The 71,888-nt window shown below is 50.6% G+C and overlaps 1 pseudogene; it reads right to left on the bottom strand.

Moving 5' to 3' along the window:
- Positions 1 to 1,629: 1,629 nt before the first annotated feature.
- LOC100982348 (guanylate cyclase D-like) lies at positions 1,630 to 39,646 on the bottom strand (annotated as a pseudogene).
- Positions 39,647 to 71,888: the final 32,242 nt, after the last annotated feature.

Raw genomic sequence — 71,888 nt, forward strand, 5'->3', positions numbered from 1 at the left:
CCCCAACCAAATCTCATCTCGAATTGTAATCTGAATGACGTGTCAAGGGAGGGACCTGGTGGGAGGTGATTGGATCATGGGGGTGGTTTCCCCAGGCTGGTCTCATGGTAGTGAGTGAGTTCTCATGAGATCTGGTTGTTTTGTAAGTGTCGGGCGCTTCCCCCTTCTCTCTCTCTCTCTCTCAACACCATATAAGAGTTGCCTTGCTTCCCTTTGCCTTCTGCCATGATTGTAAGTTTCCTGAAGCCTCCGCAACCATGCAGAACTGTGAATCAATTAAACCTCTTTTGTTTATGAATTACCCAGTCTCAGGTAGTATCTTTATAGCAGTGTGAAAACAGACCAATGTAGGGAGTCTAGTTACATGCAGTATGTCAGCTTTGGAGCCAGAGTTTCCTCCTAGAGTCCTTAGGAGCCTCTAAGAACAGAGCTGACTCAGCCCGTCTCAGCAAGGGCAGTTGAGGGAGTGAGCAGAGGGGCAAGAGCTGCTCCCACCATACAGCCTTCCAGAGGGCCCAAGAGCATGAAGACCCATGGCTGAATCTAGACACACCCTGACAAACAGCACACATGCACACAACAGGTACTTGGACACACATCACACATATGGACACACATGGTATGCACACAGATACATGTGTCACTGCCCCAGATTTTGGGACAGGAAGGGATGTACCACTGCCCCAGATTTTGGTGCTCAGACACGCTCAGACACATAACATACACAGTAAAGCCACATACATGTAGACACACCAAGGCCATAAATGCATGTACACAGAAACACACGGACACATAAATGCACATATACACAGACAACATGCACAGATGCCCACAGATGAGCACATACATGCAGACACAGACACAATGACAACCCACACATGTCCACAGGCACAGGCACAGGCTCACTGTCACTTGCCTGCAAAGGGCCCTTTCAGCTCTGGTGTCCACTTAAATATACAAGGTCACACAGATCTGTTCACCCACCCCACCCCCCAAGTCACATCTGCACCACACTTCTTAGCTGAGCATGTGTTCACACGCACTGCCTCCTTGATCTAACAGCAGCCTCATAAGGCAGTTAGGGCAGGGGCCTGGACCCTCCTGTGCAGTGAGGAACAGAAGGCCTAGAGGCGCCAACAGACCAGCCTGGGCCACTTGGCTCCTGGCGGGTGTCTTAGTCAGCTTGGGCTGCTGTAACTGAATAACACAGATTGGAGGGCTTCAACAATAGATATTTGCTTCTCACCGTTTTGGAGCTTGGAAGTCCCAGATCAAGGTGCCGTCAGGGCCTGGCACTGGTGAGGCCTCTCTTAGAGGTTCGCAGATGGCCCCTTGTTGCTGTGCTCTCCCTTGGTGGAAAGAGCTAGCTCACTGGCCTCTTCTCACAAGGGCACTAATCCCATTTGTGAGGGCTCCAGCCTTATAATCTGATCACCTCTCAAAGGTCCCACCTCCTAAGCCATCACATTGGGACTGGGGTTTCGACATAGGAATGTGGGCGGAGAACACAGGCCTTCAGTCCACAGTAGGAAAGGGGAGTCCTGGTTGAGCTCCAGTCTCCTCCTGCCCAGCTGTGGTGCCAGGGCACAAACCCATGCATATGCTCATGGATGCTCATGGCAGACACACAGCTATGCACCCAGAGGGGCTTCAGGAGTCACCTAGACCATGTACTCATTTTACAGATGAAGAAACTAGAGCCCCGAGAGAAAATCCATAGCCCTAAAGGGGGCCACCCAGAGGGCCTGTGGAGAAACCAGGGCCACATCTCTGTCCCTTTCCCCCACCCCACCCCACAGCTGTCCCACACACACAGACACAATCACACACAAGCCATGGGCACATTCCACAGATACACACGTGCAGATCCTCCCTGCTCAACACTCCTGCAGGCTCGCAGGGTCAGATGTGGTGTTTCCACAGTCCTCTCATTTAACTCTCATGATGATATGGGATGTAAGAGTAACTGGCTCCGTTTTGCATTTCAGGAAACTGAGGCATAGAAAGGTTAGGCCCAAAGTTGCACAGGTAGGGACAGGCAGTGGCATCTCCCAAAGCCAATTCTACAATCACCATCACATCCTTACATACCTCTTGTCTCTTACACACACACGCACACACACACACACACACACACACAGGGGCACCCTGGCATCTGTGGGCACAGCAGCCCTCAGGCAGAACATTTTCCCAACAACCACCACTTCAAAGTTTTCGTGCCAGCTCCCCCCTCCTAAGGGGTCTTTTGAGGAAAGGATAAGTTTGTTTGGGGCTTAACCTGCCCACTTGGCCCCGCCCCTCTCCCCTCAGTTGGGGAAATGAATTCCACGTGTGCCTGATCTTGCCTGCTCTGAAATCACCCGCGAGGATTTGGTGAGCACTCTTTGATGTTGGAAGCCAATTTAATAAGTTGGCTGTTGGGTTTTTTTTTCTTTTTTTTCTTTTTTTCTGTAAGACAGAACTCTCATCTCATTTTCCTGAAAACTGAGGAATTCTCACCTTCCCTCCTCCATCTTGAGTTTCTGAGTTCCTGTGTCCCAAGACCTGGACTCCTGACACAGTGCTCACAGACACCTGAAGGTTTAGGCTGCCTTGGGGAGGAGAGGCAGGGAAGGAGGCAACGTGCTGGTTTGGGGAGGAGAGGCAGGGAAGGAGGCAGTGCACTTTGAGCATTTCCTATGGGCCAGGCCCTGTGTTAGAAGCTCTGAATCCTCTCAATGCCCCTTTTAGAGATGACAAAACAGATATGTTGCAAGTGGGAGGCCAGCTGAGCCTGGAGCCCTCGTCTGCCTGGCTTCTCTTCCTCGTCCCAGCCTTGCTTCTGCCCAAAGCAGCTGTGCCACCTGGGGCAAATGACCTCCTCCCCCTGGGCCTTGGGCCCTGCAGCCAGCAGTGGGCACAGGGCTCCTCAGGGTCGGCTCTCGTGGTAATGAGCTCTCTGCATCAAAACCATTTGCCGAGGACAAAGCACCATGTGAAAGGAGGGGAGGGTTTCTATTTTTATTGTTTTGGTGTTGAGAGGCAAGTTCAACTCTAGGATTCTTATGGGAATGCATCAATTACTATCACTCTGGGCACTTAGTAACAAGCACCAGGTTGGCCACCAGGGAGCTCAGCAAGGAAGTCTTTGAAGGAAGTGGAGCAGGGAGGGGGAAGGGGTATCCACAGGAGGCTCTGCGCTGGTGCAGGCACCTGCCCCACACCGTTCTACTCAGGGCCTGGCCAAGGTCTTCCCGGAGCTCTGGGTCCCTGCCGTGTCCTGACGGGCTTTGGCAAAGTCTGCCCTGATTTCTTGGTTTATGAAGTCTTACTAAGGGTCTCTGGAGAAAAAGGAGAAACAAGAATCACAAAGCGACCACTGAAAGCCACAGTCGTAGCTTTTACAGCCCCACCCTGCTGACGGGGAGCTCCTTTCACTTCCTTCGTGCTCCTGGGCCGCGAGCAGCCCAGCCATGGGCACACGCCACCTGCCCTGCCTTGAACTTTAGGGATCTGAGGCTGGGAAAGGTGAAGTGTCTTTTCCAAGGCCATGCCGTTGCTGATTCATCTGCAGGTGTGGCTTCAAGTACAGTGGCCTCCTAGGAGATGGGGAACTACCCCAGCTTCCACCCCTACTCAGGACATGACCTTGGGCGGCTGGGAGGCCATGGTGAGGGCTTCTGTGACTCCCAGGTAATATACAGATCCAGGGTAGGGACCATGGACTCCTACACACTTTCCTTTTCTCACTTGCTGCCCACAGGTGCCAGGAACAGGGTGGAGCTGGGTCACTGCCGTTACCCAGAGAAGAAAGCCAGGCTCTGAGGGACAGCCAGGGTCTCGCAGCAACCTGGCTGGCAGGGGAGGTTTTTGCGCCTGTTTTGCGGGGGCAGAGGAGAGAGGGGGCCACTGTGTGGAGTGTCTCTGTGATGTCTGACGAAAAGTGCTTCTGTGGGCACTGCTGCTTGAGTTTGTGGCTACCCCAAGACATGGTTGCGGGGGGTATGGGGGGGCCCTTTGTTCCCTCCCCCGATCTCCACCAGACTCCTCAAAATCCCCAGATAGAAAGATAAATCACTTCTGCAGATATGGGAAATACATAAAGTGGGGATAAAAACATTTTTAGGAAACTTGGCTTCAAAAAAATAAAAATCAAATTATAACATACAGTGCAAGCAAAAATTTGGTAACTGCTTTGTAAATGCGGCTCCAAGACAAGTTCTTATCCAGCCTGTCCTGTCCTGAGCCCCTCCTGCAGAGATTCTGTGTGTGTGTGTGTGTCTGTCTGTCTGTCTGTGATCTCATCTCCAGACAAGTAGAGGGGCACGTGGTGTTCCACACCCATGACGAGTGTGTGCACCTGGTGAGCTTATGTGCAGGACTGAGGTGCGGAGACCCTCCCCTGCCTGCCTGGAGGTCTGGGAGGCTCCCACATCAGGTGGTGCCCACTGCGACTAACCTCTGCTCTCCTCTCTCCCTCTAAGCCAAGAAGATGAAAACATTTCTGGCACTTTCTAAAGTTTCTGTCCAGAAAAGCCATCAGCTGAGGGGGCGCAGGATGACAAATGGCTGCCGGATCTGCAGGTTCCGGGTTCTGAGACAGGATGGGCAGGGTGAGGGCTGGGAGCTGGGATTTTCAGTAGTGCCTGAAGGGACAGACCGGGGCAGGGGACTTGGTGGAAGGCGGCTGGTGCATAAGAGACTCAAGAGGTCACATTCCCTGGGTGCTGAGCACCGATGGACGGATGTGCCGATGTCTTGGTGGTCCGGGATCTCCTGAGTCTTACATGGGCAGGGCAAGCTCCGTCAACTGGCAAAAAAGAAGTGTCAGTAGTTACCAGTGCTGTGGGGGCCACCACGCTGGGAAATGAGCTGCAGGGTGACAGCAGGGCCCATCTAGAGTGTGTGACCTGTGCCACCTCCTGACTGAAGCAGCATTTGACTGAGACCAGGATGACAGAAAGGGCATTCCAGGTACAGGAACAGCAAGAGCAAGCGGCCGGAGGTAGGAAGAACATGGTGTGCTTTAGGGACAGCGAGGAGGCCCGTGAGCAGGTGGTGAGCAGCAGAAGGTGGCAGGAGAGGCCGGGCCAAGGGGCAGGCACTGGCTGGACAGCTCAGGGCCTTGGAGGCTGCACGAAAGGCTGCTTAGTCTTAGGGCAATGGGACAGCCTGGAAGGCTTAGAAGCAGCAACCTGTCCTATCCATCATGTCTGTCACTTTTGTTATTGTTGTTGTTTTGAGACAGAGTCTTGCTCTGTCACCCAGGCTGCAGTGCAGTGGCACGATCTCCGCTCACTGCAACCTCCGCCTCCTGGGTTCAAGCGATTCTCATGCCTCAGCCTCCCAAGTAGCTGAAATTACAGACGCCTGCCACACACCTGGCTAATTTTTGTGTTTTTAGTAAAGATGGGATTTCTCCGTGTTGGCCAGGCTGGTCTCCAACTCCTGACCTCAAGTGACCTGCCCACCCCGGCCTCCCAAAGTGCTGGGATTACAGGCGTGAGCCACCACGCCCGGCCCATGTTTGTATTTTTAAAAGATAATTCTGGCTGCCGGGTAGAGATGGATGGAAGGGAACTGGCTAGGAGCCTGCGGCGGGCCACCTGAGAGGCGTGGTGGCTTGGGCCAGGGTGGGTGCAGGGAGGTGGAGAAGCCAGCCGGAGGAGGGATGTGTGATGGAGTGGGGGCTGCTAGGCACACACACATCCTGTGTGCAGGATCTGAGCCTGGGGCCTGGGAGGGGGCAAGGACTCCCACCTGCCTCCCCAGAGGCTCTGGAGGCTCCAGACTTGCTAATGGATAGGGGTAGGTGTGGAGACGCCAGGAGCTCGGGATGGTGTTGGGCTGTCTGACTGGGGATGCTGGAGGACCAGGTTTCAAGGGTTGCTGGAGCTTTGCAATCCGTGGTGCTGTGAAGCCCCAGAAGGAACCATTGAGTGAGCAGCCAGAGCTACGGGAGCCTGGTGCCCAGTGGGGTGGGAGCCCGAGACGTGTACTGGGTGTCATTAGTGTCTGGGTAGAGAGGGAGGCCCCAAGAAGGGGAGGATGAGCTGGTGCCAGAGGAGGAGGCCAGGGAAGAGAGTTTTTAGGAAAAGGAGGGCAGCAGGGCGAACGCTGCTGAGCAGTCAGGTTGAGAACTGAAACTGCCCCCGGATCTGGTGACATGGACGGAGGTCACCGGAGACCTTCCGAAGAGCCCTCTGGCCCGAGGGGGTGGAAGTCAGACTGCGGGGGCCGAGGAGGGAGTGGGAGGTGAGGAAGTGAAGTCAGCGGCAGCCACCAGCTCCTGAGAAGTTGAGCTCTGAGTGGAGATGAGCAGTGGGGTGGGCGCTGGTAGGGAGGCAAGGCCAGAGGAGGGCTCACTCCTCAGGACACAGGGAGGAGAACGGGAGGAGAGGCCCTCCACGTAAGGGAAGGGAGAAGAGGGCCACGGGGGAGCTGAGGACCGAGTCCAGCCGAAGAGCCCAACGGGCCCAGACAAGAGCAAGATCTGCCACACAACAGTCAGGGCCAGGCCTGAGCCCTGCGTTCACATCATGCTGCCTGTCCCGCAGGCCATCCATCACTCTGCAAAGGAGAAGGGCCCCAGCCGTGTGAAGGCCTTTCTACCAGCACAAGCTGGCTCTGCCTCTAAGAGGCTGGCATGTCCCTGTGAAAAGGGTGTCCCTGTGTGTCTGCACCCCGGGAGGCTCGCCATCCTATGCTGGCGTCTGCCCACGCACTCACTCTCTTTCCCTCTCCCCCTTGCTGGGAGCCCCTCTGGACCCTGATGTGTGTGGCAAGGGGGAACTCAGATGAACGGCAGCAACTCCTGCCCTGAGGCACCGCTGTGCCCCAGGCTCCCTGGGGTCCCAAGGCCTTGGCCCCCCAACTGCAGGAGGGGAAAGGCTGCTGTGACCTGCCCTGTTCACATCAGTCCCGCCTGGTTGGAGGATGCTCAGCCTGGGCTGCTCCAACTGTGGTCCCTTCCCAGGAAGCCCATATTGCTTGTCTTTGAGGATGGGAAGAGGTGGCCTTGGGTGTGGGGGGGGGGCATCTTGGAAGAACTGAGCAGAGCCCGTTGGAAGTTTTGATGAAGGGTGCATTCTGGGCAGGGAGACAGCAAGCCTGAGCTCTGGCCCAGGCACTGATGTGGTGTCAATGTAGCACTCCAGGTGGGGCCCTGCCCTTCCCCAGGCTCAGCCTCCCTACCAGTGCAATCAGCCAGTCAGCCTCTATGGTCTCTGGGACCTTCTTGGCAATTGGCGACACCTGTGCCCCTTGCCCTCCGACCCTCTGCAGACTGCCTGCCCACTGATGGGGTGGAAGTGGGTAGGGAAGAGCACTTTGAAGTAAAATGTTATTAACTTTTCTCCCTTCCCCAACCCCATCCATATTGCCCTCAGTGAGGGACATGGGTTCTAGGGGACAGAGGACAGAGGGAAGAGACAAACCACCAAGCAGGCACAAGCTCTCTGAGAATCTGCTTCACATGGCCCCCAAAATGTGGGTGCTCTTTTTATCTAAAAATTCCTCATCTGCAGAAATAGTCTGAATAGCAATAAATGCATGATAATGTTTACCAAATCATGACCTGTAGTCAGCTCAAAATGGAAAGATTCTGCATTCTCTGAAATAGAGATAGGCTTTGCAAATCCTGGAGTGTCCACATGTTGCAATCCTGTAGTGTCCACATGTTGCAATCCAGATGCAGTCACTGCGGGTATGTTTATGGTTTTTGTTTTTTGTTTTCTGAGTCAGAGTTTTGTTCTTGTCGCCCAGGCTGGAGTGCAATGGCCCAGTCTCCTCTCACTGCAACCTTGGCCTCCTGGGTTCAAGCGATTCTCCTGCCTCAGCCTCCTGAGTAGCTGGGACTATAGGCACCCGCCACCATGCCCAGCTACTTTTTGTATTTTTAGTAGAGACGGGGTTTCACCATGTTGGCCAGGTTGGTCTCGAACTCCTGACCTCAGGTGATCCACCTGCCTCGACCTCCCAAAGTGCTGGGATTACAGGCATGAGCCACCATGCCTGGCCTACTGTGGGTATGTTTATAAAGTACTCTGAACAATACAGGAAGGTGCTCAGGACAGTGAGCTGAGGGCACAGGTCAGGATGAGAAGTGATCTGGGCCACATGACCTCACGCACGCCAAGCACATGAGAAACAGGTGTGTGGGAGCCCTGCTGAAGTGCTAACAGCAGCTGCCTCCCAGGAGTAGAAAGATGGGGATTATTGAATATTTGAAGAATTCTGTATTTTCCAAGTTTTCCACACTAGGCGGGAAATACTTTTATAATCAGAAAAATAACAAATACCAAATGCAAAACAAAAGCGTCCAAGCTTTTTGGGAAATCTCTCTTACTCACCCAGGTCTGATGTCCACAGGTGCGGGGAGGGGCCTGGGGAAGCCTGCCTTCCCCCCAGCCAGTAGGTCTCTTCGATGCCCTTCCCTTGGAAGAGAGAGGGAAGGGGATGGGAAGGTCCCTCCCCATGCAAACCTCCTCAAGCTGAAGAGCAAGGACAAAATGTGTGATTCAACAGCTCCATGGAGAGCAGCCTAGAGCCTGGAGATTGAAATCCTGGCTCTGCTGCCTCCTAGCTGTGTGACTTTGGCCAACTTACTTTACTTCTCTGTGCCTCCATTGCCTCAGTACCTCACAAAGTTGTAAAGATTAAATAAGTTAATATTTCTCTGTTAAAGAAATAACCCAGCCGAGTGCGTGGTGGCTCACACCTATAGTCCTAGCCTTTTGGGAAGCTGAGGCAGGTGGATCACTTGAGGTCAGGAGTTCAAGACCAGCCTGGCCAGCGTGAAGAAACTCCATCTCTACTAAAAAATACAAAAATTAGCTAGGCACGGTGGCACATGCCTGTAATCACAGTTATTCGGGAGGCCGAGGCATAAGAATCACTTGAACCTGGGAGGTGGAGGTTGCAGTGAGCCAAGATCGTGCCACTGCTCTCCAGCCTGGGAAAGAAAGAAAGAAGAGAGAGATTGAGAGAGAGAGAGAGAGAAAAGAATCATGAGCCCTGTGATCAGCAGATCTAGAGTGCTAAGATCTCACTATCTGTGATTCTCTCCAACCTTCACAATGGAAGGACCTGGTATGGTGGCCTCCCCTGGGGTGGGAGTGCAGCTCCTGAAGGTCAGGAGCGAGGGGGCTTGAGAACATGAGGGTTGGGGCTGGCTGGGCTGGAGGTTCCATGTCCCATCCTGGGCCAGGGCTCTATGGGATGAATATTGTCCTTGGAGCCCTTGGGCCAGCCTGAAGAGCCTAAGGTTGGCATGCTGCCCTCCCCATACCTCTCTGCCCTCCGCACACCTCTCTGCCCTCCACACACCTCTCTGCCCTCCGCACACCTCTCTGCCCTCCCCACACCTCTCTGCCCTCCGCACACCTCTCTGCCCTCCCCACACCTCTCTGCCCTCCGCACACCTCTCTGCCCTCCCCACACCTCTCTGCCCTCCGCACACCTCTCTGCCCTCCCCACACCTCTCTGCCCTCCGCACACCTCTCTGCCCTCCCCACACCTCTCTGCCCTCCGCACACCTCTCTGCCCTCCCCACACCTCTCTGCCCTCCCCACACCTCTCTGCCCTCCCCACACCTCTCTGCCCTCCGCACACCTCTCTGCCCTCCCCACGACTCTCTGCCCTCCCCATGACTCTGCCCTCTCCACGCCTCTCTGCCCTCCCCACAACTCTCTGTGTCCCTTTCTGGCATAAGTCATCCATTCCTCAGGACGCCCAGTGTTCACCCCCCTAAATAAGACACATCTGCTCTGACTTATTCCAGCTCACTCTCCCCAACCCCAGCCATCCAGAGCAAAGGATTCCACATTTGCTGGCCTTCACAGGCTGTGTGATCATGAACAAGTTGCTGCCCGTCTCTGTGCTGCACCCTCCTGCACCGACATTCCACAGTGTAATGAAGTGAGTCCCATATGGCACCGAATTTCTGGGACCCAGTGCATCAGGCCTTTAAGCTAGATTGCTCCGGTCTCCCTGCCAGACCTGGCTTCAGCTTAGGAATTTGAGGAAGAGGAGGTGGGGTAGGAAGAAAAGTCACTGAAAGGAATGCTGTACCATTGCCTTTATAGAATGATAATGTTGAGAGAGAATGCACAGGTTACAGACCTTTCTCTGCCTTTGAGGTAATCATGAGCATTAACAACCCAACATTACACTGTAACAGCAGAGAACTGGCCTTGGGGCTGGTGGGTACACAGAGAAGGCATGGCAGTCACTGTTTGTAGGGAAAGAGGAGGAGGATGAGTGTTCCTGGGTCAGGGTAGGCTGCAGTGAGAGGTGATGTCTGATCTGGGGTTCTGAGGGATGGGCAGGAGCCCAACAGTGCTATGGAGAAGGCACAGGCTTTGGAGCCATGAGATCTGAATTACGAGCTATGTGACTTTGACAAGCCACTCTGCCTCTTTAATTGAATTTTTTCAACTGTAAAATGGGGACAACGATGCTCCTTTCATTATTACTATGAGTGATAAATATTTTGATGTGTGTTGTACACTGGTGTGCTACACAGATAGGTCATCAGGAGAAGTGACTTCTCTGTCCTGGCCTTTCCTCTCACAAGGAGCAAGATGGCTCCCAGGAAGCAATGTTTCTTTAGAATTTGGAGAGCATAGAGGGCATGTAAAGGTGACCAGCTACATCCCCAACTTGGGCAGCCACATCAGTCAGATAAGAATCTTTCCTGCTTCCCACAGAAACTGGATCCTTGGAGACTTTTCCCACAAAGACCACAAAATTCTCTCGCCTGCAGCTCAGTCTGACCTCTGATATCAATTTGGTAGCTTTCATCAAGGCTGAGCAGTATCTGGACAGTGCTTCGGCTGACATGAATTCTGTATGCTGAGAAGAAAGGCAGTCATCAGATCATCACCTGGTGACAGCATACCTAGTATTTGGTAAAATCGTTAAGAGGCTGCAATGACTGCAGTTCCAATCAATCCAATCAATCATACACATAGTGATGATTTATGCAATACCCTTCTTCTGGGCCTCTTGTCCCTCTAAATTGTTGGAACACTAAAAGAGACCCAGAGGCAAAGCAAATTACATAGGTTGAGTGCTAAGGGGAACTCACGATGGAGTCAGAACCCCTAGGAACATAATTTCTACTTGTAAGCAAGTCTGTGAAGGCTGAGTCTGAGAAGATACACAGTTTTTAGTTTTCTTTTAAGAGCAGGACTTCCCAGTAGAGCCATAGCGTCCAGTTATGCAGGATGTATGTACCCTGAACATTAAGGAGCAACTACCTACACAGCCAGAGGCAGAGGACCTGGCGCTTCAACATCTTAGCTGCTCTAGCCAAGCCATCATGGTAGCTCCTGCTGCCAGTAAGGGCCAAAAACGCTGGGGATGTCTTCACGGTGGTGTCAGGACTGCCCCAGCATAAAAGGAGGTGGCACGTGACCAATTAAAAAAAAACACTTTAAAGGGTCTCCTCTTTGTACAATGGGGAAACTAAGGCCTACAGGAAGAACATTTTGCCCAAAGACACTAAGCAAGCCAGTTGCAGAGCCAGGGCTAGGACCCAGATTTCCTGCCTCTTGAGTCATTGTTTTCTCTGCTAATGCCCTCATGAGATCACCACAAATATTGTGTGGAAAGTTAAAAGAGCCAATGACATATATCATCTCCTTCTATTAGGTTGGTGCAAAAGTAATTGCAGCTTTAGCCATTAGCTGTTTTTTTTCTTTTTCTTTTTCTTTTTTTTTTTTTTTTTTGCGATCTCGGTTCACTGCTCAGCCTCCCGGGTTTGGTGGTTCACGCCTGTAATCCCAGCACTTTGGGAGGCCAAGGCAGGTGGATCACAAGGTCAGGAGATCAAGACCATCCTGGCTAACATGATGAAACCCTGTCTCTACTGAAAATACAAAATATTAGCCAGGTGTGGTGGCATGCGCCTGTAATCCCAGCTACTCGGGAGGCTGAGGCAGGAGAATGGCGTGGTCATTAGTTTTAATGCCAAAATGGCTATTACTTTTGCACCAACATAGTAGTTGCTTTCCTGAAAACTAGGGTATGCCACCACCAGGTGGTGATTTGGTTACCAAGAACTATATTAAACAGCCAGGCCGCACAGGTTACTGAAAGAGTCTCTCTCCGGGCAGGATAGAAGTGTGAGATACTCATGCAGCCCTGTGGACTCCATCTGGGAAGCCGTGTTGACAGTGTCCCCAAAGAGGCAATACCAAGGCATCGTGAGACCCACGACCCCTGCTGCACAGGGCCCTGAAACTCGAATGTACCCAGTGAGCTCCAGCAGGTCTTGGACCAGAGAGAGAGCCCAGTGACAGCCTCACCCTTCTCTACCCTCCGTGCCATTCCCCACTGCACGTCCTGGGCTCCAGTTGCGGGGTGAGGATAAAGCTAACTGGAGTCTCCAATGACATCCAGAGAGGAGCTGATGCTTGTGCCAGGCTCTGTGCTGGAGGTGAGGGGCCGTAGATAGATCAGAGCCCCTCCCTGCTCTTGGGCAGCTCCCAGCCTAGTGGGGAGAGATGTGTAACCTGCAATCAAGGCTGTGATGAAAGAAGCACCAGGACTGTGCCAGCACCAAAAAGGGCCTCTAACCCAGCCCAGGGGACTTGCTGGAGAAGAGGATACATGTGCTCTGTTTTGAGGGATGAGAGAATGAGTGGGCAGGGAACAGCAGGTGCAGAGGCACAGAGGCAGGGAACCCGTGTGTGTGAAACTGCACACAGCTGAGTGTGGATGGAGGGCCATGCAGGAAGTGGTGGGAGATGCGATTGGAGAGGCTATGGCAGTGGCGGGGCTGTGGTGGCAGTGCCAATGGACTTTATCCTGCAGGCGAGGGGAACCATGGTGGAAGGAGTAGGGACATGGGAAGGGTATACTCATGACTCTGAGGGCTCTCCCAGACCCATCCCAGCAATCATTTGGTTGTTTGCATGACCACAGAAGGTTTCTGTCCTGCCTCTTCCATCAGACTATCAGCATCACATATTCTCTTTTTTTTTTTTTTGGAGACAGAATCTTACTCTGTTGCCCAGGTTGGAGTGCAGTGGCTCCATCTTGGCTCACTGCAACCTCCACCTCCCGGGTTCAAGCGATTTTTGTGCCTCAGCCTCCCGAGTAGCTGAGATTACAGGCGTGCGCCACCACGCCCAACTAATTTTTGTATTTTTAGTAGAGACAGGGTTTCTCCATGTTGGCCAGGCTGGTCTCAAACTCCTGACCTCCTGTGATCCCCCTGCCTGGGCCTCCCAAAATGCTCAGGCTACAGGCGTGAGCCACCGTGCCTGGCCAGACTCTCTTATTTATAACATAATTAGGACCTCAAAATAATGTAAGGAAAAAGAAACATAAAATGTTTTTACTATAGAGTTTTAGAATCTCAGACATCCAGAAGCATGCCACTGGAGGCGTCTCAGCCAGCGCCCCAGGGAAGATTGGGAGATGGATGTGGCCCCCTCACCCTGGAGGCCCCTAGCCCATACCTGAATGCAGGCCAGCCCTGATGCAAATGGGCACGTTGGGTGCATGCCTCTTCCAGAAGTCACCCACAGAGCCAAGGATATCCAGAGCCATGTTATTGATCTCGGCCGCATGCTGACTCCCATTGCACTGAGGCAGCCCCCACACCACCATGTAGGCGTCCCCAGTGGTCTCCACCTAGAAACCACAGCCTTCACAATCCAGCGTGAGAACATATCCTCGCTGGCCCACCACACATTCTGCTACACATGGCTGCTTCTTGGGAGTCCCAACCTGCCCCGTGGGTCTCTGGCCCGCAGTGCCATCTTTGCCAGGCCTCCAGTGCCAAGCACTTTAGCAACGATTGGATCTGTACATTTCAGATCACCTTTGTCTGTATTCCAGGTGACAGTGGCTTTTTTTTTTTTTTTTTGTCTCTGGCCTGAGTCCACGAGCTCCTTGGTGGCAGACCTGGGTACCCCATCTGCTCAAGGCCATACTGGCAGATCAGGGATTAATTTGGAGAGGACCGTATATATTTAGAGGACGCCTCCAATTTTCCAAACCCTGCTGGCCTTCCAAAGGTGTACTGGAAAGAATGTAGGTTTTGGAATGAGACAGATGTAGGTTCAAGCCCTGGCCCTGCCATTTACCTGGACGACTTCACCTGGGTGAGCCTCAGTTTCCTCTTATGTGGAATGAATGTTAGAGGTGAAGTATTTACAGAAGCAGGCATACCAGTGCTGAATACACAGAGGCTGCTGTCGTCCTCCTCCTCATCATCACGGTTTTGGAATCTCCTAACTGGAAGGTGCTTTGTTGGTCACCCACCCAATTTCCCCCACCCCAGTTGCTGTCCTTGCCCACTCACATCCCTCAATAGGAAAGTCTCTCCTTCTTCAGTAGCCACTTCTCTCTTTAGGCAACTCCGATTTTCTTTCTTTCCTCTTTCTTTCTTTCCTCCTTTCTTTCTTTCTTTCTTTCTTTCTTTCTTTCTTTCTTTCTTTCTTTCTTTCTTTCTTTCTTTCTTTCTTTCTTTCTACCAAGGTTGCCCAGGCTGGAGTGCAGTGGCGTGATCTCAGCTCACTGCAACCTCCGCCTCCTGGGTTCAAGTGACTCTCATGCCTCAGCCTCCCAAGTAGCTGGGACTACAGGCGTGAGCCACCATGTTTGGCTAATTTTTGTATTTTTTGTATAGATGGGGTTTCACCATGTTGGCCAGGCTGGTCTTGAACTCCTGACCTCAGGTGATCTGCCTGGCTCAGCCTCCCAAAGTCCTGGGATTACAGGTGTGAGCCACTACCCCCAGCTGCAACTCTGATTTTCAAAACTTGAGTTGAGTTAAAACCTGCCTTTCACCGGCTGGTTCCAGCTCCACCCCCTGAACTGGACCCATATACCTTTCCTAAGCACCTTCCTCTGTTCCTAAGTCCCTGTTCTAGGTGCTTGGAACACAGATGTGAATGAAGCATAGCCTTCTCCCCTGCCACAGGCCAAGCCTGCCAGGGTGAAGACAGTGACTCTACCCTCTGAGTCTTTCCCGGCTCCTGCACTGTTCCTCCTACAGCAAGTACATGTTGGCTTCACTGGGCCTGGGCGGCAGAGCCTCCCTTGCCAGGCACTTCTGCACTTAGCGCCTGGTACACAAGAATCGTGATGCTCCACAGCCCTTAGGGGGCGCTGTAATTCAAAAAATTTCTCATGCAACATGCAAGTGTGGGCTGTGCCCCACTACCAACGCCCCCACGACCCTGCGATCTCTCCCTCACCCCGATTGTCCTCCACCTCACCACCAAAAAGTGATCTGCCCTAATCACATCACATTCCGCTCTGATATGCACTTCAATTTGCTCCCTATGGCCATGGCTTAAAATTCAGGCCCCCTGGCCTAGCTATCAAGGGCCTCCTTCATCTGCAGGATTTCCTGACGTTTTCTAACAGTTGCTTCTGGTTCCCCATGCTTCAGCCAGACAGAAACCCTTTCTACCATTTCAAGAGACACCTACTGCTTGCTCACGTCTGCCAGGTCCCTCTGCCTGAAAAGCTATCCCCAGTCTCTAACTGCTGAAATCCCACCCCTCCATCGGTCCCGCTCACACGTGATCTAGGGCACAGAATCTTCCCAGTCCCCAGCTGTGAGAAAGATGTTTCCCTCCTCTGGGCTGTGGCCTGCTCTCTCGCCTTGCGGCCTGCCTGCTGCTGTCCACCCAGCATTCATTGGCTGGTGGTAAGAGTGGCGGGGGTGGTGGCAGGGCTGCCCCAAGCTGTGCACCTTTCCACAAAAGAGATTTTCTACTCCACTCCCCAGGAGGGAAAATTTTGAGAGACTCCTGGCTTTCCCTTCTCTCTCTTCTTCCTCACCGCAGGAGGTGGAATGCCTTACTTGATTGGCGAGACTGGAAAAAGGACTCAGTGCCTCTTAAATACTTGTATAGTGCTTACTATGTGCCAGACACAGTTCCAAACCCTTTACAATTATGAACGCATTAGATCATCACAAGAATTCGGGGATGTGGGTACTATTACTAAGGCCATGTTATAGGTGAAAACTGGGTCAGAGGCATTAAGTCACTTGCCATGGTCACTTGTAGCCAGTGCGTGGGTTTGAACTTGGTCAGTCCAGCTCCAGAGTCTGTGCACTATGCTGCCTCTTGATGGACATGGCTTGGGCCCTTTCTCTCTCTCTTTTGAGGAGGTTCTGCTCCCACCCTGCCTGCTGGGTGTGCAGCTGTGATTCAGGGACGGTGCACCAGCTCTGGGGACCCAGCCCTGCCTCAGATGTGTGCCCCCACAGTCCAGACTAGAGGGGAGGAGTAGAAAGCCTCATAGTGGCCACACAACCAGCCCACATTCTCCGATCTGCTAAAGCTGATCTCTAAGCTGCTGACCTGCCTGATGCCTGAGCTGGAAGGGAACATGCAGGGTGATTAACATTCACTCCTTAACCCTAGAGACAGAAAGATGACCAGGCACAGGCATGCTCTCCGGGGACTCGTAAAGGTGATGTACTCAAAGCTGCCTATCATAGTGGGCTCTCAGCTGTAAGTGAGGCAGTGGTTCCCTTCACAGATGGGAGAAACAGCCAGGGGAGAGGTGCAAGCAAAGAGTCCATACTATCAAACACAGATGTGAATTCTAACCCCACCACTGACTTGCTGTGTGACCCTGGGTGAGTCATTTACCCTCCCTGTGCCTGCATCCTCATCTGTACAGTAGAGATAGTAATCCATACCCCTGACAGGCACTGAAAGGGTTAGATGAGATCACTTGTGAAATTTCCCCAGCCAACTTAGCCCTCTGTAGGTGATTAACTAATGCTGCCCTTTCCCTCTGTGCTTTCAGCATCTGGCATGTGGCAGGTGCTCAAGGTTAAGGTGGTGCCTAAATGACCAATGGTGCTTTCTCTCACATTCCTTAATCTGCAGAGCAATCCTAAACCAGAGACACTTTCATCCCTGTTTTATAAGTGGAGTACTGAGGCTCAGAGAGGTGACGTGCCCAGGGTGGCTTGGCAGTAGGGCCAGGGCAAGACTTACGCCTGGCTGAGCCACAGGTGGGGCTGAGGCCTTGCCTCCGTGACAGTCCCCAGCGGCTCCGCTCTGGAGTCATGTCCATGAAAGTGCACACTCAGCGAGCGTGGGAGGGAATTGCAGACCCCTGCAAAACCAGGAAATGATTGTCTGGCTGCCTCCCAACCCAGACCGGATTAAAGAGCAGTAACCAGATCCTGTTGGGGACGAAGGGGAAACCAAGGTGGATGGCGTGAGTGATGAGAGACGCTTGCACACCATGAAGAAGGGGCCTCCTCTTTCCCCACATCTGGAGGGTTGTGTGGGCCTTGTTTGATTTCATTTCATTCTGCCAGAAAGATGCAGACCTCCTGGCCAGAGTTCAGAGCAGATGAGAAGGGATGATTCAGAGCCAGGGGACACATGTGTGAGGAAAGATTAGCAGTGGAGGAAGACATAAGGCCGGGGTGACTCAGGGCAGATCAAAGCTGTGGGGCTCAGCGAGATGAGATGAGGAATGTTTTCCTGGGGCTGTGGGGCCAGGGTGGCTCTGGAGGCAAGAGGGAAACTCAGGAACACCTTGGAACCGCAGGCCAGGGCGGGGATCTAAGGTCCTGAGTGGGGAACAGGAGGGAAGCTGCACCCTTGGGTGTCAGTGGTGCAGGTCCCTGTGGGTGTGTGTCGGTCAGTATGGTGCAGTGGATGGAGCACCATGGTGGATGCCATAGGTTCCTGTCCTGGCTCTGCTGCCGGCCAGCTGTGTGACCTTAGGTGGGTCACTTCCCTCTCTGTGCCTCAATGTCCTCCTCATTCCCTCAACACACATTTCCTGAGGATCTATGATGTGCTGAACACTGCCGGCCACTGGGGAGTAATTCAGTGTGGAAACATAAAGTGCAATGTAGAGGGAGTTATGCGAGCATCAAACAGGTGCCCCTAACTGTATCTAGGAGGGGGAGAAGGCTAACCCGAGACCAGACACACGGCCAGGAGGGAGCTAGGTGAAGAGGAGGGAGAGTGCTGCTCCAGGAGGAGAAACAGAGGTCCCAAGGCCTGGTGGCTAGAGACAGCGAGGCATGTGTGAGGATCCAGAGGCCTGCAGAGGTGGAGCGGCTGGAGACACAACTGGGGAGGTAGGTAGGGCAGCTCCTGGAGGGCTTGTGGGCCATTATGAACCCACAGCTTTATCCTGAGGATGTCTATGTCATGGGGATGGTGAGCCTCCCTGAAGAAGGGCCTTTGGACCAGCATAATCAGGTTCAAATCTTGGCCTCAGATCCCACTAGGATGATGTTAACGAATAAGCCACTTGGCCTCTGCTGCCTCATTTTCCTCATATATAAATTAGCAGTACCACTTCATACCTTGTAAATTGTTTTGCTGAATAAATGGGCTGATACATATAAAGCATTTAATACTAGCATCCAGTATACACTAAACACTCAATAAGTGTTGGTGATTATTGTTGTTGGGGTACTATAAATAATGCTATCAGCAGATTGTCTGGCATCTCAAAGAGTTCATCGTGTCCTCGGAAAATTCCTCCCAAGGCATCCTTTTCAATCTGGCTTCAGCCCTCAGGGCCTGGCCCTCCCCTGCCTCTGCCTTTGTGGAGGGCCGTGGCTGGACAGGGCTGGTGAGTCACAAATTAGGGCTAAGGCCAATAGAGCCTTGGTGTGTTGTTTCCTGGGACCTCCCTCCGTACCTTCCCTACCATGTCTGAAGCTGCCCCCAGACCCCCTGGATCAGAACGAGGAGAAGGGTTGGGGTTGGAAGGTCCCCACAGCATGGGTAGAGTGGAGGAGTGGCAGGCAGGAGGTGACTACCTCTCACACTCCATGCTTGACACCCACTTGCGCATGGGGGACAGGATCCTCCCATCCTCCGTGAACACCCCCAGGACTGTGCTCACCATTCCTGTTCACTGTCAAAGAAACAGAGGCCCAGAGAGGGGAAGCTGTCAGCCCAAAGCCACACAGAAGCTGGTGGCCAGGCTGGGGCTCAAACCCAGGACTGAGAGGTGCACAGGGAGGGGTTTGAAGGCCCTGCTGAGGCCTCTGCTGTTCTCTCCAGTGCCCCCAACTCCCCACTCCTGGCCCATTCCTGTCCAGCCAGCCCAGCTTATTCAGCATTGCCACACTCACCAGGCCCTCTGAAGCCTCAGGCTTTAGCATATTTTTCCCCCATTGCCTGCTTAGGACTGCCACTCCCAGACGGGACAATGCTGGGAAGACAGCACCTCTTCCAGGAAGTCTTCCCTGCTCTTTACACATCTACCCCTAGCTGGGTTGGGGCCCTCTCAGCCTCCTCTGCCTCCCAGGATTATTACTTTCACTGCGGGTCATTATCTTTTACCTACAGGACTGAGAGCTCCTTGAGCATAGGATTGGGAGCTGAGTCATCTGTCTGCTCATGCCCAGCACAGGGTCAGGCACAGAAGAGCCTGCTGATAAGATTGTAAAGGGATGGATAGATGGACAATGGACAAGTAAACACTGTGGTCCATTAAATGCAAAATGGCCCATATCCTCCACCCCCTCTATGTTCACCCCATTGCAATGGGACTCTGAAGCTTCTTCCATCAAGAGGTGGACTTTGTTTCCTCAGCTCTTGAATCTGAGCTAGTCTTTCATTTTGACCAATAGAATACATCAGAAATTGTAATATGCCTGATCCCATATTACAGATTAGATCTCAAGAGCCTTGTGTACTTCTGTCCTCTCTCTCAGAACCCTGCCACATCATGTAAACAATCCCGGACTAGCCTGCTGGAGGAAGATAGACTGTGGAACAGAATTGAGTTCCACAAGGCTCCAGAGACATGAGAGAACCCAACTGAGATCAGCAGAGCTGCTACCTCACCCATAGCTGACCACAGATGTATGAGTGTGTCCAGAAGAACTTTCTGGTGGCCCCATAGGTTTGTGAACAATAATAAATGCTTATCATTTTACCCTATTGAGTTTGGGGGGGTATTTATTATACAGCAATAGCTAGCTGATATAAATACATAAATAAATGAATGGAAGTAATTGTACCATCAAGGCACAGTAGTAAAGGGAGGAATGGAATGCCAGCCTCCTGGTATTCTCACCCTATACAGGTCATGGCTGCCCAGAACAGCATCAAACAGCATGTAGAGATCGTTGAGCAAGCCCACCACCTCAATGGGTTCACTCAGGGCTGAGATGATGGTGAAACCCACAATGTCACTGAAGTATATGGTAACCTGGTCAAAATACCCTGGTTCCACAGTTGCCCCCATTTTCCGAGCTTCAGCCACAGACCTGAAGGGATGGGAGGGGCCAGACACATAAGGTATGAGGGTCTATTTTTGACAGTTTGGAGGCTAGGAAGGGATATTTGAGAGGAAACTGTGTTGAGCATCAGCAGATCTGGTTCAAGTCCGCTGCGGTGCTGACTGCCCTGGAGTGAATACTTGCCCTCTCTGGACATGACTTCCTCTGAAGTGATATTGGGGTGGGGGAAGCATTGTGCCCAGCTCCTTGCTCCCAAGGATGTGAGAGAGCAGAAATTCTACTCACATGCCCAACAGAGTACCTGGCACATGGTGAGGGCTCTATAAAAATATGTGCAGTGGCTCACGCCTATAATCCCAGCACTTTGGGAGGCTGAGGAAGGAGAATCACTTAAGGCCAGGAGTTTGAGGCCAGCCTGGGCAACATAGTGAGACCCTGTATCTAAAATAATAGTAATAAACAAAACTAACTAAACTAACTAACTAAACAAAATAATGTGCTGCATAAGAAAAATGTTAGATAAATAAACATGGATGAGTGAATTGAATAAATTCATGGAATCCAGATCTGCTGAGCACCCACTATATTCCAGGCCCTGTGCTTAGAGCTAAGGCTAGAGGCACACTCAAGTCCAGGGGCCACTCACGGGGGAATCATCTGACAGAGCAGCCTTTCTGTCTTCTCTCTCTTCAGCTCCAGTTCCTCAGTCTGCTCCTGAATCAGGTCCTCCAGGTTCTGGGAATATTTCTCCAGCAACCACAGCATGGAGTCAGCAACACTGGTCCTCTTGCCTTGGTTGATGCTTTTGAACTGAAAATGGAACAAAAATGCCAAGTCATCCATGAAGGTCAGCACACCTGGTCCTCAGCTGGGAGTCTGGGGCCACAGAAATGCACCAAACAGAATCCCCGCTTGAAGGAGCTGCATTGTTGTGGGGAATAGATATGTAAATTACAGGGGGATGGTGGCTCTGACAAGGGAAAAGTGCAGTCAGCTTTGTGCCAGATTAACGGGTTAATTCTGTGTGGGGTGGGCAGGCAGCAAGAGGACTTTGCAAAGGAGCCTGTACCCAGCACAGCATTATGGTTAACAAACACAACCCTATTGCACTGGGTCTCACAACAATGCTGTGAGATTCTTTGTTCTTCTCAAAGATAGACAGACAGACAGATGATAGATAGATAGATAGATAGATAGATAGATAGATAGATAATAGACAAACAGATGGATGGTTGGACAGATGGACAGACAGATGGACGGATGGATGGATGGATGGATGAACAGATGGTTGGATGGATGGATGGATGGACAGATGGAAGGGTAGGTGGATGGATGGATGGATAGATAGAAAGAATATATGTAGATTATTTATACGTATAATCTGTCTCTATTTCTACTTTGTTCCTCCGAAATTTTAATGATGAAGAAGAATAAAAGCAGTACCACACAATAAAATAATAAACGTGTGAGGATATTAGGACCAAAGGAGAGTAAAGGCTTTTTTTAAAAAAAGGTAAATCTAGGAGTGAAATCTGTATGCAAAATCCATGCTAGAATTTGGTCACCATTTTGGATATGAGCTTCCTAGCAACAAAGCAAAGAGGGAAATATAGATTACACAATCCATGGGGTCCATAAGACAATGAAACATTAAACTAATTGCTCAAAAGAAATACAACTACTCCTAGTGCCAAGCAAAGAGAAAAGCCTCTTAGTTCTTTGTATGAGAACCCTTATGTGTGATCATAAACTACATCTTCAACAACAACCTTACAGGACATCTGGCAGCAGTTTTCCTAGGAAGACTTACTAGAACCTTACCCAGTGTGGTTTGCACCTTCCCAGAGTGCAGTCAGTAAGAGAAGCAAATCAATGATGGTCAAAGTGAAGGGGTCCATGCTTGTCAAAATCCAGCATCTTGAACATGTGAGAGTGTGTGCGTGTGTGTGTGTGCACGTGTGTGTGTGTGTGTTGTGTGTGTGTGTAGGTATGCACATCCAACCTCCATTAATGCCACATCTCTCAGCCAAATGTCTGCAAGGTAGGGAGTGGCAGCAGCCCCTGAAATGCACCTATTTTGTATTGTCCAACAAAAGCAGAGACACAAGCTTTACAAGGTGAGCATGACAGCTGCTGACCTTGAGACACCAACAAGGACATGAAGCCAACTCCAAGGTCACCTCTGCATGGAAGGTCACCATTTCAGAAATGAAGAGACAAAGGATCTGAGAGGTGGAATAACTTGCCAAGGAGCACACAGTGGTGGATCTGAGTTTCAAACTAAAGTCTTTTATATTAATTTATCACCAGGCACCCCACTGAATTATTTTATCATTTGGAATTATGTATATTTCTTCTTCCTTTCCAAAATTAATTTTCTCATCTAATTGCATTGAACAATGAAATGAATATAAACCCAGGCCTTTTTTTTTTTTTTTCGAGACAGAGTTTCGCTCTTGTTATCCAGGCTGGAGTGCAATGGCGCAATCTCGGCTCACCACAACTTCTGCCTCCCGAAACCCAGGCCTTTTGACTTTAATGTCAGTGTTCTTTCTCTTGTACCTTACTCACTCTCTCCTTCTCAAAGAGCTACATTTTAAAAAAATTAGTTATCTCACTGGATGGTCACACCTATCTGGAGAGTTAGGCCAGGGTTAGTTATCTTTCCAGGAAACATACAGGGAGGCTGAGGCCCAAGAGGACCATTAACTTGTCCAAGGTCAAACAGTGGGTAAGTGGGATGATATCCACTGGATTCTCACATAGATGTGAATCCAGGCATCTGACCCCTCACCTCCCCACAGTGTGATGCCATTCCCCCCTTCTTCAGGTGGAATTCATGTGTGCCCATCTCAGCCTTCTTTGCCATGGGGCCTTGGCCAGGAATCTTGGGCAAGAATCCCACAGTCACCCCTCACTCAAGGCAAGAGCCCTTCCCCACCTCACTGGCCATGGCAACCTCCGATCCCCTGGAAAGATTCCAAGCTTGTGCTTTAGAAACTGGTTGCTCACCCTAGCTCTGCTACCCACCATTATGGTGACTGTTTAGAGGTCATTTACTCTGAGCTCCAGATTTCTCATCTGTGGAGGGGGGCACCACCCCTGATGCCAGAGCTAAGTGGGGAGGGGTTGTGGGAAGAGAGGGGATGGGCAGGGCTTCTCAAAGGACACCTGTGTGCGTCTCCTTGGACTGCCTTGCTGCCTCTCTCCCTCTCATCACCTGTCCTAACCCCTTTATTGTTCCCTGAACCACTCCTTGGCAACTCTCCACCATGGCTGGGGTGTGGAGGACGGGGAGGGGAGGCACTGTTCCCTTGGGTCTGATGGGTTGGCCCCGTGGAAGCCATCGGCCAGCTTCGTCATGTTCACATACTCCACTGCTGCCCTGCCAGCTTGCACAGACTTGCCTTGCCCCTCCCACTGAAATCCCCAAGGCAGTCCTGGGGGGACCCCAGGGCCCCTCACATTTTCCCCTCACTGACTCAGGAAGTAGTACTGTCTCCACAGCCACAGTGGCCTCTCTCCTCTAGTGCCAGAAGGCCTGGTACAAGGCGGGGTTCCTGGCGCAGCTCTGCAGAAAGACAGACAGACCTGGGTTGGATTCCAGCCCCATCTTTCACTTGCTCAGTTACCTTGGGCAAGTCCCCCCACCTCTCCAGGCCTCATTTCTCTCCCACGAAGCCAAGAAACTAACACTGTTTCTTCAGAGGGCTGTGGCGAGGATGAAAGGAGGGGAGCATGGCCCTCAGCATGGGGCTTGACACTCAGGAAGGCATGGGACAAACGTCCCTGGAACCTGTGGTCCTAAGAAAGTTCTCCTTAAAAGGCGGACCTCAGGGGTGACAGTGCTGGGTGGTTGCCCCTTACTGCATGGCTTTCCAGGTCCCAGGGAACTCACAGGGCTTGCATTGAGCTAAGTGAGCTGAACGAATGGGCCATTTTTTGTGAGCACCCGCTCCTCTGGGGAGCACTCACCTGGCTGTAGATCTGGTCCATGCTAGGTCTGTCCTCTGGAGCCTCGTCCCAGCACTTCTTCATCAGCCAATGCACTCAGGCGGCCCGTGATCAGGGGTCACCAGCGGCCGGCACAGAGGAGGGGGAGATGCCACCCTCCTGATGATTTCGGCAACCAACACCATGGGGCGGGCCTGGGGTCCTGGGAAGGGTCATGAAAGGAGCCTGGCCTCGGATCCTGAGAGCGTGGGCAGAGTAGGCTTATGGCGGTGCCAGGTTCTGGGCCTGAGGATATTCCTCAGCTCCTGTTTCCAGGGTATGTCTGGCCAGTGGATGTGGCATTATTGTTCTCCTGGGTCTACCCTGGGTGTGGCCAAGGAAAGGGTCTCAAACTGGGAGCCAGGAGAGCTGCGAGCTGGTTTTGAATTCTGGATCTGCCACCACAATACTATGGGATGGTGGAGAAGACAATGACCTCTCTGAGCCTCAGTCTCCCGATCTGTGAAATGAGCATATAAACTGCCTTCTTTTTTCTTTTTTTTTTCTGTTCTTTTTTTTTTTTTTTTAATGTCGCGATCCCAGCTCACCACAACCTCTGCCTCCCAGGTTCAAGCGATTCTCCTGCCTCAGCCTCCAGGCATGCACCACCACGCCCAAATAATTTTGTATTTTTAGTAGAGACGGGGTTTCTCCATGTTAGTCAGGCTGGTCTCAAATAAACTGCCTTCTTGAGAGGAGTGCTGAGGTGGAAGACGACGGATGTTAGCACCTGGCAGACTCTCCCCCACCCTCAGGCCCCGCAACAACTGCCGCTGCTCTGTTGCCAACAACGCCCACCAATGATCTTGAAACCTTGACAGCGCAGCTCTTTCCTCCAGCCTTGCCACGCAGACACTGGCGTGCCGGTTCCCCACAGGTGTGAACGACACTGCCTGCTTATCATTATCATCATCATTATGATTCTGTCCTCAAGAAAACCTGGCCACATGTCATCCTGTCTCCACACCAGGCTAAGTCAGTGCTCTAGTTCTGCTATGACTCTGAGCCTCAGTTTCCCCACCTAACAACTGATGGAAATAACCCCTGCCTCGGGGGGGCTGCTGGAGAGCCAGGGGGAGCCGAGCGATTCTAAAGTAGGCTGGGAGGAAGAGGGGCTGACACCGAGCTCAGGCTCTGGAGTCCACAGATCAGAGCGGGACTTTAGATGACTCATTTACAGTCCGCACAAGGCGCATCACCTCTCTGAGCCTCAGCTTCCTCACCTGGAAGACGGGTATAACCATACTACATATTTGGAAGGGTTGTCATGAGGCAGAGTAGGTTAATCTCCTCTGAGGAGGGCCGGGATCCTCCTCTCATGAGTGAGGGAGGTGGGAGCCCTTGGAGCCAGGGAGGAGAAATTTCTTTCTGGGTTTCAGTCCCCTTCCCATCCCTTTTTGGCTTCTTGTTGGGGATAGTGCAGGAGTCACCATTCCATTTTACAGACAGGGAAACTGAGGCTCCTGGGAGTGAAATCAGGTACCCACATAGGGCCAGTCAAAAGCAGACACTAGAACGGGGCCTGGTTTGCACCCAGCCTGCACGATCTCCTCTGCCCAGAGGTTCCCAGCCTACAGGCGTTAGACCCTGTGGGCCCCCGAGCGTGGGATCTGGGAAGTCGTATGTGCTTACAAAAGACTGTGTGCTGATGGAACCAGTCATACACCACATGCACACATGTACTACTGATTTTCAAAGGTATGCAGATGGCACTGTAACGAATACAAACAAATCCATTTCAAAGTGTTGCTGATTTCACAGCCGATTTTATCATTGGGTATGTTCTCAGTTAGTGGATATTAGAAGTCAAATAGTAGCAGGAGAGGCTCTAACCATTTTTGACATTAAAATGGAGTCTTCATATGTGAACATGCTGGGAACTCCTGCCCCAGGCCAGGCTAGGTCTCATGCTCCCCTCACTGCGCCAGGCATGCTGTCCACACCCCAGGCATAGCCATGATTGATGGACAGTGCTGAGGGCTGGGGGAGGAGGCTGAGCATCCAGCTCTGGTGGGATCTGGCTGGGCTCTAAGAGGATGCCCCACGGATGACACCAAGAGATTTTAGAATACTGAGGTTGGACCAGGGATGTCCACCCAATCCCAGGTCCACAGCTTCCCCTCTGAGAAGTCCCTTCCACTCTCTGAGCCTCACTTAACTCTAAAAGGGGGGCGATTAGCCATCTCCCAGGGTTGTCAAATGGAATCATGCACATGAAAGTGCCTTGGGAACTGCAAAGTGCCCCCCCACCCACAGGATCCTAAAGAGATGTTAGAGTCAGGAGAGAGCCTGGGACCCCCCTTAGCACGCTCCTCACATCACCCTGCAGATATTTATTGAGGACCCAGTGCATGCCAGGCACTCTGTCTACAGCATTTCACTGAATCCTCACAGCTGCGCTGGAAGGCAGACATCATGGTTCCCATTTTACAGATGAGAACACTGAGGCTTGGAGCCTAAAAGGGATTTACTCAAAGTCACGAGGCATGTTGGTGTGGAGCTGGGCTTAGGATGGTGTTCCCTGGAGCCTGTGGCCTGAGCCCTGTACTCCCTGAGGCCTAGGAAAGCACACAGCAGGAAGCAGTGGGCCCTAGGCTGACAGCCTCCTCAAGGGTGGCCAGAGCATTCCAGGCCTGGGTCCCTGCACCCAAAGCTGGATGGAGCCAGGCCTGGAGTGCCTTGCACTGGTGGCATGGCTTGCAGATCCCATCTGGCCAGTCCTTCCCTCCTCAGAGGCAGATGACTGGGAGGCAGCCGAGGAGTGTTGAACAAATGGTCTTATAAGGCCCCCCTTCTTCCCACTCCTCCACCTCATAAATTTGGGCCTGGAATGCTCATTATTCACAGGGCTGTGGTGGAGAAAGGCAGTGGGGCTGGGTCTCCTGTGAATTAAAGATTATCCACTGGGATGGGAGCTGATGGTGAGCTCGGCACCGTCACTGCTCTGCACTGTGGGCCGAGGTGCCAGGTGTCTGTGGAGGGCCAGGTCCCTGGGACTGGGAAGAGGCAGCAGGAGGATGACAGAAAGAGAAGTCTGGGGTCCAGGGACCGGACAGAGAGCACAGAGGGGAGGAAACATTTTTGGAGTTGGGCCTTGGCACTGGGGCTGGAAGAGAGAAAGTGTGTACAGGCCAGGTGACGATGGGGAAGCTGCGAGTGATTATCCTGGGGAGCCAGAAGTGTGAGGACAGAGATGCTCTGAAGGAGCCTGCCTGGGCAGGTAACGAAGCCCCCTGGTATTGAGCAGCCTGGCCACGTTGGCCACGGGGCTGGGGATCTAGCACATTTGTTACTGGATTCCCATTTATAGATGACAACACTGAGGCTCAGAGAGGGTAAGCGGTTTGTGTAAGGTCACAGAGTAAGACAGTGACACAGCTGGAGTAGGGCTGAGCTCTGTGTAGCCTGTGCTGGGCATGGAGGGCAGATGCAGGTGGGGCATGAGCACCTACAGGCATGGCAGTGATACTGGGGAGGAAGGCAGGGGCGGGGATTTTCACCCAGAGCACAATGTCCTTAGCCCCTGGAGTGGGTCAGCTGCTATTCTGGCAGAGTTACTGAAGGCTGCAGAGAAAAGAAAGAGAAATCAGACTGTTACTGTGTCTATGTAGAAAGGGAAGACATAAGAGACTCCATTTTGAAAAAGACCTGTACTTTAAATAATTGCTTTGCTGAGATGTTGTTAATTTGTAGCTTTGCCCCAGCCACTTTGACCCAACCACTTTGACCCAAACTGGAGCTCACAAAAACATGTGTTGTATGAAATCAAGGTTTAAGTGATCTAGGGCTGTGCAGGACGTGCCTTGTTAACAAAATGTTTACAAGCAGTATACTTGGTAAAAGTTATCACCATTTTCTAGTCTCAATAAACCAGGGGCACAATGCACTGCAGAAAGCTGCAGGGACCTCTGCCCTTGAGAGCAGGGTATTGCCCAAGGTTTCTCCCCATGTGATAGTCTGAAATATGGCCTCATGGGATGAGAAAGAGCTGACCGTCCCCCAGCCCGACATCCGTAAAGGGTCTGTGCTGAGGTGGATTAGTAAGAGGAAAGCCTCTTGCAGTTGAGATAGAGGAAGGCCACTGTCTCCTGCCTGCCCCTGGGAACTGAATGTCTCGGTATAAAACCCGATTGTACATTTGTTCAATTCTGAGATGAGAGAAAAACCGCCCTATGGTGGGAGGTGAGACATGTTGGCAGTAATGCTGCCTTGTTATTCTTTACTCCACTGAGATGTTTGGGTGGAGAGAAACATAAATCTGGCTTACGTACATGTCCAGTCATAGTACCTTCCCTTGAACTTAATTATGACATAGATTCTATTCCTCACATGTTTGTTGCTGACCTTCTCCTTATTGTCACCCTGCCCTCCTACTACATTCCTTTTTGCTGAAATAATGAACATAATGATCAATAAAAACTGAGGGAACTCAGAGACCGGTGCCGGTGCAGGTCCTTGGTATGCTGAGCGCCAGTCCCCTGGGCCCACTGTTGTTTCTCTATACTTTGTCTCTGTGTTTTATCTCTTTCTCAGTCTCTCGTCCCACCCGACTATAAATGCCCACAGGTGTGGAGGGGCAGGCCACCCCTTCAAAGGCTGCCCAGTTTAAGTCAAGTTCTCATGGTCAGACTTTAGTGTGTGTGTCTATGTGGTCTTCAGGCCCAGATTTCCTGATTGCCATAGAGCTTCCCACTAGGCAGAAACTCTAGCCAGGGACAGCCAAGCAAGGGGAGGAGGATACCTACCTTCCACTGGGAGTCCCGAGGAGCAGTAGAGTGGGCCCCAAGTCAGCACCTCCTGCAGGATGATGCCAGTGCTGAAGATGTCCCCTGTGAGGGTGTGCCACCCAGGGCGCCCAGGCCCCGGCAGCAGCTCAGGAGCTGTCCATAGCAGCTCTGCAATCACAGGGCAGGGCCACGCCACCATCACCTACTGACCACCCAAGCCAGGCCGGGTGCATCTATTCTCCCCAATTCACAGGTAAAGAGCCTACAGCTTGTTCAGAGAGGAGGAGCGATCAACTCAAGGTCACCAATACCAGAGGACTGGAGATCTCCCTCTCCCTGCACCTTACAAGCACCTGGTTAAACAGAGGCCCCCAAACCTACTGGCAGCCCCCTGCCTATCCCTGAGCTGACCTTCCGGGGCTGGCCAGGGTTGGGGATCCTGCTAAGTGTCCAGGGGCTCTGCATAACCATGGTCAGTGACCTTGAGCACAAAGCATCTGTCCACCACACAGTTTTGGAACTTGAGGCAGCCAGGAGGGAAATGGTGGTGGTGCAGATACCTCACGCCCTGAGATGGACATAATGGGGGTCCATTGGATCTGTAACGAATGAGAGGAAACCTGGTTCTCTCAGAATTCCCACAAGCCCCAGAAAGCCTTCCTGCCTCCCTGTACCCGTGGCCATGCAGTTTGGATATCCCTGGATTAGACAAAGCTGAAAAAGCCCAGCTGTGGGAAATCTGAGCATCTCCTGTCTCCCTGCCATCCCCACTTCCCTGCAGTGCCAGGCCCAGGGAGGGATCTCATGCAGATCAAATCCAGCAGCAGAGAGGCCTTGAAGGTCCAGTCTAGGTGCAGGACCTCTTTCCGCAGCAGGTTCCCCAGAGATCACGAAAATGCCCAGGCAGGTGGCGACGTTCTCACACTGCAGCTCCCACATCTGTCAGGGAAATTGGTACCTTAGCAGCCCTCAGGGGCCGTTCGAGGGCTGGACCAGGTGCAATCCACATCTAGGCCACCTGCTCTTAGCACCAAGCACAAGGCTAAGCATGGAGAGGCATCAGAAATGTTGAATGAATGTATGGATGGACAGACAGATGGATGAATGGGTGGGTGGTGAGGAATGGATGGAGGATGGATGGATGAATGTATGCATGGATAGATGGTGGTGGGTGGTAGATGGATAAATAGATGGATGGGTGGGTGGGGAGCTGTGGGTAGGCAGGTAGATGGGTGGGTGAGTGGTTGATGGGTGGGAGGGTGGATGAATGATGGGTGAATGGGTGGGTGAGTGGGTACTTGGTGGGCTGGTGGGTAGACGGGTGGGTGGATGGATGGATGAGTGAATGGGTGGGTGGCTGGGTGGATGGATGGGTTGGTGGGCGATTGGTCAGTGGGTGGATGGGTGGTTGGTGGGTGGGTGAGTTGTTGGGTAGGTGGATGGGTGGTTGGTGGATGGGTGTTTGCATGGTTGGTGAGTGGGTGGGCAGATGGATGGGTGGATGGGTGGGTGGATGAACGGGTGGATGGGTGGGTGGATGAATGGGTGGATGGATGGATGGGTGAGTAGATGGGTGGTTGGTGGGTGGGTGGTGAATGGGTGAATGAGTCAATAGGTGGATAAATGGCAGATCACTTGAAGCCAGGAGTTCTAGATCAGCCTGGCCAACATGGTGAAACCCTGTCTCTACTAAAAATACAAAAATTAGCTGGGTGTGGTGGTGCACACCCGTAATCCCAGCTACTTGGGAGGCTGAGGTGGGAGGATCGCTTGAGCCCGGGAGCCGGAGGTTGTAGTGAGCTGAGATTCAGCCACTGCACTCCAGCCTGGGTGAAAGAGCGAGACCCTGTCTCAAAAAAAAAAAAAATCTACTCACATAGTTGCAAGATGCCCACTGGGAAATGCCTAACTTAACTTCCAGTCACTTAATTCTTCTGAACTTTATTTCAGACTGTGGTGATATTGGAGATATCAATAAAATTCACCATGTATCAAAAGCACACCATTTGCCAGGAAGAGTTCTAAGTTATTTCATGCATTCTCTGCAATCATAATCCCCCAGAAGGTGGCTATCACTAGCTCCATTTTACAGGAAAGCTAAGAGTTCCATGGGGCAAGATTTCACCCAGATCTTCCTGACTCAAGTCTCATGCTCTGTCTCCATCCCTCAGTGCCTCTCAGGATGGTAATGATCTTGGGGGTGAAAATGCTTATGTGGTTAGTGATAACAGGTGCTTAGGATCTCCCTGAGGGAGGGGACTTTTTCTCTCTTCTCCATTCTGTATCCCCAAAGCCCAGAACACTGCACATAAGTGCCTGGCACATAAGTGATGCTCAGTAAACAGCGAATAAAAGAAAGGATGGGTAGAGGGAGGGGGCTGCAGGATGAGGTCCCTTCATGATGAGTTGCCATGCGAGGGCATTGATGGAGGACACTGCGCCCTGGTGGTTATGGGGATTATGGGTTATGGGGTGGTGACGTGGCTTTAAGGATACTGGCATGGGACAGTGACGGCAATAGTGAACCACTGTGATTGAGGCATTGGCAGTGGGCAGGATCACGATGGCAAGAATAATTTCCTCTTTGAGACCAATCTGGATCAGTAAGGGTGTCCTGAGCAGCCTCACTCCCCACCCACCTTCTGCGCCCTCTACAGCCCTGCCTTCCTCGGGAGGCTGAGGCAGCTTGGGCGCAGCTCAGGGTCTGAGCCCACTTCACACTTCTTCAGCCACACCCAGTCTCCCTGTTCAAGGAAGAGCAAGAGTTTAGCTGCTGCTGCTCCTCAGCTGTGGGACCTCAGGAAAACCCCTCTACCTCTCTCAGCTCAGTTTCTTCCCCATCAACGCATTCCTTCTGTGTGTTCTGAGCCAGGCACAGCCTGGTGAGCGGAAACATTTGCTATAAGCCGGGCAGAGCCAAGGGCCGGGCTTTGGCTGATGGACTCCAGTTCCAGTCCTGACACCACCACTTTCCAACTCTGTGACCTGGGGTGGGTGACTTCAGTTCTCTGAGCTGCAGGTTCCACATCTGTAAAGTGAGGATGATAGCACCCACCCACATCTCAGGGGCTTAATGAGATGGTGGGTATCAAGTATGCTCGCCCCTGGTCTACAGCTTTGCCCTGCAGGCCTCAGGCCCTCATGACACCCCTAACTCTGTGAACTGCTTGGGTGGGGAGCTCTGTGACCTGGGGATTCATGGTGAGGAGAGAGGGGCGGGTGGGAGAGGAGGGGTCTCAGGTGGGGGCTCTGCCCTTGCCTTGGCCTGGTCCAGAGCTAGCTGTAACCTTGGCCTTCTCTCTTCCATCGCTGATGGGTTTTGCCTCTCAGCCTCACCTACAGCCCGTCAGCCAACTCGGAGAAGCAGACAAAACACTCTTTGAACACCATTAAAGCCTCCTTGCAGCAGAAAAGAAAAAAAGATGGAATTCCCTCAGGGGACAGGTAGAAAAGAAGGAGCAAGCAGCTCATGTTGCCTCTGTAGAAACAACTAGCCCGGCTCATCTACCGTGAGAGTCTTGGTGCAGGTGAATCATAGCATCCATGAATTTTTGAACTTGAGAATGACAGCACCTGAGAAATGGCGGCGTCCTCAGCGTCCTGAGATCTTGCTGAGCTCACCTCTGACCGCCCAGCCTCCCTGCCAGCTGGTGGCCCCGGCTCTGCCCGAGGCTATCCTGGGCTGGGTGCTGCCCCCACATGTCAGGGCCTGGGAGACCCAGGATCTCACCTTACCTAAGCAGGCAGGAGGGTGACCTAGGCTGGCCTTGGTCCCTAAGAAAGGCCCTGGGGTGAGCCGCACCGGCAGCACTGAGGGCCAAGGGCCTGGGAACTGGCTGTTCCTTCAGGTCAGATGATGAACCATGCTGGGCCAGGAGCTGGGGTTCTACTTCCCACTCCTAGCCCTGCTGCCAACTTGCCAAGGGACCCAGGAAAGGCACTGCTCCTATCTGGGCCTCAGTTTCTCAGTCTGTAACAGGAGTAGGCCATACAGAGGCCCAAGAGGTTATGGGCTCCCTCGGCTTCTCCCAAACGGACTGCAGCTGCCTAGGCCTGGGCATGGGGGTGGCAGAGGCCCTCGCTTGGTACAGGGCCACATTGGTGGGTTCCTGGGGGGCTGGCAGACTCTTTGCTGACCCCTGGGCCACTGACCTCAGGCTCCCACCATCCGCCACACTTCTCCATTCACCATCCACATGCAGCCTCTGGAGGGGGCAGCCGTGGTCAGGAGCGTAGACTGGGCCTCTGTCTGCTGTCCGCCCACTCAGCTCAGCCCCTGCCCTACCCACCTGTCTGTTCAGGGGTGGATGGATGAAGGTGAGCTCCTGGGCTGTCAGCAGGATCCGGTGGGGGCCCCACACCAGCTGCAGCTGCTGGATGCCCAAACTGGAGGCAAGAGAAGGGGCAGGGCAGTGGGAGTGATGCCAACGCCCCCTCCCAGCCTCAGTCTGGCCTCTGACTCAGAGCCGTCACCTTTCCTCTCCCCGTTTCCATTTCTGTCTCACTGTCAGTCCCAGCTGGGCCAGGAGGGCACTGAACACTGTCTCCACACAGGCCCTCTGCCTCGGGCTCGGGTCTGGAACCCCTGGGCCTGATGCATCTGCTGGTCCCCAGTCGCAACGTTCCCAAGTTGCCAAGAGTCCTCGTGGGGCAGCCCAGAGAGGGCTGGGATTGGAAGGCTGCCCGCTTCCAGATGCGCCTGAGACTCAGGGATGGTTTGGATTCAGGAACACACAGGAATTTAGACCCCAGGGAGAATTGTTTTCAAAGCTGGAGGGCCCCTGGGAGTCATTCTGGCCAACCCCATCACTATACAGATGGGGAGCCTGAAGCTCAGGGTGTGGAGCACGTCCAGGGTCATGGGCTTCTTCCTCAAGTCTCAAACGGACCTTCTCAGGAGGCACCCAGGGCCTTGACAAGTCCTGGCTGGGGCTCTGGGACGGACAGGAGCACCGGGGGCCCTAGGGTCCTGGGAGACGGAGGCTGGGAAAGCCCCCTGTAGACTGCCAGGGCTGAGCACGCAGAAGGGAGGCCCCGTGGGATAGGAGCCCTCTGCAGGCCTCTCCCCATAAGGCCACCAAAGTGATTTTTAAAGGCTTAAATCAAATCATTTCTTACTCAAACCCCACTGATGGTTTCCCATTTTACTTACAATAAGTTCAGACTCCTCGTGGCCCACAAAGCCTCACATGCTCAGGCCCCAAGCTCATCTCAAATTCCTGTCTCATCACCCATGACAGCTCAGCCACTCCACACTCCCTCCTTCGTTTTCCTCCATCAATTGGAGCTCGTTCTGCCTCAGGCCCTTTGCACTTGCTGCTTCCCCTGACTGGTCGCTCTTCATCCAGATGCTCATCTAGCTGCTTCCTTACTATTTGGAGCTCAGCTCAAGTGCCACCCCCCAAGTGGGCTTCCCTGCCCATCTAGCTCTTGTTGGCCACTACTCCATCCTGCTCCTCTATCATTGTATCCTGTTCTGTTTTCTCCGTGGCATTATCACTATGGGAATTTAGTTATCTGGTTATTTGGTTATCACCTGTCTCGCCCTAACAGAATAGAAACTCCTTAAAGGCCAGGTCTGTCTTGTTCACCACTGTCTTCCTGACACTAGACGTAGTGGCGCATGAGAGGGACTCAGTCCACATCTGTCAGATAAATGACTGCCTGAATGGCCCACCATCAGCATCCACATCCGTCACCACCTCCAGGCACTGCTGTCTTCTTAACACCAAGAAGCGGGCATCCCCAGGAGACCCAAGTTCACTGAGTCCTGTAAGCCAAGCCAGGCCAGCAGCTGCGTCCCCCACCACTAACTCTCTTCAGAATCACAGCAATGACTACAGAAAATCTTCCCCTCTCTCCCACTCTCCCACGCTCCCAACACTTTCCCCTTCTGATCTTTGTCATTTGCTAGAGAGATGCAGAGCCAGGAGAGGAGAAATGTGTATAAGAGAAAGAGCAGCTGGGCCAGAAATGAGAATTTCAGGGACTGAGAGAGCTGGAGATAGATAAATAGAAGCAGAAGAGACACAGAGGAGCACTGACAAGGCAGGCCAAAAAGGTGAGTGATATGGGGAAGAACAGAGACATGTGGGAGTCCTCCCTTATCTGCAATTTCTCTTTCCGTGGTTTCAGCTACCCACAGTCAATCAGGGTCTCAAAATACTAAGATATTTTGAAAGAGGCAGAAAGACCACATCCACTAATTCATATTACAATATATTGTTATAATTGTTCTATTTTATTATTTAGTTATTGTTGTTAATCTCTTACCGTGCCTAATTTATAAATTAGACTTTATTATAGGTATGTAGGTATAGGAAACGCAGCATATATAGAGTTTAGTACCATCCACAGCATCAGGCATCCGCTGGGGGTCTGGGAACATGTCCCCAGTGGATAAGGGGGACTACTGCAGACATACACATATACATACACATATACACATACATACACATATACATATACACATACATATACATACACATACACATATACATATACATACACATATACATATACATACACATACACATATACATATACGTACACGTACACGTACACATACACATATACATATACATATACATATACATATACATATACATACACACATACACATACAAGAAGGAGAAAGCGATTGACCACACCCAGGGACTAGGCAGAGAGATACTTTGTCAAAAAGAGGCCACGTGCCCATGGTGGAGATGGGCCTGAGTGCGTGCACCCCTGCCCCGGACCCCCACTCAAGGCATTCGGGGTCTGCACGAGGAGCATACCTACCTGAGCGCGTGCACCCCTGCCCCGGACCCCCACTCAAGGCATTCGGGGTCTGCACGAGGAGCACACCTACCTGAGCGTGTGCACCCCTGCCCCGGACCCCCACTCAAGGCATTCGGGGTCTGCACGAGGAGCATACCTACCTGAGCGCGTGCACCCCTGCCCCGGACCCCCACTCAAGGCATTTGGGGTCTGCACGAGGAGCACACCTACCTGCTCTGGCTCCAGGTGGGCAGCCACCTCTCCATCGGGCCGGGCAGCAGCAAAGGCCTTGTCTATGGGGCCAGACTCCTGGCTGATGGTGAGCACTGCATCATAGGCCTCCTGCAGGGGTCCACCAGTGCCGAGAGACAGGTAGGAGCGGTTGCAGTAGGACAGGGAGAAGAGCAGCATGTCATAGGGCAGGAAGACTAATCTCCCATCCACCAGGCCCTCGGCCCAGGCACACGGCTCAGCAGGGTGGTCATCTCCAAGCCCCCCAGCACCGCCGAGTGCATCCACAGCACCACAACTGGGGCCAGAGATGGCAGGGTCACCTTTGCAGGCCCAGTTCCACTGTGGCCTGCCCTGAAGCCCACAGTTCTCTAGACCTGGAGAGCTGCTCGGAACTCCCGGGCACCCGCTCTGCTGCCACCCCACCCCCATCCCCACTGGCCTAGCAAAGGTAGAATTTCCCTTTAATCTGCCCCTCATAACAATAACAGCCAAGGCCACCAAATCTGAGTTTGATCTGATGAAAAACATCCCTTTAATGGAGGATAGATTTGTATTAATATGGCCCTCCCGGCCTGTCTGCCCAATCATTTTGACCAACGTCCTGCCCTACCCAACTCCACTGGCCCTGACAATTGTGAATATGTATTGATAGTTTTCTTCTTTCTTTCTTTTTCCGATACAGGGTCTTGCTCTGTTGCCCAGGCTGGAGTGCAGTGGTGCAATCATGGCTCACTGCAGACTCACATTCCTTGGTTCAAGCAATCCTCCCACTTCGGCCTCTGAGAGAGCTGGGATTACAGGTGTGAGCCACACACTTGGCTGTCGACAGCTTTCTCTGTGTTGTCCTAAAGAACTTTCTCAAACATTTTGTCATTCAATGTTGCAACAGCACTAAGAAGCATGTTGACCATTATCTCTATTTTTTTAGAGGAGCAGTTGGGGAGTTGCTCAGGACTCATAACCACCACAGTGGTACAGCTAGAATTTGAACCTAGGCAGGTTGGCTCCCAGCTTATAATCCTTTTTTTTTCTTTTTTAAAGAATTTTTTTTTAATTGAGGTACATATAAAATTCATTCTTTCAAAAAATGTACAATAAAGTGGTTTTAGTATATTCACCAAGTTATGTAACCATCACCACCATTGAATTATAGAACGCTTTTATCACCCCAGAAATAAACCCATTAGCAGTTGCTCCCCATTCCTCCCTCCCTCAACCCCAGTCAACCATGAATCTGCTTTCTGTCTCTATGGATTTGCCTATTCTGGACATGTCATACAAATGCACATAATGCATGGTACTTTGTGTGTGGCTTCTTTTTTTTTTCTTCTTCTTTTTTTTTGACAGGATCTCACTCTGTCACCCAGGCTGGAGTGCTGTGACATGAACTCAGCTCACTGCAAACTCCACCCTCTGGGTTCAAGAGATTCTCCTGCCTCAGCCTCCTGAGTAGCTGGGATTACAGGCACCCGCCAGCACACCTGGCTAATTTTTGTATTCTGGTTAATTTTTGTATTTTTAGTAGAGATAGGGTTTTACCATGTTGGTCAGTTTAGTCTCGAACTCCTGACCACCCACCCACCCCGCCCCCACTCCGGGCCTCTCAAAATGCTGGGATTACAGGGGTGAGCCACCGTGCCTGGCCTGTGTCTGGCTTCTTTGACTTAGAGTAATGCTTTCCAGGTTCGTCCTTATTGCAGCATACGTCAGTACTTCATTCCTTTTCGTGGCTGCATAATACTCACTGTATGATAGACCGCATTTTGCTTATCATCATTGGCTTGTAATCTTAACCTTGGCCCTGGGTGGCATCCTTAAGGTCTAAGTAGACACAGATACATGCATCTCTACCTTAGTAAGAGAAGTAGCCCTGAATAATAAAGCTGCCAATTTCACCCCCAGGCCCCAGGACAGAAGGGAGCCCTTGCCAAGGTCGGGGTCCACACTTGATTTCCTTTGCATCTTTTCCGTCTTCCCCACTTGGGTCCTGACCAGCACGGCAATCGCAGCCACAAAAGGGCCACCACTTGTTTGGGATGTGGCCTGGGTTCTCACTGCACTCCCTTTTTGCAGAAAACCCAGGAAGGCTGAGGGTCTCCTTGCTGGAGCCTGAAGACCCCTCATCACATGGACTTCAGGGCCTGCAGCCCTGGCTTCCGCTGAGCCTCTGGGGATCCGTACTGTGGGGGCCACAAGCCCACCCCCTCCATGTCTTAGATAGTGCGGGAGGTCCTCAAAGAGAGGCCCACCAGGACTGAGTGGAAACAGAAGCTGGGCCTGTGTCCCATCTGCTCTGCTGGACCGACTTCCCAAACGCCCTTTCTCTTGAGGGTTGGAAGCGCTGTTCTGTATTTGGCCACGCGGGGGAGCTGCTCCGCACAGCTCGGGACTAAGCCACCTCACGGGAAACGCCAGCGCGGGCTGCAAGCTGTGCCGCTGTGTGAAGGCACGGTCCTGAGCCTGCTATCTGCAGTGGATCAGCTTCATGGCATTAGTGAAGAAACCGTAGCACAGAGAGGATTAGTGACTTGCCTGAGGTCACATGGGTGCGGGATGGGGTGGAAGGGGCGGCAGTGGGACTCCCTGCAGTCTGACTCCAGAGAGTGTGCCCCTCACCCCTCTGCCTCCTGGCTCCTGAGAGCCAGCACTGTGGCTGGAGCTCAGTCCCCCGCAGCACGGGTGGAGAAGGAGTCTGAGGGTCTCCCCACCCACTGCTGCCAGGCTCTGGCCATGCAGAGCCAAACTGTTGACGTTCTCCCGGTCCTGCTGGCATGCTACCTCCACGCCTTTGCACAAGCTGGAGTGCCCTCTGCCTGGAATGCCTTTCCCCGTCAGCTCCACTCCAAAATCAATTTCTCATCATCAGGCCCTGTCCAATGTCACCTCTTCTGTGAAGCCCTCCACATCTCCAAGCAGATCAGCAGCTCCAGCCTCTGGGCTCCCCTGTGCCCTGCATACACACCTGTCTCCCACCAGACTCAGGCTGCTCACGGCTGGGGCCCAGCCAGATCCTGCCTGTGTCCCCAGAGTACAGCCAAGGTCAGGCAGACTGTGCCCTGCAGTAAGAAATACATTTTACCTTGGTAGACTCACGAGACTGACTGTATAGAACTTGAGTACCCTGAAAGGACGTCTCTCAGAACCACTTACCCTTGCTACCTGCAATGCGTTCTCATAGTTACTACTGTCATTCCTATCTATTTTAGTTTATTCTGCTCAATTCTGTTCTTCTCTTTTTCTATTCCACTCTCTTTTTTTCTTTTTTTCCTTGAGACGGAGTTTCGCTCTTGTTGCCCAGGCTGGAGTGCAATGGCGCGATCTCAGCTTACCACAATCTCCACCTCCCGGGTAAGCAATTCTCTTGCCTCAGCCTCCTGAGTAGCTGGGACTAGAGGCACACACAGCCACGCCCAGAGGCCCTGACAAGGACTTTTTACCCCCTTTTACAGAGGAGGGAACTGTGGCTCTGGGTGGGACAGTGACTTGTCCAAAGTCTCACCAAATGTTAGGACTGAACTTGGACCAGAGCTTGGCTTCCTGCCTCCTAGCCAAAGACAAAAATCACCTCTTTTTACTGACACCTGGAACATCAGAGCTGAAGGATCCTTGGAGATATGAACATCTAAATCAATTCCTCTGTGTACAGATAAGGAGACAGGCACAGAAAGGAGCATGGGTAGCCCTCAGTCCCACAAAGCTGCAGCAGGCTCCCCTGGCCTGAGGTCTTGCTGGCCATGCTCAGTATCCCGAGAACTCTGCAGTGGATGGCCAGCAGGGGCTCACAGAGGGCTGAAGATCTTAGCAGGCCAGCACTGGGCCAAGGCAGGAGCTGCTTTTAATCCCAGTTCTGCCACTGATTTATGGGACAGAGTCTACAACCCGTTCTGTGCCTCAGTTTTCCCAGCTGTACAGGGAGAGCTTGGCTTAGACATTTAGGTTTCCAAAGATCATTCAGCTCTGATGTTCTACATGTTTACAAAAATCCAGAGACAGGTGGTTTTTGTCCCTTAGGCTGGCCACATCTCCTCTCCCAACCCTTCTCCCAAGAGTGTATGAGCCTCTAGTGCCTCCACCTCTGGGCACAATAGACTAATGTGCCACCCTTCTGGGGAGAGACCATTTGTATTTTTAGACTCAGGGAGATGGACCCCAAGGATTAGCCACAGACTGCTTGACTCATAGAGCCAAGCTCCTCGAGTTAGTCAACTCCACAGCCCCATAATCTCCAAAAGTTGAAGATGCCTTTAGCTGCACTAACACATGAATGACCAAAATAGGGAAGGTGACAGGAACCTGGGGAAGGGGGATGGGGGATTCCTGTCATAGTCAGGGGCCCTGCAGCCCCTGCAGCCAAGGGTCATCCTTCTGTCCCTCAACCTGGTGCCTCTTGCCTTCTTCCCGAGCAAGCTCCCCACAGACGGACCTGCCACTCTGCATTGCTGGAGCCGACTTGTTGCCTGTTGGTAGGCCCTAAGGTTCCTGCAACAGGGTCCTTAGATGTCAAGCTCTTAGAGTAGACTCTGGCCTGAGGGGGTCCTTTCCCCCAACAGCCTGTACGCTCACCACTCCTCTGCCTGTGACTTTCAGACCCTGCTCCCTGGGAAGAGCCTCCTACATGGCTCATTCCCTATCTGTCCCTCTCAGGAGCCTGAATAAGCCACTTGGAAAATTAGATCTGTTCAGACCCCAGTGCTCTGGGGAGCCACAAGCAGAAAGGAAGAAGGGAATAAAGTAAAGAGAGACACGTAGAGGGGGATGGAGAAAGAGAGGAGAGGTCTTCAGCACTCCGGACAGCTCCAGACCTGGTTGGGGGCGGCTCCCAGGAGGAAGGATGGGCAAGCACTAAAGAAACCCTTAGTTTATTTGAACCTCTGCTGTGTGCCAGTCCCTGTGCTAGGCACCATTCACACAACCCACGGAGACAGGCATTACTATTATCCTCACCTTATAAAGTATGGCCCAGAGAAGTTAGGTGATTTGACCAAGGGCACAGAGCTGGTAAGCAGCAGGGCTGACTGTAGGTCTGGGCTTTGCTCATGGATACAATGTGTAATGATCAAGTCAGGGTAACTGGAATATCCATCACCTCAAACATTTATCTTTTCTTTGTGTTGGGAACATTAAAATTCTTCTCTCTAGCTATTTTGAAATATATAATAAATTACTGTGAACTATAATTTCTCTGCTGCACTATCGAACACTAGAACTTATTCCTTCTACATAGCTGTATTTGTGCACCCTTTAACCAATTTTTCTTCATTTCCCTTCTTCCCACTTCCATTCCCAGTCTCTGGTAACCATCATTCTACCTTCTACCTCCATGAGATCCACTTTTTAAGCTCCCACATATGAGTGAGAACACCCAATATTTGTCTTTCTGTGCTGGACTTACTTCACTTCACATAAGACCTAGAATAGAGGCCACTCCTTTCTGGGGTGAACACTCAAGTGGAGATAGAGACCTCAGTCCATGGGCTCCAGGCCTCCCTCTTCCGCTTGCTTTCTCCTATCTAGGTAAAGTTAGCTTTTACTAGGTGCACTCAGCATCCACTCTATGCTAGGGTTATGCATACCCATCTCATTTAACCTTTTTTTTTTTTTTTTTTTTTTTTTTTTTTTTTTTTTTTTGAGACGGAGTCTCGCTGTGTCTCCCAGGTTGGAGTGCAGTGGCGCGATCTCGGCTCACTGCAAGCTCCGCCTCCCGGGTTCACGCCATTCTCCTGCCTCAGCCTCCCAAGTAGCTGGGACTACAGGCGCCCGCCAACACGCCCGGCTAATTTTTTGTAATTTTAGTAGAAACGGGGTTTCACCGTGTTAGCCAAGATGGTCTCGATCTCCTGACCTTGTGATCCGCCCGTCTCGGCCTCCCAAAGTGCTAGGATTACAGGCGTGAGCCACCGCGCCCGGCCTCATTTAACCTTTATAGCAACCTAGTGAAGGGATTACTGTCTTTTGCTTTCTTCATGTCACTTTATTCATTCAACAAATGTTTACTGAGTGTCCTCATCATGGTTCTGCCAAGGGGCCAGGCTTCCATCCACCCCGACCTCCCACCCCTAATTCCTGTTTTCCCTCTTGCTCCCTTCCATGTTTCAGACACTGTTCTAAACAATTGAGCTAAATCAACCAACAAACAAATTTAAAAGAACAAAACATAAAGATTTTTGCCCCTCACAGAGCTTACTTTCTAGCAGGGCAGGGAAAGATGTGTTAGTAAACAAAAAATAAACATAATAAGTAAGTAGACATATTTTTAGTGTTTGAAAGTGATAGGTGCTATTAAAAAAAGAAGGGTAATAATGCCATGTTATAACTCTGTGGAAGTGTTTTTCGTATTGCTACACAATTGTCATAATTTCAGTGGTCAAAGAACACACTGAATGGATGTGTCATTAGTTAGTATGGATGGAAAGATCTGAAGCCTCTGTGTCTGGTCTTTATTGGGTTACCCCCTTTACCATTGACCAGGACTGGGCAAGGGAGTATTAAAGGGCTCCCCAGTTAGTATATGGGGCTCTGGTCGTGGTCCTCCCTGTCCCCATTGTAAGGCAACAACCATATTTCCTTGTGATAATTGGGATTGATTATTTGGGCTTACACAGTGATTCCCTTCTCTGTCCGTTGATTCAGAGTCCTGAGGAGCCCAAAATGGCCACGCAATAGTTTCAGTTTTCAATTCATTGGAAAAATTACTGCATTCTCTGGAGGGAGTGTTTCTCCCCTGGGAGAAACTAGGTGCTCCAAACCACTGAATCCAAGACCACGGGCACAGGCAGGAAATATTCTTCTAGTGAGTTTGTGGGTGATAGTGAAAGAGGCCACTCCTATCTTTCTTCCTTGGTTCCCAGCCCATCCCTTCTGCTGTAGGAAGATGGCCCACTTGGCCCCTAGTATAAGGCATATACTGCATCCTGGAAGCACAGGATGCCATCTCCTAGCTCATTTGGCAACTGAGCTATTCTCCAATGGACCATTCCACATTTCTGTCAAGCCAGGTGCTTCTGGGCAATGGGAGATGAGCTCACTGCTTCAGTTCCTTTGCAGTAAAATGCTTCCCCTGGTTAGAGGCAATGTCGTGTAGGACAACATAGTAACATATAGGGCACTCTTAGACTATGAACGATGGTACTGGCAAAAGCACAGTAGGCAAGAAAAGCAACTCTACACACAGTTATATTTCTATCTCTACAAGCAGAAAGAAAGGCATTGCTGCTTCTATGAAGGGAGAGCTCTCATATAATCAAACTGTCACCAAGTAACTGGCTGACCCCCCAGGGAAGTGGTGCCGGTTTTTGAGCTTAGCAGTGGCCTCTGCTATCTGCAGGTTGGACACTCAGCTGTGGAAGCAGCTAGATGGGTCTTGATGAGTGCAAGCCGATGTTGTCAAACCAATGCAAGTCTCCATTCTGAATGCCATGGCCACACGGCCATTGAGTAAGCACGGGGAGGGGGGTGGGCTATGGAAAGAAGCTGACTGATAGCCACAAGTCATCTTGTCCACCTAACCTTGAGGATTTCTGTCATAGATGCCCACTAGTGGGGCATTCATGTGGAGCACATGTGACTGCTCTGAGAGGCCTGCCCACACACCTCATTGACACCAATTTCCAATTTTGTTTATAGCAAGACTCTGGCCATCCAGACAGTCCATTGTCAACTGCCCATGAGTCAAAGTAAATAAGTACCACAGGCCCTCTCTCCTTCAGCACAAAATGGACAACTAGCTGTGCCCCTCTGAAACCCTGCCCAAGAGGAAAATTTCCTTTCACCACTTGTATGTCAGGACCAGCCTTGATTGGAGAGGTAATGCAGCTACCATCCCTTTCTGGCTGGTACCAGCATACCGTGATATCCACCCATGAACCAGACCTACACTTCTTCCTCCTCCACCAACTGCCAATGAGAAACTCCCCATGTATGGTTTTGGTATCAGGTATCAGTTGAAGGAGAAGTGGCAAAAAATAAGAGAAGGTACCATGGCAGTCTAGGCCATCTGCTTGGCCACATAGAATGCTTCTATGCATGGCCAATCTTCTGATCCAGTGAATCAGATAGCCCCTGGTTCAGTGGTCAATTCTGCTGGAACAGTCTTTCAGTATTCATAGTCACATTTGGTCTCCACCAGGAGTAGGAGCAAGTCAGAACTGCTTTTCAAGTGGATGAAAGTTGTCCACAAAAAATAATATATATGGTTTTATGCCCAAAGCCTAGCGCTCTGTGCTGTGATTCTCCTGTTGGAAGTTTAAGAGGCTCTATACTGCATCTCTGTCTGCCACAGATACCATGGGGTCTGTTGGGTCATAAGTTTCAGTGGCAGGGCAACTTGCACAAATCTGCTGTTCAGCCCCTTTATTGCCCTGGGATCTACTGAAAACTGGCAGATTTCTGGGCTACCTGATAAATAGATCAACACTCCCAAATGTGGTATTATTAGGTGGGTGCAAAAGCAATTGTGGTTTTTGCCATACTTTTATGCCATGCTTTTATGGCAAAAACCGCAATTGCTTTTGCACCAACCTAAGACATTGCATCTAGCATCCAAACAGGCTCACCAAGCACTATGTCCCCTTCTATGTGATGTTTGGTACAACATGCCACAACTTTCTTCTCGCATTAGAAAAGGTATTCCACGGGCCCCTAGGAACTTCACCAATATGACAGCCCCCTGAATTTTTGTAAGGTGTACCTCCTTCTCTCTGGCGTGTATCACTAGGATATTTAAAATACCGGCTCCCTCCTAAACACCAGATCCAGTTAGCAAAATGACATCAATATAATGAACCAGCATGATGTTCTGTGGAATACTGAGCTGATCCAAGGTCCCTTTGAGCTCTATTACGTTAGCAAACTAGAGAGGTAACATAGCTCTGGGGACAAAACAATAAATAAAGGCATCCTGTTGTTCTGCAAACCTCTTTTTCCTTACTGATAGGAATGGAAAAGAAAGTATTTGCCAGTCTAATGGCTGCAAACCAGGTGTCAGGGGCTGTACTGACTTGATCCAAAAGATAGCTGGAATGGCAGCTTCGCCTGGCATCATTTACTAATTATTAATAAGTTTGTGATAATATACTATTATTCTCTAGGACCCAGCTGGTCTTTGCACCAGTCAGAGTGCAATTTAAATGGGGCTGTGATAGGAATTACCACCCCTGCTTCTCTCAAGTCTTTGATGCAGACACTAATTTCTGCAATTCCCTGAGGGGGATTGCTTTTGCTGTACTCACTGGGCAGGGGGGAGCTGGGTAGGGAGCTTTCCCCCATGGAACACTTTCCCCCATGGAACCCCCAATCCACAGGCCAGGAAACAAATATAGGGAACAAATATAGGGATTCTATTAGTGGTTATATATGTCTACTCCCATCATTCATTCTGAAACTGGGGAGACAACCACAGAATGCATGCATGATCCCACCAGACCCTCCATTAGAAGGTCTCAGGCCAAGATCGCATGTGTTCCCTGACCTTGCTACTCTTTCCCAGTGGCCCTCAGGGCATTTTTGTTCTTTAGGAGAGAGGGATCCTTTGGCCTAGTCTCTAGTAACCTTCTGGATGGTCTGAGTCCCTCCCCAGAGAACAGTCACCTTGGTTCATACCACAGGTCCCCCTTGGAGGAAGAGTCATGATCAATAATTTCCTCAAAGAGACACAGAGTCCCCTCAGTCAAGGACTCTGAGTCTGTGGACGGCTCAGTCTGGGAACCTAGTAAAAGACAATACCTTCTCCTATAATGACTCAGGATGAGTTTCCATGTAGCACAGTTTGAAGTTTTCTTTCCATATGTGTCAAGCACATATATGTGCCCCTCCTTTAGTGTAAGAGGCTGTGAGGAGGGAGGTGTTACAACTCTGCAGCCTTTAGCTGGATCCTGGATTTGGTGCCCTGTTATACCTTCCCTGCACCTACAGGACATGGGGTACTCCTTCAAGCTGTCATGGAAGCCTTCTGAAGGTCACATGTTCTCAGTTGTATGGTCATAATTTTAAATTTCATATTTCATATATACATGGCTGTAAGAAACAGCCAGATTGCTTATCTTATCTGATTCTAAGAGACAAAACAAAAAAAAAAACAAAAGAAGTAGTCAGGAGCCTCCACCATGTTCACAAGCAGTCTCGTTGCCACCAGGCTAAGTGCCAAAGCTGCCTCATAGCCCAAGGTCTGGCTTCTGACCTGCACTTCAGCCTTTGCTCCCACCAGTGATAACTTGCTTGCATCCTATTTCTCCCAGCAAGGAGATAATCCCTGTGTTGCACAAATACAGAACCAGCCCAACTCCAGAATCCTGTTTGAAGGGTCTGTTTCCTAGGGCCGCTTCTGGTATTAGTCAGGTCCAGCAGAAACTGAGGGCACACTCAAATTAGGACAATTCTAGAGAAACTGTTCACACAGGGCGATGATAAGGGTGGGGGTAGTGGCACCATAGAGAATGTTGCAGTGACTCAAGGCTAATGTTGGCAGAACTGTTGCCTCCCCAGGCCCAAAGGTCTGAGGAGAGGGAGTTTTCAGGGGGTGCGAAGAAAGCTGGCTCCCTTGACAGGAGCAATGACTTTGGTGAAAGGGCACAACTAGATTGCAGCGTCCGTACAGGGAGGGACTCAGGGAACTAGAAGCCCGATCCTGTGTCCTCCCTCCCTCTGATGTGCTGTTAGGGCTTCTCATTGGCCAAACTCAATTGAATCCAGGGACAAGAGACCCATTGCTGTTGTTCATACACGTCAGCTCCTGGCGCCCAGAAAGGGCGGGTGAGGGTGGAAAGTGGATCTGGACGGGCAAAGGGAAGACCTCAGCACAACCACTTTCCCTGGGAGAGTCAAGGGGCAGGGCCTCGGGAAGGGGAGGTTTTTCCCAGGAGCAGGTTCCTCCAAGCGCATCCGAGGAGAGAGGAGTGACACAGGCAAGTGTGCAGAGGCTAGAAGCTGCAAGGTACATGCAAGTGTGGGCTGTTTTCCTGCAAGGAACGTGGATATCAAGACACAAAGGTGACAGGCAGGCCTGGTCCCAGGTCTTTGTTAATCTGGAAGAGACCTTATTTCTGGAGTCTGTTCATCTTCCTGGCTTGGCTCCTCCCCCACTGGAAACCCAGAGAACTCAGGAGAGACCCCCAACACAGTGGCCCACGCACGGCTGATACCACTGGCTAGGGCCACAACACCAACATTCTACCCTGCTGTCCACCCAGTTCCCAAGGCCTTTAGGGCTCTGATCTCACCAGGGCTCATTTGCCCAAACTTAACCCTTTAACCAATTTTTTCCTGAGTGCCTAGCCCTGCAAGTGAGACATGGTTTCCATGCCTGAAGGGGCCACTGTCTGGTGTCTGCCTCTATAAAATCCTGTGGCAATAACAGCTCAGCTAGAAGAAAATACAAGGTGTGCATGGAGCCCAGAAGAGGAGACTAAGTGCGTGGGGTAAAGACAAGGAAGCTGTCAAGAAGGAGGTGTCCTCTGACTGTGTCTCGAGTGTCCATAGCCACTCGTCAGGCACATAGGAGAGGAAGGCATATCAGGCAACAGGACCAGCATCAGCAAGTGTCTGGAGGCACAAGGGCATGGAGAATGCCAGGAAAAGCAAATGCTTGGTTTCCTGAGGCTGGGACATGGCAGGCGATGAGGCTGGAGGGGTTGGCAGGGGCCAAATAAAAGAGGGCCTTAAATACCAGCCTTGGGAGTTTAGATTTTACCCTAAAGACAAAGAGCAGGTAGCAGGGGGCTCTGGAGAGTTCATGGCTTCGTCTGCATTTTTGAGATGTTACTATTGTTGTCTCCATTTGACAGATGAGGAAACTGAGACTCAGGGTAGGTGAATAACTTACACAAGGTGACATAGCTTGTGCAAGTCATGTGACGTACATCCTAGAAGCATCTTATCTCTTTGAATTCCTGGGGAGAGCAGCAGAGTATGGTGTTATGCTCTAGTTATCTGATGATGGGAAACTACCTCAAACTTAAAGGCTTAGCACATTGACTATTGTTGATTTCGCTCATGAATCTACAATTTGGGCAGGGATTGACAAGGAAGCTTTGTCTCTATGCCATACAGCATCAGCTGGGGCCACTTCTCCAAAGCAACTTGTAGAGTGCAGGGCATGGCTAGGACCAGGAGGCAAGTCCCAGGAATTGGGGGGAAGGCCAGCCACCAGCTCCTAGGTCCTGGCAGAGACTGAGTCACAGGCAGAGGGCCATTGCTCTGGTGAGTGTTACCAGGAGACAGGACTGTCCTGGCTGGTGGGGTATTAAAGGCCCATCAAGGGTGTTAAAGGCCACTCCGTCTGTTCCCCAGGAAAATGGAAGTCCTTCACCGAGGAAGGAGTTTTAAGTGGCCTCTATGCCACCACTGAGACAGGACAGCAGGTCCCTGTGGTATCTCCACTCAAGCTTGCACACGTCCACTGCTGAGCCATTCACTGCTCCCTGCTGTGGAGCGCTCAGCCTGCAGGCTTCTATCCTTGGAGTTGGGAAACCGGCCTCATTCCAACCTCCACACTCTGGTCGCTGTTCTGAGCTCTTTGCCCACAGGAAAAGCCTGCCCCGCTCCCGTTGTCAGCCCCAGGTAGTCAGGCAGCAGCAACAAACATACAACACAAGTAAATCACACCCACAGAGCCTTTGCAAACACCCAGTTCATGTCTCATTTAGGACTGTCCCAGGTGCTTTGCACTTATTCAGTTGCCACACTCCTATGAACAGGACAGGCCTTCCCTGTCTTGCTCATCACTGGGTCCCCAGGACCCTGCCTGGCATATATTAGATATACAATAAGTATATGTTGAATTATTAACCCCATTTGGTGGACGAGAGAACCAAGGCACAGAGGGGTTATTGCTTGCCGAAGATCACACAGCTCTGAAGTGGCAGAGCTGGGATTTAGAGCCAGGCACTCTAGCTCCAAAATTCATGCTTTCAACTCCAATATGTTCTGCTTTTTAATTAACATAATGTCAGTCAGGCGTGGCGGCTCATGCCTGTAATCCCAGCGCTTTGGGAGGCCGAGGCGGGCTAATCACCTGAGGTCATAAGTTCGAGACCAGCCTGGCCAACGTGGTGAAACCCCGTCTCTACTAAAAATACAAAAATTAGCCAGGTGTGGTGGTGGGCACATGTAATCCCAGCTATTCAGGAGGCTGAGGCAGGAGAATTGCTTGAACCCAGGAGGCGGAGGTTGCAGTGAGCCAAGATCATGCCATTGCACTCCAGCCTGGGTGACAGAGCGAGACTCCATATCAAAAAATAGAAATAAAAAATAAAAATAGTGTCAACCATTTCCCCAACTTTTCTTTTTACTGGAAAGCATTTCCAAACTTTTTTCTTACATAGGTAATAACAATGACATGACATGAGTAGCACTTGTCTATGGCCCTGGAATATAGTCTCATCTCACTGGAGCCTCATTAGAACCTCTACAGCGTAAGGCTCAGACGAACAATGGCCTTTCCTGCCCTGTTCATTGCTGTACCCCCAAAGCCAAGCCTGGTGCATAGTATATACACAATAAATACATGCTGAATTAGTTAACTTTACAGATGAGGAACTGGGATTCAGAGAGCTGATTCTTGCTCAGGGTGACAGAATCAGTAAATGACAGAGCCCTGATTTGAAACTGGTCACTCTGTCCCCAAAGACTATTTCTACTGCATCATGCTGCTTGGCCTTTCTGGGTTTCAGTTCCTCACCAGTTAAATGGGAATCCCAAGGCTCCTTAGAGTGTCTGTCATGACACAGGATATAATGGAAGTGAAGGTGCTCTGCAAAGAGGAAAGGGACACATGGGCTGGGGGAGGTCTTTCTTGTTTCTTTCACTGAGGCCTCTGCAGGGCCTAGTGCAGGGGAGGAGCTGGGGATGCTGCAGTGAGAGAGAGGATGATGCCTACAGGACATGAGTAAAATTGAGATGGATGGATGGACAGATGGATGGATGAGTGGATGTAGGGATGGCAGATGGATGGATGGGCAGGTGGGTGGATAGATGAAAGGACAAATGGGTGTATGGATGGATGGATAGATAGATGGGTAGATGGACAGATAGTGTCTTAGTTCATTTTGTGCTGCTATAGCAGAATATCACAGACTAGGTAATTTAGAATGAACAGAAATTTATTTGGTTCATGGTTCTGGAGGCTGAAAAGTGCAAGACTGAGGGGCCGGCATCTGGTGAGGGACTTCTTGCTGCAGCACAACATGATGGAAGGCATCTCATGGCAAGAAAGAGCATGCAGGTGAGAGAGAGGCAAAAGGGGGTCAAACTCATTCTTTTATAAGGAACTCATAATAACAACCCATTCCCATGATAATGGCATTAATTCATTCATGAGGGCAGAGCCCCCATGACCTAAGGCCTCATCTTGTTAAGGCCTCACCTCCCAATATCTCCACATTGAGGATCAAATTTCCAACATACAGACTTTGGGGGACACATTCGAACCATAGTAGATGGAAAACTAGATGGGTGGATGGAAGGGAGATGGATCGGTAGGTGGATAAGCGAATGCAAGGATGATGATGGATGGATGTGAAATAGACATTACTGTCCAGTGTGGTCTCAGGCTGGTATTTTTTTTTTTTTTTATTATACTTTAAGTTTTAGGGTACATGTGCACAACGTGCAGGTTTGTTACATATGTATACATGTGCCATGTTGGTATGCTGCACCCATTAACTCGTCATTTAACATTAGGTATATCTCCTAATGCTATCCCTCCCCCCTCCCCCCTCCCCCCACCCCACGACTGGCCCTGGTGGGTGATGTTCCCCTTCCTGTGTCCATGTGTTCTCAGTGTTCGATTCTCATCAGGCTGGTATTTTAGTCTTTATCCAGCAGAGGGCACCAAGGCTCCAATAATTGGCCTACGCTGGAGTTTCTTGGCAGTAGAAAGCTGCCTGCAGGAGAGCACACCTGGAGTCAGAACCAGGCCCAGCCTGTAGCTTGTGGGCAGCTCAGGCAGGTGATAGAATCAGGACACAAAGGACCAAGTTAGGGTCCTGGGGTGCAGGGGCATAAAAAACATAGGCTTAGGGTGTGGTGGCTCACACCTGTAATCCCAGCACTTTGGGAAGCCGGGGCAGGCAGATCACTTGAGGCCAGGAGCTCAAGGCCAACCTGGCCAACATGGTGAAACCCCATCTTTACTAAAAATACAAAAATTAGCCGGGTGTGGTGGCATGCACCTGCAATCCCAGCTACTCAGGAGGCTGAGGCAGGAGAATTGCTTGAACCCGGGAGGCAGAGTTTGCAGTGAGTGGAGAATGCAACACTGCATTCCAGCCTGGGTGACAGAGTGAGAATCCATCTAAAAAAAAAAAAAAAAAAAAAAAAAAAAAAGCACGGGCTTAGGGACAGACCCTGGCATCTCCCTCCTGGAATGGGGCCTCAGGGGCCCCATTTTCCCCTTTGAGGAAATAGGTGCACCTTCTGGGCTTGTGGTGAGGATGAAATTAGATGCTCGAGAGGGAAAGTTTGGTATGCTGGGGGCCCCTGACACAGGTGAGGTATCTGAGGCTGAGAGGCCTGCATGACTTATTCTAGGCCACCCAGTAAGTGCGAGATAAGAGGTAAAGACAGCCTCTGAAGCTCCAAATGAGATTTCTATAAAAATAGAGAAAATTCTATTAGAGTAAAAGTGGTTCCTGGGGAATCAAGACAATTTGTGGGGTCAGGGGGGCTGCTCTGAGGCTGGAGACGATTGTTGGAGACCCTGGGAGGCTGAGTTACATCCTGAGCCTGTCCTGCCACCTGGGGTGGATACTAAATACGCACTTAGCACCTGACCAGGAGCCCCAGGTGCAAGCCGGTAGTGTGGGAAATTATCATTTTAATGTGAACTTGACTTGCACCTCCCACAGTGACTGGATGTGAATTTGCCATCTTAACAGAGTGTTTCAGGAGGCTGAGTTTTTCCTTTGGGGTTTATTTTATGTGTTGCTGTCACTCCTGGTCCCTGCCAGGGATTTATCGCAGGGACCAAGCCTGGTTTGAATTGCTTCAGAATGAGCTTGTCGGCAGGCAGCATCCTATAAAAGAAGCCAGGCCCAGTTCCAGACAGCTTCAAACAGAGAAAGAATAAGCAGAGAAAGCCAATCTCAGGTTTCCCGGAAGCAAGTGGCTGTGCTGAGCAGAGGGAGGGTCCAGCCCAGAGCATGAAACAGCGGACTAGCATTGGGTAGAGAGCTGGTCCCCTGGCTAGGTGAGGGCCAGCCTGGAGACTGGTCGAGGGACCCAAACTTGGGAGGGAGATAGTACTTTCGGTTTGCCCTTTTTGTTCTCATAAGGCAGCATTCAGAACTTGCCGTGGCACTGCAGGCCAGTATAGCCTTGAGCAGGACAGACCCACTGTGGTCTAAACCCACTCCTGGTGGGGCTGCCGCCTGAGACCACCTTTGTGTTTCAGCTGCCCCCAATGTAGTGCACCCAGAGTGAGTTAACACCCTCTGCCACCTGGAGGGTTTGCCTCCTCCACCTGAAGCACATGGCCCCAGCTCCCTGTCCTGGGCTCAAACGTGGTCTTTGCCTTCATCCCTGATGAAGTTCTCCTGAGAGCATTCTGCTCATTAGTCCAACTTGTTGAGTCTCACGCCTTCATGCATCTGTGGGCTCAACATTTTCTGATCTCCTGGTCTGTGCCAGCTCTGTTTTTGATACTGGTGAGACAAAAGAGACTGCTATAACCTGATGGGAAAGGCAGAGGTTTGCAACCTCGTGGAGGGTACAAGGCACAACAGGAGGTGCGAACAACCGGCTTTGGAAGGGGATCCTGTGGTCTGGCAATTCCTATCCTCACTATCCTCACGCATGGTGCAGGTTGATGAGCTTGCCCTCTGCGACCTTATCGCAATCTCCAGCTAAGTGGTGGAGTGAGACAAAAGCAACAGACGGCAGGCTGGAGAGGACCTGCAACTGACAGAGAGCCAGCAGCAAAGAGCAAGGAGCAGATGGAAGAATCCAGAGACCTGTGAGCAGCAATGCAATGAGAAAGGGAGCTGCTTTTGTCAGCGGGGCTCCTGCCGGTGTCTGGAGGGCATGGGGCTGAGAGTTTGCAGTCTGATGCACTGTCAAATTATTCTCCACGGCCCCAGTGCTGTTCCACAGTGGACAGGCATGTGCAAGCCTACTTCCAAAGGCCCAGGAAGCTGAGAGGCCGAAGAAAGAGGCTGACATATCCCCTTCCTCAGAAGAAACATTTCAGAGGGACTCAAAGAGAAGCCACGTCCGAGAGACAAACTGGTGGATTCCTGAGCCATTCCCTTCCAGACCCAGGGCTTATCTACCATAGGGAAGGAACGTGTACGACAGTTATAGGGAAAGGCAGGAATGCTCTGTGAATCTGCCTAAGGACAGGATTTAAGGTCAAGGTTTTTTTGGCCTAAAGGCAGGATTTACAGTACATAGTGCTCTTATACAAGGAATAGTAAATAAAGTAGAAATCTTAGAGGCCTTCCTTGACTGGGGTTCATCAGAAGTCATCATGGCAGATTAACATGTAAAATGGAGCGGCTTTAGCCCCCAACAAATGCCCAAACAAGGCAGACTTGGCACAATGTTTGCAGCCTTCACCACAGGCTGGAGGTGAGACCGAATGTGCAGAGCTGACACTAGGCTGTGGAGACCTGAGGGCCCGGCAGGCTCCCCTGTGCAGAGTTCCAGGGCAGTGGGATGGGGAAGGAGGCAGCTCCTCCTCCGTGCTGATAAACCACCAGTGTGGGGCACCCCACAGGCAGGCCTGTCACACCTCACTCTGACATCTGGGGCCACCCTCTGGGGGCTTCGTGCTTCCTTCATGGCTGTGCCACCTGTGATGTGCCTGCCCCCTAGACCTGGCTCTAAAGGCTCAGCCCTGCCACACCTCCCACCCTGAAAATGCCAGGCCCAGAGCCTTTGGTCAGAATCCGACTCTGACGTGACCCCTAGTGAGATGGCAGATCTCACTTACTTTATTTCTGTTGTGTCTTTTCCAGGACTGGGACCCGCTGTCAAAGGTCGGCTTCTGCAGGCTCCTTCAGCTCCTCCTCCCACTGGCAAATCTTCAACATGGGTTGTCACAGTAGGCAGAGGACATATGGGCAGGCCAGACTTGTGCTGGACTGAAAATTCTGCCTCTAACTGACTTGTGGTCTCCTCACTTGTGAATGGAGGACAATTGCACAATTGCACCTGCCTCTTAGGGCAGCTGTGAGGTTTGCTTGGGGTGACAGGTGCACCGGGCACTGGTGGATGCCCAGTAAATGTCTATTAGATCCAGATTCTGGGATGCATAGGGGCCAGATCGCAATCTGTGGGCTTGATGGGAATTACACCAGCTCCTAACTTGGGGCTGGGTCAGAATTCTTTCTCCCTATTGGGTCTTTGGGTTTTGTTTTGTTTTCTTTTGAGACGGGTTCTCACTCTCATTGCTCAGGCTGAAGTGCAGTGGCACCATGGTGGCTTACTGCAACCTCGACTTCCTGGGCTCAGGCAATCCTCCCACCTCATCCTCTTGAGTAGCTGGGACTACAACTCCTGGGCTCAAGCAGTTTTCCCATCTCAGCCTCTCAAAGTGCTAGGATTACAGGTGTGAGCCACCTGCCCTGCCTCCTACTGGGTCTTGATCCATATCTACATAGAGAACGTTCCAAGGGCCAGACTGGGGCCGGAAGTTTGCAATTAAGGCTGGAGTAGACTCCAAAGAGAGGAAGCAACCTTTAGGTGGCCCTGAGTGCCAGCAGAAACTCCCGATGAGAGCTGAGTGCCAGAACTTGTGTCCCAGCTGCATGCACGTGTATGCAGGGGCGCGCATTACATGTGCATGTGCACCCAACACATTGGGTGGAGGGTGCTTGTGGAGCCGATGGCCACTCTCTGGGTTTGGGCTGTGGCAGGACTTCCACCCTCTGAGTGGTGCGTCTAACTTTCTGAGCCTTCCTTGAGACAGAGGTGGCCAGCTGGGCCCAACATGCTTCCTGGAGCCATCCTCACAGCTGCTATTCCCACTCCAGGGAGGAGCCTGGCTCTGGTAGGGGCAGCATGGCACCAGCTCTCTGCTCCCAGTCCTAGGTCAGGGCAGGAATGGGAAGGGGGACTCTGAACAGGGATAGGGAAGTGGGTGGGGACCCAGGAACATTGGCATCAGGAACAGACTGAAAAAGCAGTGTCAGGAAGGGAGTTGGCAGGCAGTGACCAAGTAGCAATGGGATGAGAAGGAGAAACAGAATCACATCAAAGTTATCACAGATGGGAAAGAAGTAGAAAGTCAGAAAGAGGGGCAGAGAGAGAAAGAAATTATAGAGTCAGAGGCAATGGAGACACAGAAAGGGAGACAGGGAGAAAGATAAAGAGACTCCAAGAAGAAAAATTATGACAGAAGCAGATGTGCAGGAAGAGAAACAAAGTCACAGAGGAAGGAGATGGAGAGAGACGCCAAAAGAATCAGAGGCAGAGAGGAAATGATACATGATCCACAAACAAGAAGCAGAAAGAGAGGGGCAAATACAAGGATGTGTGCCAGGGATGGGACGTAGGAGAGAGCAGAGCCAGGAGGGGCCTCAGAATCCACCATGTTCAACCCTCTCCCCATTTTGCAGGTGAGAAAACTGAGGCCCAGCAAATCATGGCAGGATCAGGCTCAGAATACAGGTGACAAAGAGAGCGAAAGAAGAAAGGGCCCTGGAGGAAAGATGAGAGCTGGACAGAGAGTTCCAAGGGGTGAGAAGCAGGAGGAGAGACGAATGGGAGAGGAAAGGGCGCAGCGGGCTATGGTAGGGGAAGGCCTCTCCCTAAACCGGGGAATGGCAGTGGCCAGACTCCAGAGCCTCTGGCTTGGCCCAGGTCCCAGTTGCAGGCAGGGAAAGAGAAGGTGGGAAAGAAGAACAGAGCACTTGGCTAGGGTGTAGGGCAAGGCTGAACAAACACTGCCATGGGATTTCCATTTAAATCCCCACATTCCTACTGGGGCCAGCGATTTGTTCCTCAGACCTCTTCAGACTAGAAACAGTAAGTCAGAAAGAAGCACCCTGGAGGGGCACGCTGGCAGGCCTAAGATATGTCAGCCATGGAAATCTACAACCGCGAGCCACGGATACCAGGAGTTACCGTGGTTCTCCGTCTGGACCAGGCAGTGCAGGGCATGAGCACTGGGGCTGTGAGTGGGCTTAATAACGATTCACAGACATCAAGAATGCTTAAGCAGCCGGAGGCGGTGGTGCACGCCTGTAACCCCAGCACTTTAGGAGGCCGAGGCAGGCAGATGGCTTGAATCCAGGAGTTCGAGACCAGTCTGGGCAAATGACAAAACCCCGTCTCTACAAAAAATACAAAAATTAGCCAGGCATAGTGCCACACACCTGTAGTTACAGCTACTTGGGAGGCTGAGGTGGGAGGATTGCTTGAGCCCAGGAGTTTGAGGTTGCAGTGAGCCATGATCATGCCACTGCACTCCAGCCTAGGTGACAGAGGGAGACCCTGTCTGAAAAATAAATAAGTAAATAAAAGAACGCTCAAGCACCCTGAGGCGACGCTGTTCACACAGGTATGAACACATAACATTCACTTTAGGAAAAGGGTCTCCAATCAGGAATCTAATGATGTATTCTTGGGGTTCCAGGATTTCAATGAGGCTTCTAAATTGAGTGTTTTCTTTGAGTTGGCATTATTTTTTAAGAGCTCGTCCCAGCTATGAAGGCAAATGGTTTCCTTTTCCGTTACCATTCAAAATTAAAAGGCATTTTCCTAGAATAAAACTTGAATTTCTGAAGTTAGGGTTGTGCAAGACTGAGCATCAAGCAGGTCAGTTCAACTAACGTCAGCCTTTACTCCCCTGGCCAGGTCCTGGGACCACGTGGGGGTGGTTGTTTGGCACGGGTGTCGAGCACAGGCAGGGTGAGGAGGATATCCACTCAGAGCGGGGAGGGGTAGTGATGGAAGAATGGTTATATATGATCAAAAAAGTAAATGTATTTTAGGTAATCAAAGCCAGGTTTCTCCCTGCTAGAGAAGGGAGTTACAGGTATGGAAAGAGAAAAATAAAATTAACCCAATGGTGTTGGATTGGATTTGGAGGTATCAGTGTGAACTCATGGTTTTCCAGATAGATATGCTTTCTAGCTCTCTCCATTGAGAGGGCCTGGAAGCCACATCCCAATAGCAGTGAACACTCCAGTCTTGGCTTCTTCAAGCCAGGGCCCCTTGTAGCAATAGCTGATTCCAGGCCTGGGACAAGGAACTTACAAGATGAGCCTGGAACAGCTTGCTGTGCCAGAAAGTAAATCAGTGCTTAAAGAGTTATGGGGACATGTCAAAAAGACATAGAAGTTATCACATAGGGGCTCCCATGGGTCATGTCTGGATCACTCTGTGCATCAAAGTAAGTAACGGTAATGACAGATTATAACTCACTGAATAAAATAAGAAACCATGAGTCCAAACCGTTAGGGAGGGAACGAGCAAGGAAGGGAGAATTTGATGAGGAACAGTATAGTTATATAGTCTCAAAATACCTCCCCACAAAATACATGTTCACTACACATGGAAAAGGAATCATTTTCTGCAGTAATTTTCCTATGGGGAAGCCTGGCAAGCACCATCAAAGTGATCAAAGCAAAGATCACCAGTAATGGGACAAACTGAAGTCACATGCCACCTGACAGGATGCAATGAGAAAAACACAGTGTCACCCCGGTAGTACTCCTGCTAAAGATTTCAATCCTGAATCTAATCATAAGGAGACATCAGACAGACCAAAAGTGAAGGCCATTCTACAGAATAACTGGCCTATAATCTTCAAAGGTATCAAGCTCATGAAAGTGAAAGGACTGAGGAACTGTTTAGTCTGAAAAAGACGAAAAGACATGACAACGCAAGATTTTGGAGGAGACTAGAGTCATGTATCCACGGGCGTTTCCTGATTTTGTTGGTTGTGTTGTGGTTATGTAAGGGAATGTCCTTGTTTGTAGGAAACACTAAAATATTCACTCAGGAAAAAATAGAGTATGTGTATTCTACTTGCAAGTGTCTGTAAATTTAAAATTGTTTTTAGAAAGTTTGTCTTTAATCTGCCCACAATAAAACTCCCAAGATAAAAACTTTTTCAAATAAGCAATGCTAAGCCTTCAAGGAATGAATAACCCCTAATTCATACAGCTCCTCCATAGCAAAATCAAAGTCAACGTAGTAAAGGAAAATTGCAAGTTTATAGAACCTACGAACATGTGTGTAAATATCTCAAATGAAATATAAGCAAAATCTAGGGCGCGAGGCTCTGGGAGCCTTTCTTGAGTGCCACCTGGCCAGCCCTGTGCCCCTGCCTGGCCCTCTCTGCGTGCCCTGTGGCATGAGGCTGTACTGGCAGCAGTGCCATCTTGGATCAATGGGGTGAGGCCCCTGGAGAGGTAGCAGAGCACAAAACAGGAGGGGCCTGGGGCCTGGGGTGCTTCCTGGAGCAGAGTTGCCAAAATACCCCTGAATTCCCTCCTCCAGACCTGTGTCTGAGAAAGATGTAAACTCTTCTTATGTTTAAGATACTAGTATGTTGGGTTTTCTGTCTTTTAGAGCCAACCCTAATCTTAATATTGGACAATAACATATTAAAGGAGAAAAGCCATATTTTCATATCATAGATGAAAAAGTGCTTAATAAAACTCAGTTAATTCACAATTGAAAAAGAAAACAAAAAACCTCTTAGCAAACTTGCAAGAATAAAAACTTCCTTAATTTCATAAAGAATACCTGCAAAACCCCTAAAGCAAACATCATATTCAACAGTGAGTTGTTTTTTATTAAATCCTCTTTAAAATCAGGAACAAAAAAAGGATCCCTTCTGTCAAAAACTGCTATTGAATTCTCTTCTGGAGCCCCTAGCCAGCACAATAAAATATGAAGAAATGAAAGAATAGAGATATGAAAGGAAAATAACAAAACTCTGTTTGTACATAATATTATTGTCCACATAGAATCTACAAATAATCTGTAAATAATTAAAATGACAGAGTTTAGCAAAACACGTGAACATGCAATATATACCTAAAAAGTATTTGCATTTTTGTATACTGGCAACATAAAGTTCAAAACTGGGGCCAGGTGCAGTGCTCATGCCTGTAATCCCAGCACTTTGGGAGGCCAAGGCAGAAGGACCACTTGAGCCCAGGAGCTCAAGACCATCCTGGGCAACGTAGTGAGACCCCATCTCCACACACAAAAAAAATTAGCTGGACGTGGTGGTGTACACCTGTAGTCCCAGCTACTCAGGAGGCTGAGGCAGGAGGATCGCTTGAGTCCAGGAGGTAGAGGCTGCAATGAGCCATGATCATGCCACTGCACTCCAGCCTGGGTGACAGAGTGAGACCCTGTCTCTAAAATTAAAAAAAAAAAAAGTTCAAAAATGTATTTTTAAAAAAGATGCATTTATAGTAACAACAAAAATTAAAATATGCCTTGAGACAAATTTAACAAAAGACATGCAAGCCCTTTTATGAAGAAAGATTGTAAACTTTACTGAAAAAAATTTAAAAAGACCTTTTAAAGTGGGTAGATATTTTAGATTTGTGGATTAAAATGATCAATGTCAAATAATTGATTTATAGATTCCATTATTATTTCAATCAAAATTCCAGGAGCTCTCTTGGATAATTTTGCAAGTCGATTCTAACTTTTTTTTTTAAATAGATGAGCAAAGGGCAAGATACTCCCAAAAAAGAAAAATAAGGTGAGGAGTCCTGCCCTGCCAGCTATGGAGATTTATCAGAAAACCATAGAAATTAAGAAAGTGTGGCTGCCGGCAGAGGTGGCAAATCAATAGATTTATGGAACAGAATGGAGACCCCAGAAATAGGCCCCTGCACATATGGAAACTTGATAAATGACAGCTGCATTGCAGATGAAGAAAGAACTAGTCACTGGTGCTGACACTTCTGGAAAAAATGAAATGTGATCTGCACCTTACACCACACACAAAAATCAATTCCAGATGGATTAAGGGCTTAACATGTGAGAACCAACTTTTTTTGTTAATATTAAGAGAAAATATAGGAACATTCCTTTATGAATTTAAGCCATGGAAGAACTTCTTTAAAAAGACATAAGAAAATGCAAACATAAAGGAAGAAGTGCAATAAATTTGACTACTGTAGAGTTTAGAACTTCTGTTCATCAAAATATATCATAAAGAAAGTGAAAATACAAGCCACAAAGTGGGTGTCAAAAATTGCCTTTTCCAGAGATGGCTGCAACAAGAGCTCCCATCTCACATGCGCTTTTAGAACCCTGCCACTCCCCAACAAGAGGTAGAGTTTATGTCCTTTGCCCTTGAACCTGGGCAGGTGCTTATGATGGCCCTGAGCAGTAGGGTATGGTCAAAGTGATGATGCTATGTGACTTCTGAAGCTAACTCATACAAATGCAGTACCCTTCAGCCTCCATCCCCTGCCTCTGGCCTTGTTCTCGCCCGACCCCACCTGAACTATGCAGGTGACACAGAGCTGCATTCCGGCTCAGACCCTGATCCAATACCACACCCGATATACTAATGTTTGCTTGGGTTTGGCCTCCTCTGGCTCTCTCAGCAAAACCTATCCCTGAGCCCACCTATCCTAGAGAACTGCCTCGGCCCTACCTGGGGGCAGACACTTTCACAGTCCCCAACCTGAGGGGTGGAGTGAGACAACACAGAAATTAAGGCTTATCTGAGCAGGACGCAGCGGCTCACGCCTATAATCCCAGCACTTTAGGAGGCCGAGGCAGGTGGATCACATGAGGTCGGGTGTTTGAGACCAGCCTGGCTAACATGGTGAAACCCCGTCTCTGCTAAAAGTACAAAAATTAATCAGGCGTGGTGACGGGCACCTGTAATCCCAGCTACTCGGGAGGCTGAGGCAGGAGAATCACTTGAACCCAGGAGGTGGAGATTGCAGTGAGCCAAGATCGTACCACTGCACTCCAGCCTGGGTGACAGAGTGAGACTTCTCTCAAACAAAAACAACAAACAAACAAGAAATTAAGACATATCCAACATCTATTTCTGCTAATGAGTCAGAGATAGAGGGGTGGGCTCAGCAAACCCACGTGGGTACTGTGTCCTCACCACCTGCCCAGTGCTGTCCTCCAGGGTCATGCCCAGTAAGGGTGGGAAAAGGTTTGGACTTGGAGAGTTCGAGTCCTTGCTCTGCCCCTGATGTGCTGTGTGACTCTGGGCATGTCACTTTGCCTCTCTGGGCCTCAGCTTCCTCAGAACCAGGATTCTTGTGTTTATCATTTTTATGCACATTATACCTGACGGGGGCCTGACATGTGGAGCAGTCGCTTCATAAATGGAGTTAAAAGAATGCTTTGTTCTCCCCATCTATGCCCCCATTATGCCCACCCAGCAAACTTCTACTCGTACTCGTACCCAACTCATATGTCACCTCCTCTAGGAAGTCTCCCTTGACTCATCAAGTCACCTGGGGGCGTCCATCACAGCACAGAACTCTGCTCCCACCTCAGCCAGCCTGGACTCTGATCCCTCTGAGAGCAGAAATCATGTCTGAACCATCTCTGGGTCCCATGTCCCAGCCCAGGACCTGGCACCAGGGAATGGCTGTTGTACTAATTATCTAATCAGCACATAAGAAAACTTGCTCCTTCAAGAGGATCCCGAAGGGATTCTGGCTGAAGGCCACACAGCCTGTTCCCAGTCAGCAGGGAACCCCAGCAGCCCGGCTCCTCTGAGAGGCCCATGAGTGAGGTGAGCCACGAGGCTGTTAGGGAAGTCACTGGCATCCAGACGCTGCTTCCTCAGCCGAACCCATGACACACATGAGACTCTCATTTACTCACTTATTTTCCAACACTGGCAATACTCCAATAGTGGCATTTTTTTTTCTGTTAAGATCTGCAGACATAGATGAGGATAGTAATTGGCATCAATGCCGACTTAAATACATCCTCATGACTTTCATATCTTAGCCGAACGGCACAGGGAAACTCACTGCTCCACCTGTGGACTGCCCATGGCAGTGAGGACTCCCAGGTGCCTTCCCTGGGCCTCCTGGGCCTCCTGGGCCACCTCCCTCTCTCATCCGAAGCTAAGGATAGCCTTAGTTAACCTTAAAATAAAGGTTTTTTAAAAACTTAAAAACCATACTTTATTTTAAAATAAAACAAAATCTGATGTCCTGAGATTTGATCCTGGTGTTTGATCACAGACCCTTGGCCTGTTTCAACCCAGTCCAGCTCAGCTAGGGGTGAACTCAGACATGAGGCAGCCCATGGACCATGCTCCAGTCCCTCTGTGAGACCCTTGTAGAAGCCAGTCTGTCCCTCTGCCTCTCTGCCTGCTTCCCCATTTTCATACCAGTGCAGCCTGAGACACTGTCTCGGAAACACCCTCTAGCTGCTGGGCAGAGACAGGCAAGAGAGGGGAGACTGAGGCAGGAGACCAGTGCTGCAGATGCTCTGATGCCCTGCCCTACATCCCCCAAGGTCACCCCAGCTGCAATAATGTCATGCTGTGACAGCGGCCCACCCCATGTGCCACCCTCTCTCTGCTTCTCCGCCCAAGAAGATAAGGGCTTTCACATGAGCCTGTTCCACCCTACAGATACCTCAGGGTGCCCAGTGAGACCAAGTTTGTTTCTCACACACACTTCATTGTTTTTTCTCCTCATTTTCCTCACTGCCTGCTTTGCTTCTAGGAGGATCACCCCCACACTGCCCCTGATAAACTACATAACCCAAGTCCTTATATCAGGGTCTGCTTTTGGGGGAACCCTAATGAAGACACCATGGAGGAGGCGGAGGCAATGGTGCAGAGGAGAGATAACGAACTGAACCTGGAGAGGGACTGTGAGGGCGGAGAGAACTGACTGAACAAGCAGAATGGGTGGGACCTGGCAACTGATTAGATATCGGGGGTGGGGTGAGAAAGAGGGAGGAGGCAAGAGTTATATCCAGGTTTCTCATTAAAGCAGCACCTTTCCTGTGAAACTATAGGGAGGTATGGTGGCTCACGCCTGTAATCCCAGCCCTTTGGGAGGCCAAGGAGGGTGGATTGTTTGAGCTCAGGAGTTCGAGACCAGCCTGGGCAACATGGTGAAAACTTGTCTCTACAAAAAAATACAAAAATTAGCTGGGTGTGGTGGCTTGCACCTGTAGTCCCAGCTACTTGGGAGGCTGAGGTGGGAGGATCACTTGCACCCGAGAGGCAGTTTGCAGTGAGATTGTGCCACTGTACTTCAGCCTGGGCTATATGTACTTATGAATATATTGCATATACTTATTAATATCCTTGTGAGATATTCATAAGTATATTGATCATGTAAAAAAAGGATTTAAGGTGGCTTATGAAAATTCATAAAATTACAAGATGGTGTGTGTACAGGATTGTACATTTAACCAATAGGATGTTAAAGGCAATTATCAAAACAATGATGTAGGAGAAAGTTGGCCGGGTGCGGTGGCTCACGCCTGTAATCCCAGCACTTTGGGAGGCCGAGGCAGGCGGATCACCTGAGATCGGGAGTTTGAGACCAGCCTGAACAACATGGAGAAACCCCATCTCTACTAAAAATACAAAATTAGCCGGGCATGGTGGCACATGCCTGTAATCCCAGCTACTCTGGAGGCTGAGGCAGGAGAATCGCTTGAACCTGGGAGGCGGAGTTTGCAGTGAGACGAGATCTCACCATTGCACTCCAGCCTGGCCAACAAGAGTGAAACTCCGTCTCAAAAAAAAAAAAAAAAAAAAAAAGAAATGTTATTAAGTTAAAAAAATTAGCCTGGAAAATAATATTCATAGGCTAGGCACAGTGGCTCACACCTGTAATCCCAGCACTTTGGGAGGCCAGGGAGGGAGGATTGCTTGAGCTCAGGAGTTCGAGACTAGTCTGAGCAAAATGGTGAAACCTTGTCTCTACAAAATACAAAAAAATTAGCTGGTCATGGTGGTGTATGCCTGGAGTCCCAGGTACTCAGGAGGCTGAGGTGGGAGGGTGGCTTAAGCCTGGGGAGGCTGAGGTTGCAGTGAGCCGTGATCACTCCACTGCACTCCAGCAACAGAGTGAGATCTCTTTTTTTTTTCCTCAAAAAAAAAAAAAAAAAGAAAATAGCATTTATAAAGGAGAGCTCATTTTGGGAGTATGTATGTACATGCGTATGTGTAACAGATTCCAACCACAGAGCACTCAAATGTGCAAAAGAAGTGGCAATTTTATTTTTCTAACTAAATTTAGTTTCTATTATGAGCCACCATTCTGTGAAGTGGAAACTTAATCTCAGTCACTTCTGGATACCCCCCTCACCTCATTTTCCCTATTCCTACAGGTTGGTCCTCCAATATATCCGTCTACAGTGGTGTCCCCTGAGACACTCCGTCAGCTTGTCTGAGCTCTGGCTATCAGTTCTCACTGGTCATTGCCATGTGGTTCCCAGCCACATGGCCCTTCCGTTCCAGGCAGCTTTCTTGGCTGCTACAGGGTCCTTGCGGTAGGCAGACAAAATGTCCCCCTTCCCCAAGATATATTCACTTCCTAATCCCCAGAACCTGTTAGCGCTGTTATTACCTTATATGGCAAAAGATGAATATTGCCTTATAGGGCAAAATATGCGATTAAGATGAAGATCTTGACAACAAGGGCTTATCGTGTGTTATCTGGATGGGTCCTAAATGCAATTGCATGTGCCCTTACAAGAGGCAGAGGAGATCAGACAGACTCACAGGGAAGGCCACATGCAGATGGAACCGAGAAAGATGCAGGGAAGATTCTCTCCTGGAACCCCCGGAGGTAGTGTGTCTCTGCTGACACCTTCGCTTCAGCTCCCTGAACTGATTTCAGACTCCGGAACCAAGAGAAAACACATTTCTGTTGTTTTAAGCCACTCAGTTTGGTGTCATTTGTTACCGCAGGAAACTGATACAGCTGCACGTCAGTATACTGTGATTGCTTCCAGGTGTGTGTAAACAAAGGGGCACCTGGGATGGGGGCTCCCCAAGGCTCTCCATCACTCCCCACAACCCCCCGGGGCCCAGGACTCCCTCTCCTGCCCCAGTCCCTTTCCAGGGGTGTGGGACATTTTGTGAAGCTCTCTCCGGCCCATCTGCCTGACTTCTCTCAGGCATCTGTGCTCTGCTAGCCAGGACCACAGCGGGCTGTCAGGAACTCGAGTGCCCTGGCGCCTCCCAGGTTCTGCTGAGAGGGAGGGCACAAGTCCTCCCTGCTCTGGGAGTCCCAGCACCCCTCAGTCTCCATCTCACTGTGGCTGGGTCTCACACACTCTCTTCCTGGGACAAAACTGGGGAAGGCGGGTGGTGCAGGACCCCTCCCTAGCACCCACAGCTCCTTGAAACTCTCCCTTCCCTCCATCAGAATATTTTCTGGCTGGTCTGGAAGCTGGGTTGCTTGACTCTTCACCACTTCTTCCAAATGTGTTGCTTACACTCAAACCCCCAAAGCTAAAGGCCTTTATTGTCAGTGTTCCACCATAGCATGAAGGTGTGGTCCCCAACAGCCAGGGTGAGAGCAAAGGTCATGAGTTAAAAAAAACTCTGGAGGAAGGGGAACAACTTTTAATAGTTCAATTTTTTTTCTAGCTATGCACACACACACACACACACACACACATACATACAAACATACATATACACACATACCTATGTATATGATTGGAGAGAAATACTACAAAAAAGATTAAAATTGCTTAGCTTTGGTTCACAAATATTTTCTTCATGGTCCCTTTCCTGTACCTTTCCCCAAATACCTAACATTAACATGTATTATTTTTGTAATTGAGGAAAAATTGTTATTTTAAAGGAATTGTTTAAAGGGCATAACATTTCAAACAAAATTTTTAAGCAGGCATGAAAGAAACAAGTGCAAGAATAAAGCTGGAATTGCCTAAAGAGCAATGGATTTGCCATGGGGAGAGCACATGCTTTGCCTCCCACTTCCCAGCAGCCCGTAAGCATGAGAAACGCAGCCACAGTGTTCATGAGATTGAAACAGACCAACTGCTCAGAAGGACTGCTATTCTTAGGCCCAAAAGCAGACAGAAATTTCTGCCAAGGATCTGTTAGACATATAGTATTAATCTACTTTTTAAAGAGGAAAGTGAAGCTGAGTGCTGAGATTATTTGCCCAGAGATGCAGCTACCGAGAAGGATAGCTGGGATTTGAACCCACAGAATAGCCATGAGGAGTGATCCTTTTAGAACATGTCACATCATGTCTCTTCCCTGCTCAAAACCTCCAATGGGCCAGGCGTGGTGGCTCACACCTGTAATCTCAGCACTTTGGGAGGCCAAGGCGGGTGGATTACAAGGTCAGGAGATGGAGACTATCCTGGCCAGCATGGTGAAACCCCGTCTCTACTAAAATACAAAAAATTCGCCGGGCGTGGTGGCGTGTGCCTGTAATCCCAGCTACTCAGGAGGCTGAGGCAGGGGAATTGCTTGAACCTGGGAGGTGGAGGTTGCAGTGAGCTGAGATGGCACTACTGCACTCCAGCCTGGGCAACAGAGTGAGACTCTGTCTCAGAAACAAAACAAAACAAAAAAACCCTCCAATGGCTCAAGTCACTTAGGGCAAAACCAAAGCCCTTACCATGGCCTGTAAAGCCCTGGTGAACCCTCAGTAACAAATGGCCTGACCTCCTGCCCTAATGCTGTCCTGTTCCCTGCCTCCCACAAGAAGCCAGGTGGCCCCACCTTAGAGCCTTTACCATGGCTGTTCCTTGGCCAGAAACATACTCCCTACAGACATTTGGATGATGAACTCCCAAACTCTTCAAGCCCTGGCCCAACTGTCCTTCTAAGGAGGCCTGCACTGACCACCCAATTTAAAATTGTAACCCACCCCCTTCCCCCCAACACTCCCCCTCGCACTGCTCTATTTTTATCCATAGTGCTGTCATTTTCTAACATTCACTGTGTTTGCTCTTTGTCATCTGTTCCCTCTGCTAGAAAACAAGCCCCACAAGGACAGGATTTAGGGCTTTTGTTCGCTGATGTCACCTAAGTGCCATAGACAGAACCTGACACATAGTAGATGCTCACTAAGTTTTTGTTGAGTGATTGAGTGATGCACAGAGAATGCTCCCCACATTGCTTCACACATGGGGAGGCTCAGAGAATGTGGCCCTATTTAGCTCGTGCAGGTCAAGGTCAGGGCCACGCCCTTCTGCATGTGTTATGATGGATGGGTCAGGCCCTGTGTTAGGCACTGAGGTCAAAATAACCCAGTGCTCAAGTACTTCCCATTCTGATGCGGAACACACGCCAACTAACATAACACAGAAAGCAAGACAAAATTTTTATTGGAGGAAAAAAGTATCACCATAAGGAGATAATTTATATGCTAAAATCATGCTGGGCACTTTTGTATAAGTTTTCTCACCAAATGCTCATAGGACCCACAGGTAGGTACAAACAGCACCATATGCAAGCAAGTAAACGGAGACTCATTGAGTCAGGTAACGTGCCCAAGGTCTGGTTGGTGTGGGAGTCATTCTGACCCAGGGGGATCTTGGGGAGTTGCAGTAGAGCTGAAGGGTAGGTAAGATGTTAACAGAAAGAGAAGGCAGACTGTACATCCCAGGTGGCAGGGACAGCGGAACCAAGGCACAGACGCAGTAGCCTGTGAGATGTACTTAACGGCAGCCGGAATCAGGAAAGGGCAGGTCTGTCTGCTGTGCCACCTGGACCCATGCTGAAGTGGGACAAAAGTCTGGTGCCCAGCCTGGGGATAGGGTGTGCCCAGGCTCACTGCTGAGATAGGGAGTGAAGCCTGTAGTCCTGAAGACGGCCTCACCCCTCCATCTAGGCCCTCATTGGCAGGACTGGCCCTCTGACCCTGGCCTCCTCGGGCCTGCTTCAGGCTGCAGCATCCCCGGGTTTGCATCTCTGGCTCCTCAGCAGTCACCCTGGCAACTTGGTCAAGAACCTGCAATAATAAGTTGGGCATGCTGGCTCACACCTGTAATCTCAGTGATTTGAGAGGCCGAGGCAGGAAGATCACTTAAGCCCAGGAGTTCAAGACCAGCCCAGGCAACAAAGCAAGATGCCCATCTCTACAAAAAAAAAAAAAAAGTGATTTGCTGAGTGTGGTGGTGTGTACTTGTAATCCTTGAGCTAAGGAGGCTGAGGCTTCAGTGAGCTATGATTGTACCACTGCACTCCAGCCTGGGTGACAGAGGAGACCCTGTCTCTTAAAACAAACAAACAAACAAACAAACAACCTGCAAAAAGTCTCCAGGCACCTTCACTCAATCTGCTGTGGGCTTGAGGGCCACTAAAAAGCAAGCCAGGCCCTTTTTCCATGCTCCTTAACAGTTTGGGCTTAAGTAGGGCAACTGCCCCAGCATTTTGTGACTCTTAATTTTTTATTTTAAGTCTTGCACTAGGATTATCATAATTTATATAAGGGCAAATGTGTATGAGCACTGACTGTGCACTTTCACATTCCTTATTCAATTTCATTCTCTTCGCAAGTTTGCAAGGTAAGTTTTACGTCTCCATTTTCCTGAGAATCTGATATATGCAAAGCCACAGGTGATCAGCGATTGAGATTCAGTCATTCATCATCTCCTTATCCCTTCATTTGTTTACTATTCAATTCTTTTTGAGCATCCCCCCTGGCCAGCCACAGAAGGCATAGATGGGATTTGAACACAGATCTCCTGACTCCTGGCTTATTCCTTTGTCAGGCATTCAGATTCCCTCTCGAGTAACATTTATCAAGAGCCTTCAGTGCTGGAGGTTTCATCCATGTCTTAACATGTAATTCCCATAACAGTGTACCAGGAGGGAATCTGCTGTACCACTTACAAGGAAAAAACAGAGGCTCAGAAAAAAGAAATCGTTTGTCTGAAGCCTCCCATTGGCAAAGCCCAGGATCCCACAGGGCTGAATCTGACCTGTAGATTCCCACCTCAGGGTTCACTTTCCGTCCCATTTTTCCTTTCTCTGCCTTGCCCTCTCGTGCCTGGGTTCTCTTATATCCCTCGGGCTGGGTTCTGGGGTGAAAACTGAAGCAGCGAGCTATCTAACAGCCCAGCTCCCAGCGGGCTCTGTGGGGGAAAGGCAGCAGAGGAAAGCATTCCCCGGTGTGTGTATGTTTGGGGGTGGGGGCATAAGTGCAGCCCCGGTTCTGAGGGCTGCTCCCTCGCCAGGCACTGGAGCAGTCAGGGCCTGGAAGGGACCAGGCTACTTCATGCAGGGTAGGGGTGGGGCATCTCCAGGCCAGCTAAGCTCAGATGACCTTGGCCATGGGTCACAGCCAGTCCCTTCTCCCCCTTGGGAAGGCAGCGCTGGGATGTTGTGGGTCCAGTACACTCCCCCGACTGTCCTGGGGCACACACCGGACAGAGGTGTGTGGAGGAGGTGGGGTGGGAGAGGGGACTCAGGCTGGTCAGGGCAGGTTCGGAGGCGGGCCTGGTTTGGAGAAACAACCACCCATCAGCCAGGCTTTGGCGGGGGAAGGCCAGAGGAGAGGAAGGAGGAGTCTGGACAGGGGAGAGAAAGATGTAGAAAAACAGACAAGGAGAGAGGGCAGGAGTGGGGGACACAGGTACTGGGAGTGAGTAGAGACACAGAGACAAGAGAGAAAAGGCAACAAAGACAAAGCCAGAGACGCCCAGCCTGAAAGACAGAGCCACACGGAGAGAATGGAGAGGGGAGCAGGGTCAGAAGGCCGGGACGACGCAGAGAAGGACGCGAGAGGACGTGAGAGGGACTTCCCCCAGGGGCAGGGAGAGGCCTTGGGCAGCTCCTCCGCTGGGCCGGGCTGCCTGCCTGCTGGACTCCGGGAAGGAGGCAGTGACCGCACCCATCTGGAAGCTGTCAGGTCCCTCAAGGATGAGGGCGTTGGGAGGAAGCCAGACATGAGCCACGTCTAGAGAGAGGAAGCGGCGGGATTTGAAAAAGATGTGAGTGGGCAGAGGGGGCAGGGAGGTTGCAGTAGACTGGGCTCTCCTGTCTGGAATTTTTCAGTGGGGAAAAGAGAGAGTCTGGCAGTTTGGGGCTCTTCTGGAGAAGGCCTGGACTGGGCAGGTTGATCAGAGAAGGCCAGCTCCCCAACCCCACCTCTAGGAAAACAGAGCCCTAGAGAAGGAAAGTGAAGACCCAAGGTCACAGTTTTCAGGTCATGGCATCATTCATTCATTTATGCACTCATTGATTCAGCAAACATTAACTGAGTCCAGTACTGTGCTAGGTTCTAAGGGAACATAGATGAGCATTAGATAGTCTCTGCCCCAGAGCCCACAGTCTGTGGGGAAGATGGGTGTGACTACACAGTGTGCCAAGTGCCACCATGCAGAGAAGCCCAGGGGTGTGAAGGTCATTCTGGGGGATTCAAAGGCAACTCCCTGAGGAGGGATACCAGGGCTAAACTGAACCGACCAGGAGGAGCAGGGAGGGAGGGCATGCCAAGCTGGGAAGGCCAAATGACCAAAGTGTGTCACACTGGTGGGGGGAGTCATCAAATTCAGCTCACTTTACTCTCCAGTGCACAGGGAAGCTGTGATTTTATGTGTTACTAATCTGACTTTCCTCCCAAACTCCTCCCTCCCTGCCCTAATCCCAGGTTGGCGGGAAAAAGTTACAGAATGCCATCTAATTTGGTTGAAAGTTTGGTCCGATCTGACCAAACTTTGTATAAAACGTTTTGTCTTGTATAAAAACGTCCTGTCCCTCAGGTCGCTTCCCCTTTCACCTGCCTCTCAGCTGTGTGGGAGCATCAGGAGTGGTGGGGGAGAGGGGTTTTAGTGGGAGCAGCCAGGCAGGCCGATCGTCCTGAACCGGCAGATGCAGTCAGTGCCACTGCCTCTCCAGGGCCATCCTGCACCTGTCCAGTTGCTGGTTTCTCCCATGGGGTCTCCAGCTCAGGAGCTCAGGGCCTTCCTTTAGCCCAGGCCGTTCCTCCAGTGGTGGCCCTGGCCAATCTGACTGCGCCTGGGCTCCTGGTGCTTGCAGACCCACAGCCTCTGCCCTGGTCCCCATCAATCCCCCTGCCCAGTGGGCTCTCATCGGCCTCTGCCGCCCGGGCCCTTTACCCTTTCAGGCCTATTGGTTCACTGGCCCTCAATTCAGCCTCCTGGTGCCCTTGGGACAGGCCAGCCCAGGGAAGCTGACACTCAGGCCTCCCTCTCTTGGGCCACATTGTAAGTCTAAGTTTACAGGGCTGCATTGCCTTGTTGCTCAGTGGCATTCCATAGTATAAATATATTGGAGTTTTTTGTTTTTCTTTTTTGAGCCAGGGCCTGGCTCTGTTGCCCAGGCTGGAGTGCAGTGGCACAATCTCAGCTCACCACGACCTCCACCTCCCGGGCTGAAGCCATCCTCCCCCAATCAGTCCCCCTAGTAGTTGGGACTAGAGGTGCACGCCACCATGCCTGACTAATTTCTGTTGGAATTTTTAACCACTTCTTATTCTTGTACATTTTCCTCCTATTTTTCACTATTATAAACAGTACTACAATAAATATCCTGTACTTTCCTCTTTGTGCACATATGCAGGTGTTTTTCTGGGGTAGATACCATGAGGTGAATTGCTGGGTCAAATACATAAAGATATGTGTATTTAAATTCTAATAGAGCAAGAGTGTCTAATCTTTTGGCTTCCCAGGGCCACACTGGAAGAAGAGTTGTCTTAGGCCACACATAAAATACACTAACACTGGCCAGGTGTGGTGGCTCACTCCTGTAATCCCAGCACTTTGGGAGGCCGAGGTAGGTGGATCACCTGAGGCCAGGAGTTCGAGACCAGGCTGGCCAACATGGTCTCTACTAAAAATACAAAAAGTCTCTACTAAAAATACAAAATACTAAAAAAAATACAAAAAAATTATATATATATATATATATATATATATATATATATATATATATATATCTGGGCATGGTGGCAGGCGCCTGTAATCCCAGCTACTTAGGAGGCTGAGGCAGGAGAATTGCTTGAACCTGGGAGGCAGAGGTTGCAGTGAGCTGTGAGCCGAGATCCCGCCACTGCACTCAAGCCTTGGCGACAGAGCAAGACTCTGCCTCAAAA

This window comes from Pan paniscus, chromosome 9 (genome assembly GCF_029289425.2).
Source record: "Pan paniscus chromosome 9, NHGRI_mPanPan1-v2.0_pri, whole genome shotgun sequence".
Classification (NCBI taxonomy): Eukaryota; Metazoa; Chordata; class Mammalia; order Primates; family Hominidae; genus Pan; species Pan paniscus.